Genomic DNA, 72,089 nt, shown 5'->3' on the forward strand with positions numbered 1-72,089 from the left:
TTCCGGTAACTGCTAGAATTCACTTCAAGACAATGGTACTTGCGTACCATGCTGCGAATGGATCTGGCCCTTCCTACATCCAGGACATGGTTAAACCGTACACCCCAGCACGTGCACTCCGCTCTGCATCAACCAAACGGCTCGCCGCACCCTCGCTGCGAAGGGGACCAAAGTTCCCATCAGCAAAAACACTTGGGTTTACTATCCTGGCTCCAAAATGGTGGAATGAGCTCCCCATTGACATCAGGACAGCAGAAAGCTTACACACCTTCCGGCGCAGACTGAAAACTCATCTCTTTCGACTCCACTTCGAGCGATAGAACTATTAACAAAGCACTTATATACTAATAAAGGGCTGGCTTACCTAAAGCCAGTTGAGTAGCACTTGAAATGTTTTTGCTCTATGAAACCTGATGTACTTATATGATTCTGTTTTCTTCAAGTTTGTATTTTGTTGGTTGAACGCACTTATTGTATCGCTTTGGATAAAAGCGTCAGCTAAATGCAATGTAATGTAATGTGTTGTTGCAGGAAGTCCCGACGGAGAATACTTTTGCGGTAGTACATCTCTATATACATCGATACAATATTACGTGTTGATAGAAATCAACACGTAATGAAATAAGACTCCACGATTTGATGATTGATAGGTGTGTGGGCTGTCTTTCATTTTGACACACAGAACAATGGGGGCTATCCACCCTTATAGTAAGGGCATTTTATCAGATATTTGACCGATCTGCAAACTAAATCCTTACCAATCAATTTCTTCACTAATGTCTTTGTAAAGGTGTGTAGTAAGATCTATTAAAAAGTTGAAGTTCAAATCCTGTATGTTTTTTCGTAACAACTGCTCAAAGTTGAGGTACCGAATACCGATTTTCGAAAAATCTAAAATGTTCAGTTTGGCCTTGAGTAACTTGTGAGGGGTCAAACTAGGGGTTTTTCATGATTCTGAGTTGATTGCAATCATTTCTTTTTCACTAAAATCATTCCTTTGTGGAAAAACGGCCACGCCCACCTTTCCTGCTCGCTTGTATCCAACTAGGCAACTACCATGATGTATTACACACCTCAAACTGAATCTTATGATCATTTTATTTTCTTGAATGCTAGCTGTCTGGCCCATTAGGTTACAGTGGTGTATTGTCTCTGACAGGATCTTTTGTGTTTAACGTTACTGTGAAGCAGACCTTCTATTTTCCTTTGCAATAATATCTATTACAATGTTAATCATCTACTGTACATGAGATTGTCTTTAATGTCACAAAATAATGATATTATGACTGAATAATACAATGTGTATTCTACTTTGTAGGACATATTAGTCTAGCAGTATGGATGAAGACTCGACTCCACCTTTGCTAAATTGTTTCATCTGTGAAAGCCCGGAGACACCAGCTCAGAGGCTGATACAGCCAACTCCTAAAGGCTACCCTACTTTTTTGGAACAAGCACAAGTAGTTGAACATGCTAAGATTTTGGAGCGTTTGAAGGAGGCTCAGAACATAGGAAGACTCAGGTACCACAAAAAGTGTAAAGATGATTTATACAACAGGTTTCTTGAAGTCACCAAGAACTCAGGCCAAACATTAAAGGCAGAGAAAGAGACAGCTAAGAAGAAGAGAAGACGCACTTGCTCTGACTTCAGTGCAGCTTCTGCATGCAGTTCTTCAAGTTCACGGTCCGTTCAGCTTCTGTACAAGAATGTATGCATTCTTTGCAACCAACCTGCACATATCTACAAAACTCGTCCAGAGGAAGCTAGAAAGAGATACAGAGTGCCAGATAATTTGACTGCAGATAGACTGAAGGCAAGCTTGCGGAAGACAGCACAGAGTCGCGGGGATGACTGGGGCACTGAAGTTGTTGGACGTCTGGAAGGGATCAGTGACCTTGTGGCAGAAGAAACCCTGTACCATTTGCGCTGCAAAACTCTTTTTGAGACAGGTGGCCATTACTCCAAGACTGAAGATAGAGGACAAAGGAAGAGAGGACAAAAGAAAATTGATGAGGAACGAGAGGCTGTTTTTGTTGAATTCTGTGATTGGTTAGATTCAGAACTCGAGCATGGGGTGATGACTCTTGACCAAGTCCACGAAAAGCTACAGCAGTTTGATCCGTCACCAGATAAGAGCCTCTCTTATTCAAAGTATTGGCTAAAGAAGAAACTCCAAGATAAATTCCATGACATCTTGTATTTCACATCACAGGAGAGAAGGGCAGATGTGCTCTGCCTCAAAGATGACACAGACAACATTCTGCGAGAGCATCATGCTAATCTTGAGCATGGAGATGAGAAGACTCAGATCATAAAGACTGCACTAAAGTTCGTATGCAACGACATCGCCATGGTCGATCTAGACCCAAAGTCATACCCCACAGCACACAGTATGACTGACATCCAGAGTCAGCTGGCTCTTGTTCCTGAGAGTCTTCAGATGTTCCTGAGGCCAATAGTGAAGACCGACGAAAGAGTAGCCATTTGGGGGCAGAACTTCATAAAGGCCTGTCGGCCTCGATCAGGAGTTTTGCCATACCAGATGGGGCTTGCCATACAACTTGATCTTAGATTTGGGTCAAAATGGATGCTGAACAAGTTACACCAGTCATATTCCGAGACACAACACTACAAATACTGCTTCCTTAATGACAGGAATGGAGATGGCATCCAAGATACTTCTGATACTCTTTATACCATTGTGGAAGAAACTGATGATCGATGATGAGGTTGCGGTTGACTCTGCACTTGAGGATCTATCATTTATGACAGCCAGTGGAAGTGAAACTAGCCATGACAATCGGGTGGTCATGGAGGCCATGGAGGCCATGGAGGTTGGGGAAACAACCAATGTATTCACTCAGTTTGTCGGAGACAATATAGATTTAAACATTTTCTCTATTCAGGGAAACACTCCTTTCCATTCAATGGGTTGGATCAAAGTCACCTCTCCGGCACCATCTTTGCCAGATCCCCAGACGGCAGCAGCTGTCCACAGAGTGAAGTTGAAGGCACTTGACAAAGCTAAGATCCTTAGAGGAGCTGAAGTGAAGATTCTTCCATTCACCAACAGAACAAGGACAGGGATAAACACCATCACATGTTTTCCCATTACTGAGCTTGCCTCTTCTGTGACATAAGACCAGCTACTCCTCACTCCGGGCGATACAGCAGCAGGGTGGGTGATCAAGGCCCAGGATCCTGAGTTCTCACACTCCAACTGAAATGGCTGGATGAAGAGTATCCATGCAGATGATGTCAAGCAGCGCACACAGATCGACTTCCTCCCAATCATTGAAGGTGACCCTAATGACCTCAACACCATCTTCACCACTTTCAAAGAGTGCACGCGGCTCTCTGCAGACAGAGTCACTATAGTGACATTCAATCTTCCGATCTGGCTGAAGGCTGTGGACATCATAAAACAGACAAATCTACCTATCATTCCGAGGTTGGGTGGATTTCACCTGCTGAAGTCCTACCTTGGATCCATTGGAAACATCATGGAGGATTCTGGACTACTGGAGCTGATCCAGCTGATCTATCCAGGGAGTACGACAGCCAACCACATCCTGGATGGAGGATGTTTTGACAAGGCAATCCGTGCTCATCTCCTCATCGATGCAGCCATCTATCAGCACATCATGAAACATGCCTTCACCGAGGAGGAACTCGGTGAAATGAGGACTTTCATGGAGAAGGTAGCTGATGGGAAGATGGGAGCCAGACACACAGATCCAGTAGAGGCACTGTTTGAACAGCGGTTTGAAGAAACCTTCAAAATACTTGCTGAAGGAGGAAGAACGCCTGCTCTCTGGGTGCAGTACCACTACATGGTAGATGTGATCAAGGTCTTCATCAGAACTGAGCGGCTTGCAGATCACAACAGCCACCTGTGTTGCATTGTTAGCAGGATGCTGGACATCTTTGCGGCTGCAGGGCATCATCAATATGCCAAGGGTGCACGGCTGTACTGTCAACTCATGAATCAACTTGAAACTTTGCCTGCTTACAAGGAGACATTCCAAAGTTTCACTGCCCATGGAAACCATGTCGTCCGTTACTCCAGCTATGATTGGTCCGGCACCTGGTGTGACATCTGTATCGAGCAGACATTGATGAAGTCAGCCAAGTCAGAAGGTGGACTGAGCAGAGGGAGGATGAGACACAGTGATTCTGGTCACAAGTGCTGGGTGCTCACCCTTAATCACTTCTCCAATGTCAAAAAGCGCATGGAGGAAAGTGTCAAGAAACATGCTCCGCTCCACAGAGACCTTGGCAAAACACAGATGAAGAGAGATGCTGAAGCAATTGACCTTGCCCTCCAATGGTTTGAGGAGAACAACCCATTCAACCCCGATCGAGACAGGGAGTTGCTTGTCTCTTTCTCAACAGGATTCAGGAGCACAGGAGATGACCCAGTCAATGCTGAGAGAGCAGCAGAAATAGGTAGAGAGATGCAGATCAAGCTGGATGGACAGTCAGTGACATCGACCATGGAAGTGAAGTCAAAGGTACAAGTCCTGTCATCACTCGGAAAGATTCCCAAGATCAACGAGAAGAAGATACACCTTGACTCACTCAAGTTGTTCAACCGACTGATCATTTTTGCCCAAAGGGATATGACAGTTGAGACAAGCTTGGCGTATGAGCTGACTCCCTTCCCATTGTTCCTCTTCAGCAATAAAGATCAGAAAATGAACAAGGCGAACAAGGCAGGCTTTTCCAAGACTAGCCTGAAGGAGTTAACTGATCCGCTTGACCTCACTAACCAATCCTGCTCCACTCTTGTAGTTGATGGCGGATGGCTTCTCTACATGGTAAAGTGGAAACAAGGTCAGACTTGGCAGGAGATTGCCAACAGTTACTTGAGCTACGTACAGTGTCTTGGCCGCCACTCTCAGAAGACCATTGTGGTCTTTGATGGCTACAGCCGATCACCAAAAGATCATGACCACATCCGGTGCACTAAGAAGTCATGCTGTGATCTCCAGATTCGACCGGATATGATACACTGGACACCAAGAGCAAAGTTCCTGCACAACACCAATAACAAGAGTGAGCTAATCCACCTCCTCTCTTCAACATTCAGAAAACATAACATCACAGTGGAGCAGTGTGACAATGATGCTGACACTTCGATTGTGAGAGAGGCATTGGCCCCTGCTACAGATGACTCTGTTGAGGTTAGTAGCATTTGTGTAGGTAGCCTATTTTGGAAACAAAAGTATTCACTCTTGAGTATTCAAACTTGAATAGTTTTATCTGGTTTTGTATAGTGCAACACGCTTTGCATATCTTGTTCTATTTTCAGGTGCGGGCAGAAGATGCAGATGTGCTGGTGATGCTAGTACACCATATTCCAAGCACCAACCATCCACTCTTCTTCACAACATCAAAGGGCTCTTATGATGTCAGAAGGATCTGCTACCTGCTCTTTTGTCACGCCTTCACTGGTTGTGATACGGTTTCTGCAATAGCTGGCCATGGGAAAACAACCTTATTTGACAGGTAATAATAATGTTTATTTTTTTCTATTTCACTTTATATTTGAAACAAATCTCAAAGTGCATTTTTTTTGCAGGATCTGTGCAGGGGACATTGATGAACACATGGACATCTTCCTTGACACACAAGCTACTAAGGATGCAGTGATACAGGCTGGTACTACCATCTTCCAGTACATTTACCATGCACCAGGTACTGCTTTGGGTGAAATTCGACACAACATGTTCTCACGGAAGGCAGCGGCAGGGCTGATCAAACCAGAAACTCTACCTCCAACAGAGGGTGCAGCTGCACAGCATTCTCTCCGTGCCTACCTACAAACCCAGGACTGGATCCTTCTGCAGAGTATGTCTCTGAACCCCAGTGACTATGGATGGACATTAGGTGTACATGGCTATGAGCCAGTCCCAACACTAGACCCCATGGCTCCTGAGGAGCTACTGCAGTTCACAAGCTGCAACTGTAACGGAGATTGCAGCAACCGGCGGTGCAGCTGCAAGAGGAATGGCGTTAAGTGCATCTCAGCATGTGGAGTCTGAAAAGGAATTTCATGCAAGAATTGTGGTCATGATGGTGGTGAGTCTGGAGAAGACTCAGAGATTGACTCCTGACGTGATCAGCACTTGTAACTACTTGTAACTACAAATAAAGCTACTTTTGAATTTAAATATAAGAGTGGCTGTGGCCTTTTTTCAACCAAGGAATGATTTTAGTGAAAAATAAATGATTGCAATCAACTCAGAATCATGAAAACCCCCTAGTTTGACCCCTCACAAGTTACCCAAGGCCAAACAGAAAACTTTAGATTTTTCGAAAATCGGTATTCGGTACCTCAACTTTGAGCAGTTGTTACGAAAAAACATACAGGATTTGAACTTCAACTTTTTAATACATCTTACTACACACCTTTACAAACACATTAGTGAAGAAATTGATTGGTAAGGATTTAGTTTGCAGATTTTCATATATTTCCCTTACTATTATCCACAATGTAAAGTAATTCACACAGCCTCTTCCCTCTTCTCTCTGTGAGGAGCAGCAGGTTCAGCTTTCAGAACAAAGTAACAAAAAACTAAAATGGCATTCATTTTTTTAAATATGTCGTGTAGTAATAGATTTATTTATTTTTCTTCTCAAGAGAGTACCAGAATGTGTATTTTATGTTAGTATTTCAAAAAATGCCCTGGGGTTTTCAGCCTGTCAACTCTTTCACCTGTGGGGAAATTGCAGGATTGGCTCCAGGTCGCCCTTTTTATTTACTACAAGACAAATGTGCCTTTTTATTTCATACAGTTCCATTTGGATTGAGACAGGGAAATAATCTAAACCTCACGCGTGGCGTTTCACTGTCAAGGGGAGCGTGAATGTAATTACATTGCAAATACTGATTTGAGCCCCACCACTGTATGGGATAGCCCTACCATAGATCACCCAACACAAATACTCCGGAGCCGCCACTGCAGACCCATATTGCGCATGCGCAGATCTAAAATCCAGTAGAAATGATAAAAAGTAAAAGTCTGCTGCTTATTGTTCTACTAGGCCAAAATGGAGTCAAATAGTATAATGAGAGTGAGTGTGTTAATTAATATATTTGGCAGTTTGGAGTAAGTCTGTAGATTTGTTTGTGTGTGTGTGTGTGTGTTTCATGTATAGGCCTCTCACGATAATTAATTTTGTTGGATACATTTTCCGGGAAATTATTGCGATAAACGATAATATTGTCGGCACCGTTGTATGACCATTTTAGACTACTGACATAATGATAATATATAATAATAATTCAAGTACATCCTTTCAAACTGCTAGTCACATCCTCATGTAAATGGCAATTTATCGAGTTCATTTTTATTTATCGTACGATAAGTCAACTAATTGCTTATCGCGACAGGCACACAATAAAACAGTGGAAATAAACATGTTTGACTTTCATTCGTGAATGAAACTTTGTGCCTAGTGCTGCGTACCTGGACTCACATTCAGGTTCAGGTCCGGACTCAAGTCCAGAAGTTCAGGTTCAGGTCCGGACTTATAAGTCTGGACCTGAACCCATGTCTTGTGTCAAGTTGTGTGAGTAACTAAAGTGAACTTATTGTGAGCTAATTATCAATTGAAAATTAACAATAATCAACTGAAATTCAAACTCGTCAGGTTTATTGTGCTCCCTTCCAACTTGTGTCTAGATTTCTCTACAAAGTACAAATGTAAAAAAAAACACTTTTTGCCACTTAGTCTACAAATGACTTATGACAGCAACTACAGTGAACTACTACAAAGTTCAAACATTTATTTCATTTACCAAACTAAAGTAACCGAACAGTCCCTGAGCTGACTGAGCCTAAATCCCTAAAGCGTTGCTGAAAGGTACAGTGTAGAGTAGACTATACGCATTACACTGTTACACACCTACTATACAGCATACACTGTAGTGACTGAACAGTCAGAGTGTACTGTACAGTCTGTACACCATGTCTTTTCTACAACTCTACATGTGTACATTATACAGTACATGCTACATACATAGTGATGTACATACATACTGTTAGAAATTAAAATCAATGTTGATATGGCGTAATTTTGAATTAAATACACTATTTAATTTAAATCAGTTTTATTCTGAAAAAACCGGAAGTTCACACTATTTACTTAATACTTTTATTCTGAAAATTCTTCACTTCCGGTTAGCATTAGCATGTGGCGAAATGCTACGTTTTCAAACCGTGAATCGAAGGTGAAATGACATGTGATGTGTACACTGAGCACACTGGGATTAGCACTCATTTATTGACGCTGAATAACGTTTATCAGGGAATGTTTAAATAACCACAGACACCAGAATATACGTAAGTGCTAGTTTTTTTGCGAGTCCAAGTAGGCCTACCGGTTCCCGACGTTCGTCTTGCCGGTACGCAGCACTATTTGTGCCCTTTATAGTCTGTGTCCAATATTGTGTATTTGTATATATTGTATATATATCCAAGCCCGCCTTAACCTGCCATCAGGCCCTGGGGCTGGTTTTTCAGGCCCCCTATTTAAACAACAAATCAAAGTCATTTATAGCCTCGGCAGGCTCTGTGATCACACACACCACTAATTGAGCACCATGAACAGCAACATATGGCCTCAATGCCAGGTATCAGTAGATGAGAATGATCATTATCTCCGGTGGATTAACACAAACCTAGTTATGTAAAACGATGCACATTTAAACCTGCAGGCTACTGGGAATCAATGAATAGTGCAGCATTGCCTTACCTCTTTAGCTTCCGTCTGGTTTTCTTTGAAGAAAAAGCCTTTATGATGTTCTTAAAATCCATCTCACGAAGAATGTCATGCTCAATTGACATCAGTGTTAGGTTTCCTTTTCCGAGCGCCACTCTCAAACTTTTTCTTCTCCAAAATGTTCTCCTAAACAACCTTCATCTGTCACTCAATCACTCGCAATTTGAACAAGTCACATGTGAAACATATTCTCATTCTGATTGGCTGTTAAGTGGTGCCCACTGACTGTTACGGAGTCAACATTTTTGAGAAAAATCTCTGGAATCCATCGATCTGATTGATTAGCGGAGCAAATGATCACAATACTACGGAGGGAAGATATTTTCGTTTGGATTACTGGTCTGGGGGAAGCTCACGAGTTGTGTGTGTATACGTGTGTGTGTGTTTGTGTATTTTTGCGTTTGTGTGTATTGTTTGTTTCCCGGGGAAAACACTCACGAGAAGCACCGGCTGTTGTTATGCCTGCTGTGACGTCAAGTTACTCCGTTCTCCGCTTGTAATTATGCCGTTACAAGCTTTAAAGTTGTATTTATCATCTGAATTTGCCGAAACAAGTTTAATATTCTGAAAGCCAAGACTTTGTTTAATTGAAATCAGATGAAAACAAACTGTAACGGACCCTGACGTGTTATCTATGATTACTATACGCCTTACATTCATAATTTCAGCGGAGGGAGGGGGAGCGGCGCTGTGGAAGAGCAGAGTGGGGAGGGAGAGCTGTCATCTTCCCTTTACAAGCTTCAAAAATGTATTTACCGTGTGATTTTGTGATTTTTTTTTCCTTCTTTTTTTTCCTTTATTGGTTCATGATAGGCCCCCAATCTCCGTAGGCCCCTGGGCTTCAGCCCAGGTCAGCCCGTGCATTAAGGCGGCCCTGTATATCTTATATATATGCTAAGGTCCCGCTGCTGACACGATAGCAGTCATTTCATGCGCATATGTGTAATTAAACCCATGATATCAAAATCTCACTCCAGCCAGGTACCCAAAGTTGGCAACCCTGCGTTAGACCGGCCGCTCTCCCCCATGTTACGTCACACGCGGGAGGTCACGTGCGGAGGCTTTTTTATGCGGAAGTGAAAATGTCTTACTAAAACGACGCCAGATGTCACTGTAGTGTATATTTCTGTATATGTTTTTGAAAATCTAGTGTATTCATCATTTTCCTACACATTTATTCACTGGTGTCTCTAACCTGCAAGTTGCTCTTTAAGGGACAAATTGACTCTTCTTGCTGCTTTTCTGATATCAGGCAGCTAGTCTGGTCTGTGTCACTGTGTCCTCCAGTATGAGCCTTATATCCACACTTTTTCTCTCATTCTCTCTATTACATGGGCACTCATTTTCACACCTTATTTTCTTCCTCTTTTGTTATCCTCACTTTTGCTGTCTACCCTTCCTCCTCCAGTTCCTCTCAGACTGAGGGGTTGCATGGTGTTGCCCCTTGTGAAGGCACCATCCCACTGTAAACGAATGAGTCTGTCAGACGGCAAACAATCTGCATTCATCATGTCTTATCTGCCTCGGCCTCCGCGGCAGCAGTCATGATACCCGGGCAGAGCGAGTGTGCCTGTGCCTGGGGTATGGAGGGTCAAGGTCTACGGCACACGGAAAGAAAAGTGCAGGCTCAAGGCTTATTTGGGGAGCGGGTGTTGGATTTAAGCATCAGGCTGTAGAGGGGGATCACGGACGGCTTGACTCATCCTTGATGGAGGATAACGTTCTTCCTCTATTTTCTCTTATTTGTCTAGGGATGGTTTGCTGACCATGCATGCTCTTTTCAAGCAATGCACGGTTTCATATCCACACTGCTGCAGCACACATATTAACATCTGGCAGGATAATAGGATAACCAGAGTCTTAAACCTAAACATAAACAGTTTTAAGTGCCTTGCTTTAGGGCTTATCATAATTAATTGTTGAGAAGAGCGAGGAGAGAGCCCTGCATAATATATTTCCCCATCCCAAATTTCTCCTCCAGTTGCAGGAATCGCACTGGAGCATTTTTATTCACATCCACTTTATCATGCTGCATTGACGTTACACATAAAAAGAAATGCACAGAGTAGTTTGGAGACACAGCATGTGTAAAATCGGTGTTTACAGCGACCAATTACAAGGTGATGTATAGTTTCAGCGAGGCATAATAAGTCAAACAACACTTATGTTGGGACTGCTGCTTATCAAAGTCATTACCTCAGACAAAAACATGCAAGCTATTTCTGTAAACAGAAGGAGCCCCACGGTGCTTGTATTGATGGCCTGAATCATGAATATATATTTACACTGTCGAAGCTATTTTTCAATATCGGTGGGATACCTGATGGAGTTTTGATGGAGTTTACTGGATACAAGAGCGTTTTTGGACCGGATTTGAACTAGGAGGGCTTATCCTGTGCTGTAATGGCGCACACAGACTAACAGAAATGTTGTAAAAATCTGGATAACAAGGACTACATTTCCGCAACTGGCTTTGAAACACTAATAACGACAAGAGGAAGTGTTTATGATCGCAATGTTTTGAGGCGAAATTGAATGATAGCGGAGGTTTGAAGGTCAGAGCGGCAAAGCTGACCGAGCAACAGAGTCACTGACTCCACCTGCTGCTTGGCAGACGTCTGGGCCCCCGATCACTCACCCACCCAGTGTACGGCTGCACCCCGGCCTGGACTACACCTCCCAGCTAGCCACTCTATCACAGCAGACAGTGCTCGCGGGAGCGTGGGCAGAGGGCATGTTGGAGGTCGTAGCCGAGTGCACGGCACAACTGTTTCATCTGGGGACGAGTGAGGGGTAAGCAGAGAGGTCAAGGGTCAAATGGACATTTTAATGGACTGATGAGTGGAAATTAAGATTTAACATGGCGGAGATATCACATGACAAATGCAGCTATTTCCGAAAAATAATTGCTGGTGTAATAATTAGAAATACTGTGATGGATGTCTTCAGCTGACCATGACCACATATGTTTATGTGATTATTGAAGACGGCAGTTGTGGCTGCCTGCTGTCTAATTAAAGTCCCATATATTTCCCTTCTTCAAGTCGCTCAAACAAAGCCAGTTGTCTGTTGGGGGAGCAGAACAAAACAATACATCTCTCCACCACAGTATATTCTGCAAATCAATTTTTCATTCACCCTTTTTTGCATTCAAGTGAATTATATATAATATCCTTGAAGTACCAGGCAGGAGTTAATTTAAGTGCTCTGGTTATGCAGTGATTGTTTCTTTTGTTGTGCATGTTTCTTTTATTTCCATTAGTCTAATCCCTGAATGGGAGTTCCTTGCTGCGGGGGGGTCATGCAACACCAGGCCAGGTTCCCAGCTTGCGACGATGTGTGAAGTTAATGATCACCTTGAACAATGATCCTCTAAAACAAATCGAGTTAACCTGCATTTTACTTTAATTCGCCCTTCGATTGAGTTGTAAACGCCGGTTTTCCAGCTGCATGTAAGGCATGAAAAGAAAATGCCTCCTTTTGTACTTTTGGCTCATTCTGCTACATGCTGGGATGTGAATGGATTCACTGATGGATGCAACATGAATAACAATTAATACAGATAATAGTAATGACCACTAAAGTTACTCCCTATACTAACAGTGATATTTGAGTGTTTTGTATCTGCCCACAGCATTAGCTGATGACGAACAATATCTAAAAGCAGTGGCCTTTAAACAGATTTACATTTCACCTTAAACAAGCTCCATCCTAAAGACCATGTGGCTGTCGACAGTGAAATCCACTATTCTTGACTGATAGGGGACACTGCTCCGCTAATGCATATTTAATTGTGAGCCATTAAGATGCTGGAATATTTCAATTACATACATGCATTATACTTTCCTTGGGGGAACAGCTCTGGGTTTAATTTGATTCCATATAATTACTGGAAAATGAATTTGAATTGTTATATCCAATCCTTAAAATAAATTGGCATATATTTTCGGCTCCCTGCAGTGAGGTGCTTTTTCATTTGGATTTGAAACGTCGCAATCAGACTGTATTTGGCTGAATTAAGAAAATGGAGTTCATCTAGATAACTTTGTTTAAGCAAAAGCTTGAAGAAAGTAAGTGCTCTATTAACCCACTTTGCAGCAGAATCAAGCCCAGTGGAAATGTCATCCCTGAGGGGGGGAAGTCGCACTCTTAAGTGAATGCATTTGAATGTAAAACTGGGACATTTGACCTTTTGTTTCACCAACATGAGACAACAGTTGAAGACCAATCCTATTCTAATTGGCCATGTTTTTTCTCCATCCAGACGTTGTCAAAAACATTATGGGTGTCACAGTCGCCTTAACATCTGCCATATTTATTACACCCGGCTGCCTATTTCTGTTTTAAAATGACATTGGCACCTGGGTCTGCTCTACTGTTAAAAGATGTAATATATGCACCTCTATCTATCTCACTCCCTCTGTCTCTCTCTCCATTGATGGCTTCTGTTGTCCGAGTGGATCCAGCAGGTTCCGCCGGGTAGAGATGAGCTTCCCCTATTCGAAAATCAAGAGACATAGCTGCCTCATAATTAGATTTGCTTTCTGTGTGGCGCCAGTTGCTTCAATCTAATCTATTTATGCATTCCCTCTTTCAGGCCTCATTGAGATTCTATCGCCTTGTATTTGTACCCCGCCTGTCAAAATGGCCTTCTTTTCTTCACAATTTTGGGCTCATTTCACTGGCGGAGATGGGCGATGATTGCCTGGTGGACTCATCGCACAAGCAATGTGTTGGAACTTAAGAGGCTTCTCTCCTCTATTTTATAAGGCTTGTGTGTGTCTGTGTGTGCATGTTTGTTTAGCAGGATGAGACATATGCTTGGCTGTGGGATGTGTTTGTGTTTTTGTGCATGTGTGCACATGTCCCGCTGTCTTTATAGGATTGATGTGGGCATCCATAAATAGTGTGTACGTGAGTGTGTGAGGAAGAAGTGAAGGGTGATGGTGCTGGCAGGGAGGAGAAAGAGAAGCTGCAGTGTTAAAGTAAGATTAACTTTATTGATCCCTGGGAGGGAGAATTGGTTAGTGTAGGAGCAAACAATGGGCTATGGATGAAAATGCAATAAACTGAACCTGCAGATGGGTTCCATTGTGCCAAAATAGATGTCCTACTGGCTTAAATGGATTCTTAAATCACAGATTCTTGTATTTCTCAGAATGATGAAACCTAATGTTTTTTTCGCCAACAACACAACACGGACATTGCTTCATTACTATTCTCTTTGTACTACTGTAGCATAATGTTATAGAATTCAGCATATCGTTTTAGAGGGGACTACACATGGACCAGCCCATTCCTCTTACAGCCTGTTATCCCAATATCAAATGATAACTTTTCTGAAGGCCAATCGCTCCTTAAACACAGACTCTCTCTGCAACAACTAGAACCATTTAGATAATTATTATGCAGAGATATATCATCAAACTTTGATGGTTGCAATATTTGTTTTGCTTCTACACCAAAGGCATGACCTTCCTATTCTTCCTGATTGACTTACCCTGACATTCTTGACAAATTAACAGTGATTATCAACAAAGGCAACATACTAGCCAATCAGTCATTCTGCATAATGATTACATATGTGCTTATGGTTGTCTCAGGGAGGATGTGTATTTTCAAAGCAATGGCCTTCGGAACAATGATGTCAGGAAACAGGCTGGACATTTTTGAGGCAATGATAATAATAATAATACATTTGATTTCTATAGCGCTTTTCTTGAACCCAAAGACGCTCTACATTTGGGAGGGAGGGTAGACAAACAAAACAAAAACAAAACCAAAAAGAAACAAATAAACAAAACAAAACAGAAAAGCAGTCAGGAGGAAGTTGGTAGAGAGGGGAGGGGGGGCTTATGGATACAGAGTTGAAGAGGTGGGTTTTGAGGCGGGACTGGAACAGGGTGAGGGACTCGTGGAGGTCTTGGGGGAGGGAGTTCCAGAGCTTCGGGGCTGCCACAGAGAAGGCTCTATCCCCGAAGCTCCGGAGTTTGGCCTTGGGGATGGAAAGCAAACCGGCTGAGGTGGATCTGAGGGACCGGGGTGGTTGGTAGAGGATGAGGAGGTCAGTGAGGTAGGGGGGGCGGGGCAGATGGTGGAGGGCTTTGAAAGTGAGGACCAGGAGTTTGTAATGGGTGCGGTGTGAAACAGGGAGCCAGTGGAGTTCTTTGAGGACCGGGGTGATGTGATGCCATGATTTGGTGTGGGTGAGGAGTCTGGCGGCTGCGTTCTGGACACGCTGGAGTCTATTGAGGGATGTAGTGTTGATGCCGTAGAGGAGTGAGTTGCAATAGTCAAGGCGGGAGGAGATGAAGGCGTGAATGCTCAGCTGCAGGGCGGGTGAGAGAGGGATGGAGTTTGGCAATATTGCGGAGGTGGAAAAACGAGGTTTTTACACCTTGACGGATGTGGGGCTCGAGGGAGAGGGTCGGGTCAAATATAACGCCAAGGTTGCGTGCCTGGGTGGAGGGGGAAACAGGGGTGCCATCAATGGTGACTGTCAGGTTGGGGGTTTTGTTGAGGGTGGATTTGGAGCCGATGAGCAGGAGTTTAGTTTTATTGCTGTTGAGTTTGAGGAAGTTGTGTTGCATCCAGGATTTTATTGCAGTCAGACAGTATTCGATGTGGGTGAGGGGGGGGGGATTTGGTGCTGAGGTAAATCTGTGTGTCGTCAGCGTAACAGTGAACAGTGGGTGATAATGCTTAATGCTAACAGAGTTTTCAGGAATTTCTATTATACAATAACATATAGCTAAAGTAGCTAGCTAGCCAACCCTAACCCCAATGTCAAACAAATTGTCACGATTCTATCACGATTCTCATGTTATGTCACGTTTGTAGTTTTGTCTGTGTTGGTGTTTTTCTTGTCTTTGGGTTTTATTGTGTAAAGTGTTCACCCCCGTTTCCTGCCTGTCTGCTTTCTGTCTGTTTCCCTCCCTGATTACCCGATTGTGTTCACCTGTTGTCCTTGTGTTTCTCCTCCCCTGCCCAGCTGTGTCTTGTTCTGTGATTACCCTTCTGTGTATTTAGTCTAGTCTTCCCCTGTGTTCCATGTCGGTTCATTGTTTCCCCTCCATGTCATTCCACGGTCTGTGTTCCTTGTGCTGCTCGTTGGTGTTGGAGATTTTGGATTCTGCCTTGTTTTGCTTTAATTTATTTAATAAAGCTCGCTTTTCGTTATTCTGCATTTGAGTCCTACCTGCTTCACCCATTCGTAACAGAATGAACCGACCAAATTTGGACTCAGCAGATTTCAATGTTTTGGCCCCACAGGCGGAATGTCTTAGGTATTCTCTGGAGTACATTTTTTACACCTGGAAGAACGCCTCATCTAGACGGGGTAAAGAGGCTGCTTTGAAGGAGGCACGCCGGGAGGTTGCTCGCAAGCCCTGGCTCAGGAGCTTGTTGCCGGAGTGGCTACAAACCTTTTCAAGTAGCCCTGAGGAATTGGCACAAGCTTCTAACCTTTTCCTGGGATCCAACTACTGTCCTGTTGAAGGTCCACAGAGTCTCCAAAAAGCCTCTAGGAGACGCAGGGCCAGGATTCCAGCCCGTGCTCCAACAGCCATGATCCCGGCTTCAGTTCCGGTTTCCACAGCCATGGATCCATGCACCAGTACCGGCCCGCAGAGCTATGTTTCCTTGCTCGATTACCTGGCCCACACAGCCATGGTCCAGGCCTCTGTTCCGGTTCCAGCGGCTCCAGTTCCAACCTCAGACTTTTTCTCAGGAACCCGTCTGGCGTTTCGAGGTCCACGGAGCCTCCAAAAGGTCTCTGGAAGATGCAAGGCCAGGATTCCAGCCCGTACTCCAGCGGCTCCAGTGCCGGTCCCAGCTGCCATAGTCCCTTCTCTAGTCCCTTCTCTAGTCCCTACTCAATTCCTTTCCCAAGTCCTTTCTCAAGTCCCTCCTCTAGTCACTTCCCTAGTCCCTTCTCCAGTCCCCCTTTTAGTCACCTCTCTAGTCCCTTCCCAAGTCCCTTCTCTAGTCTCTTCTCTAGTCTCTTCTCTAGTCCCTTCTCTAGTCCCATCTCCAGTTCCCTCTCGAGTCCCCTCTCCAGTCACCTCTCGAGTTCCATCTCTAGTTCCTACTCAAGTCCCGCCTCTAGTCAATTCCCTAGTCCCATCTCTAGTCCCTCCTCTAGTCACTTCTCCAGTTCCCTCTCGAGGTCCCTCCTCTAGTCCCTCCTTTAGTCCCTCCTCAAGTCCCCTCTCTAGTTCCCCTCTCAAGTCCCCTCTGGAGTTCCCTCCTCTAGTTCCTCCTCTAGTCCCTCCTCTAGTTCCTCCTCTAGTCCCCTCTGGAGTTCCTCCTCTAGTCCCCTCTTGAGTCACGTCTCAAGTCCCTACCCAATGTCCTGGTCCGTTGGAGGTTCCGCTGGGGGTCCTGCCAACTCCATGTCCTGTCCCGTTGGAGGCCCCGTCGACTACTCCTCTGCCGGGGGTCCTACCAATCGTATGTCTGTCCCGTTGGAGGTCCCGCCGTCTACTCTCCTGCCGGGGGTCCTACCAATCCTATGTCCTGTGCCGTTGGAGGCCCCGCCGACTACTCTCCTGCCGGGGGTCCTGCCAACCCTTTGTCCCGTCCCGTTGGAGGTCCCGCCGTCTGCTCTCCTGCCGGAGGTCCTGCCAGCTCCTTGTCCCATCTCGTTGGAGGTCCCACCGACTGCTCTCCTGCCGGGGGTCCTGCCAAACCTTTGTCCTGTGCCGTTGGAGGCCCCGCCGACTGCTCTTCTGCCGGGGGTCCTACCAGCTCCTTGTCCTGTCCCGTTAGAGGTCCCGCCGACTACTCTCCTGCCGGGGGTCCTGCCAACTACGCTTCTGCCGGGGGTCCTGCCAACCCTATGTCCTGTGCCGTTGGAGGTCCCGCCGACTGCTCTCCTGCCGGGGGTCCTGCCAATCCTATGTCCTGTTCCTCTGGGGGTCCCGCCGACAACTCTTCTACCGGGGGTCCTGCCAACCCCTTGTCCTGTTCCGTTGGAGGCCCCACCATCACCTATCTCACCGGGGGTCCTGCCAACTACTGGTCCCCGGCCCCCTGACTCTTCCTGCCGCTGCTTTTGCCCTCATGCTCGGCCCCCTGAGTTTGCCCGCTGTGGCCTTCGCCCCTTTTTGAACTTTGCCTTGCCCCCAGGCCGTCCACCCGAGACCCCCTCCTTGGTCTCTGCCTTGCTCCCGGGCCTTCCGCCCGAGACCCCCTCCTTGGTCTCTGCCTTTCTCCCGGGCCGTCCGCCCGAGACCCGTCCTCCAGACCCCCTCCACCCACCCTTTCTTGGCCCTAGTTATGTGTCCTCGATCCGGTCCCCCTCCACCCACCCTGCTGGACTATTTTGTTGGGACGTCTGGGATCCGTCCCTTGAGGGGGGGGTTCTGTCACGATTCTATCACGATTCTCATGTTATGTCACGTTTGTAGTTTTGTCTGTGTTGGTGTTTTTCTTGTCTTTGGGTTTTATTGTGTAAAGTGTTCACCCCCGTTTCCTGCCTGTCTGCTTTCTGTCTGTTTCGCTCCCTGATTACCCGATTGTGTTCACCTGTTGTCCTTGTGTTTCTCCTCCCCTGCCCAGCTGTGTCTTGTTCTGTGATTACCCTTCTGTGTGTTTAGTCTAGTCTTCCCCTGTGTTCCATGTCGGTTCATTGTTTCCCCTCCATGTCATTCCACGGTCTGTGTTCCTTGTGCTGCTCGTTGGTGTTGGAGATTTTGGATTCTGCCTTGTTTTGCCACAGCTTTAATTTATTTAATAAAGCTCGCTTTTCGTTATTCTGCATTTGAGTCCTACCTGCTTCACCCATTCGTAACACAAATGAAGTTACTGGTCATTGTAGGCAAGGCTGTTGCAAAACCGAAACCCCTCAAGTGTGTTAAACTTATGAATTTGCTTATGAATTCAAGTTTTCATTTGTGAGAAATAAAATGTGGGATTTCATACTTTCAAAAAAAACATATTCTTGCTTAGTACACGTTTAAGTCACAAATACACTGTCAGTTTCTGGTGGTGCAAATAGAAAGTGGTTTTCCAAATGACATGACAGGCACATTGCGTCTGTGCCTCAGGAGGTAGAGGGGATCATCTAATTATCAGAAAATCGCCTGTTCCATCCCCGCTTCCACATGCTGAAGTGTCCTTGGGCATAATACTGAACTTCAAATTGCTCCCAAACCATTGGTGAGTGTGAGTGTGTGATTAAGCATCAGATTAGATGATGAGCCGTTTGGCAGCTTGTTTCAGTGTTTGAATGTGGGTGTAAATGGGTAAATATTGGCATGCAGTGTAACAGAGCTTTTAGAGGTCAGATGATTATTAAGGCTATAAATACACGTCAAAGTGCAGTATTTTAGAAGATGCACATAGTGTGTCTTTTGTTTAGATGTGTGCTGAGAAGTGATGTACATGTTATTTGTTCACATGAAAAAGAGAGAGTCTGAGAGCTCCAGGTGACTCGAGGCGTCTCAGCTGTCTCAAGTGTTTCACTCTGTGTTTGTCAGAAATGAGACGCGTCGCAGTTTGTTGCCAGTCCTATCAGCGTGAATGGCAATGTCCCCAGAAGGGCATGGCAAAGCTTCAGTACATTCGAACAATAAATTACCACGATAACAACAATGAATGCTGTTCCTGACAAGTCGCTTGCTATTCTATCATTGTCCAGCTGACACCATCTCCGGTGCCAAGCTGACATCGGCACCCAATCAAACCAAATCAGGCTTTGTGGTGAAGCCACCTGCATGGAAGGACAGAAAGAAAGAAAGACACTGAGTGAAGGTTTTGTAACAACTAGATTAACAGGTTTTGGTAATCATATTTTTAAACTTTGGACAGATCCAAACTAGCTGTCCCCTCTTTAGTTCCATTTGCTAAGCTAAGCTAATCGCCTCCTACCTTTAGCTCAATACTTGACACACAGATATAGGAGTGGTATCTAATCGAACTAACTTTTAAAATTGGATTAGAATATTTCCAAAAATACCTAGCTGTTCTCCTAAGGCTGGATATTGTTTTGTTCTGTGATGCTTATCTTTAAAACAAATGGTTACTTTTTAGCATCTTTCTTAAGTCAAATAAATTGTGCCAGAATTGAATGAGGTAAAAAAATGATTACGGTAAATTAAATAGTTACCCTTTTACAACTTCCACAAATTCACCTAGCAAGGATCATAACCTCAGACTATACAGCCAGTCGCAGAAAACAGCATAAGACTGCGAGTACAGGGCAAAAATTCTTGTGTGAAAAAATAGTCTGTATTTGAACTTAGGTGTACCTTTTAAATGTTCACTCCTTCCCTGCTGAATTTAAATGGTGAAAAAAAGCTGAGCATCCTGCAGCAGCCATTTTAATTGTTTGCATTGAGTAGCAGCTAAAGCCGGTAGGACAGCCTGTTTCTGTGATGCTTGTTTCCTGTGCGTTCAGATCTCTTGGGCATGTAATGCAGCTATGCTTCCTGAGAGATGCAACTGTAACAGCACTGTTCAGCTGGTGACACCATTACAGTGAGTGATGGTCTGTCTGACAGGGGCTTCTGTCACTACTCGCAGAAGGAGTCAACGAACTGAATAGTCTCTCAGCGACTGAGAAGCTCTGCTTGTTGCCAGAGGGATAAACAGTTGCTTTTAATTTTAGTCTGTCGAGTTCAGCATTCGTCAGTGGAACCACTTGATTGTTGTCTCCAAAGCATTTAAGTCCAGTATTCACTTCTTGTCACTGTGAAGGCTAATGGTTGTGATTTCCTGGCTTTTAACACTCATGGAGTCATGGTTAGATGCCCCTGTGTATGATAAACATATGATCTCATCTGCAAGTTTAATTGGGTTTCTGTAGACACGGTAATGTGTGTGTAGCTTTGCACGTCTTAGTGCTGCAACAAAACCAAAGTTCACAGGTGCACCTTGAAATTAAACTTTGCAATACTCTACACATACGATTAGACTAATTAAACTGCGTCTCTTAGACTGTTACAGCACAGCTTTTCATTAGAGATTTTTTTTTTTTATAAAATATTTTTATTATTTTATTTAATGTTACAAAACAAAAATGACCATGTTCACGTCTTAAAGTCATCCTGAGGACTTAGTTTTGGTTTAAAATTACACAACATCATGTATGTGTTGCTTCTTTTGGGCTTGTTTTCATAGACCTGGTTGCTTATTTCTCTCAAATCTGGCAACAGAGTGGGTGCAGTGTCTAATAGTAGCAGTAAGCTAATGAGAGGCTACGTTCAGCTGGTGACTCGGGAGTCGGGACAGAGAAAATGTCAGGAGTTTGGAAGTATTATAAAATTGAAAGCGAAGGCAGTGTAACAGCCAGATGCAATGTTTGCAAGGCGGAGGTTCCGCGTGGTGGAAAGAACAGAGCTACGTTCAACACGACCAATCTAATACGTTACCTGAGAAACAAACACCAACAACAACACGAAGAGTACACAGTGGCCACTCAGGTAACGGCACTGAAACAACCTACACTTTCAGAGACTTTTAAAAGGAAAGAGAAACTGCCCCAGAACAGTGAAAAGACCAAAAAAATAACAGCCAAGATAGCTGAATTCATCGCGTTGGATGACCAGCCGTTATCTGTTACCTTTTTTTTCTCTTAATGCATTGCATAAAGATCGGATCGGGAAAGATCGGTATCGGCAGATTGTCAAAATCAAATGATCGGAATCGGATCGGGAGCAAAAAAAGGTGATTGGGAAATTGTTTACAGTATCAGAGGAGAGGACGCTGGCGCTTGTTTGTTCGCCGCTTCTCCTACGCCTCAGAGTTTTTATCTGCTTTTAAGCTATATGGCTAAACTTGAGTCTGTTTAACAAGTGCTTTTATATCTTAAACCTCGTGATTATTGACGGTTTTGGACCTGACGACTGTCGGGACTCACCTGCTGTATCGCCCAAATTCGCCGACTATCTCCGGCTGACTGCTTGCCTCTCTCCCGCTACTACTGTGATAGCAGGCGGACTCCCAATCCTCTGTTTCATTCCCAGACGCGAGGTATACTATCGGGATAGCCTTCCAGCTGTCTCGTTGCTGTTAGCCCTCGCTGCTAAGCACTGCTACCAAACTTCTTCGGCGCCCGACCTGTTGACATGTTGAGGTTTTCTATTCCCCAACTCCTGAGCTTCAACCACTCCAACGCTCCAACCGGCACCTCAGTCATTAAACAACTTGGACTTCTTCGTCGGCCTCGCTATATCCACCGAAGCCCAAGAAGAAGTATACTGTATATTCCCAGCACGGAGTTGCAGATATTCCATCCATCCACTCTGTCTGCCGTCGTGTCGCACATCTGACGCGTCATCAGAGCCCGTTCATGGTGGGGTCAAATCGCGCCAGAAACATCGCGAGACCGCTGCATGAATACACGGAGAGCATTGCGAGATTGCCACACACGAAGGAGTCTGGAAAACGTGGAGTGGATTACAGCCTACTCTGGCCCCGACAGAGATTCACCACATCTTCCAAAGCCAAAATAGAACTTCTGAATACACAATCCCTCAGTAATAAAGCATCCTTCATTCATGACCACATCACTGATGAGAAAATGGACTTCATGTGCCTCACGGAAACCTGGCATCAGCCAGAGGTGTACTCCACCCTCAATGAAGCTTTCCCTCCTGGCTACAGCTACTTGGAGAAAGCCCGCAGCACTGGTCGTGGTGGAGGCCTAGCTGTCATCTACCGAAAGGAATTGGAACTGTCACTCCTGCCCCTGCCTGTATTGTCCTCTTTTGAATGCCTTGCGTTTAAATGTAAACCCCCCTTTGCCCTGACAATACTTCTGATCTACCGGCCACCCAAACCCAACTCAGCTTTCATCCCAGAGATACAAGACCTTCTCACTACGCTATGCACAACCTCTGCCAATATTATCATACTTGGAGATTTTAATATTCACATCGACTCCCCCTCCTGCCACTTTGGCACTGAGTGTCTGCTACTTCTGGACTGCCTCAATCTGACACAGCATGTTAATGTCCCCACACACGCCAAGGGCCACACGCTCGACCTGGTCATCACAAACTCCGCCCCCATCAGCAATCTGCTAGTGTATGACTTGGGGGTGTCTGACCACAAGACCATCTCTATGGAGCTCTCTTTCCAATCCCCACTCAGCATGCCCAAACGCCAAATCCGCTTCAGGAACCTGAGGAACATCAACCCGGACACCATGACCCTGGACCTCCAGCATCTTTCTTCCGCCAACTTCTCATCAGTAAGTGAGTCAGTTGCATATTACAACCAGTCCCTTAAGAGTCTCCTTGATCTGCACGCCCCCCTCAAAACCAGGATGGTCACCTTCTCGCGCTCAGCCCCTTGGTACACCGGCGAACTGCGGAGAATGAAGACAGCTGGGCGTGTCCTTGAGCGGCGGCTAAAGGCCTCAGGACTCACTGTTCACCGGTTAGCCTATCATGAACACCAGAAGGCCTATGCACAGTCCCTCAGAGATGCACGGTCCCAGTACTACTCCTCCCTCATCAACAACAGTACTAGAAACTCCAAGCAACTCTTCTCCACCATAAACCACCTCCTCAAACCCCAAAGTCCTCTACACTCCGACTCCAATGAGAAGCAGTGTGGCAACTTTGCCGCCTTCTTCACTAACAAAGTTGATACTATCCGCTCCCTCCTCTCTAGCCCCTCTGCACCTCCAGTTACAACTGCTGACCCACAGCCTGGGACAACCCAGCCTCTTCGCTGTTTCACGGACATCTCTCAGCGAGAGGTTGAGGGCATCGTTAGGAGGATGAAGCCCTCCACCTGTGTCCTGGACCTCCTTCCGTCAGCTCTTGTAAAATCGTACATCTGTACCATGAGCCCCATGATCACTAAGATAGTAAACCTCTCACTCCAGGCTGGCCATGTCCCCTCTGCCCTAAAAACCGCTGTCATCAAACCTCATCTCAAAAAACCCACCCTTGACCCGGGAGTGCTAGCTAACTACAGACCCATTTCCAACCTTCCTTTTCTATCAAAAGTGCTGGAAAAACTAGTTGCTGCTCAGCTCCAGGACCACCTAAACTCCAACAACTTATTTGAGAAATTCCAGTCTGGTTTCCGCTCAGGCCACAGCACAGAAACTGCCCTGGTCAGGGTCACCAACGACCTGCTGATGACTGCTGATGCTGGCTCTCCCTCTCTCCTCATCCTCCTCGATCTCATTGCAGATTTCGACACCGTCGATCACGGCATCCTCCTCCATCGTCTGCACTCCACCATCGGACTCTCTGACTCTCCCCTTGACTGGTTCAGATCATACCTCACCGGGAGAACAGAGTACGTCTCCTTGGGCGAGGCAGAGTCGGGTACCCACAACATCACCTGTGGTGTCCCTCAAGGATCAGTTCTCGGCCCCACCCTCTTCACACTCTACATGCTCCCCCTTGGCTCTATCATCAGCCGACATGGAGTATCATTCCATTGCTACGCTGATGACACCCAACTGTACCTCAGGATCAACCCTACCTCCTCTGCAGCCCTGCCTTCACCCACACTCACTGCCTGCCTGGAGGAGATACAGGCGTGGATGAAGCAAAACTTCCTGAAACTCAACAGCTCCAAGACCGAAGCCATTATAGTTGGCACCCCACACCAGGTTCGGTCATCCACCATCACCACCTTCTCCGGCCAGGACATTACCCTCTCCTCAATAGTCACCAACCTGGGTGTTAAAATGGACGCCCATCTGACCTTTGAGCCCCACATTAAACAGCTGTGCAAGAACTCCTTTTATCACCTCAGGAACATCGCCAAACTCCGCCCTACACTCACTCTGTCTGATGCCGAAAAGCTGGTCCTTGCCTTTGTCTCCTCCAGGCTGGACTACTGCAATGCACTCCTCATCGGGATCCCGAACAAAAGCATCCAAAAGCTCCAGTACATTCAGAACAGCGCTGCTAGGATCCTGATGAGGGTGCGCAAATATGATCACATCACCCCCATCCTTAAAGCACTACACTGGCTACCCGTGGAACTGAGGATCGAATTCAAGGTCTCCGTCCTCACCCACCAGTGTGTCCATGGAACTGCCCCTCCCTACCTCAAGGAACTCCTCACCCCCCATACCTCCTTGCGGACCACCCGTTCCAGCAACTCCAATTTCCTCAAACCCCCCAGGACTAAGCTCCGTACTATGGGAGACCGGGCCTTCTGCTCGGCTGCTCCCAGCCTGTGGAATGCTCTCCCCGACCAAATGAGAGCACCACAGACCGTGGAGGCTTTTAAAAAAGGCCTCAAAACCCATCTCTTCAAAAGAGCCTTTGCCTAGACCTTTTTATCACCCTTTTATTTATTTTTAATTTATTTGTATTGCTTTTTTATTAATTCTACCGTGTTGTGTAATGTTTATTTATACTGTTCATGCTCACTACTTGTAGCACTTCGGGATTTGAATTCAAATATGAAGTGCTTTATAAATGGAACCCATTATTATTATTATTATTATTATTATTATTATTATTATTATTATTATTATTATTATTATTATTATTATTATTATTATTATCCCTACTTGTCATGGTGGCAAAAGCTTGATGCTGCGATGACCCAGATGTCCTGACCTTGTCCAAAACACTTAAATTATCGTTCTTAGCTGCACATTTGGCAGTGTTAAATGGACTGTACTTATATAGCACTTTATCCAGTCTTTACGACCCCTCAAAGCGCTAGACATGTCATTCACCCATATTCAGAGCAGTGTACAGTATGTTACTCTAGGAACTAACATTCATACACATACACACATCGTTGGCCATGCCATTGGGAGCAACTCAGGGCCCCATATCTTGCAAGGATACATCGACATGTTGGCTGCACGGGCTGGGATCGAACCCACAAGACGAAAGACGACCGCACTGCCTTTCAGCCACAGTCACCCTGTGTTCATTAGTAGAACAACCTTGTCTTGTTCAGTTCATCTTGGCGTTTGATGGGTGTAAAATGTAAACAGTTATAATAACCTCATGTGAATGATCGAGTTTAGGTGGTAATACATTTGTGCATTCATCGTTCATCGTCATCATTTATTTATTGTTAAACAGCATTTTATTTGAGCCTTCTGCGTGGATTTCAACTAATGTTTACTCCACAAATTGACCCTTTTTGCTTGCCATGTGCACAACCTAACATCCATCTTTTTGGGACACTTTGCCCTGTGATGCAGAAGAGAAGCACATCTTCTTTTATTTAGTGAAGTCGCCTGTGGATCAAGCAGCCATTTTCCCTCTGAATCACTTTCTAGTACTTGACCCGCAGCCATGCCCAAAGCTCAGAATCAAAAAGATGAAAGTATTACAAATAAATCTCAACTCTAAACTCAAAATGAAAGCTGAGCTCGATTGCAAAAATAACATCTCGTGGCTCACCACCTTGTGAACCCTCTTCCACATCCCATCACACAGAACAACACTTTAAAGTCCTTAGATGATTTTTTTAAATTCCCATAGGACTTTATTTGAAATGGTATTAATAACTTTACACATCCATATTTTCCTAACACTGCAGCTAGAGGGCAAGCTAGCATAGAGAACCATACTGTATGTCTCAGAGTCATGAGGGTTAAACTCAGCTACTTTCTACTCTGTGGTGCTAAAAGCCTGTATGTTAACATACCATCATTATGTCATAAATATTAAGGATGGCCAGCATGCTAACAGTAATAATGCACTGCACATCAATATACATTTCCCTTATTATCCCAGCTGAGGATGATATTTTTCTCTATTTTTAAATAATGAGAGGTGCACCCTTTAGATTATTTGACAACTCAAAACCATGGTCTTATCTTTGAGGCTTAGATTCACAGATATACTCTTACACGCAAAGCCCTAGCGAGAATCTCTCAGACGTGAAACATGACATCTTAAAGATTTAACATGAACGCCTGAGCAGCGCTTTATGTTTCTGTTGGTCTTTGACACATTATCCGTTTTGGGTGGGTAGTGCTTCTGGCATGCGTCGGCTGACTGCAGCACCCATGGGACTGTGCCTGGCCCCTGGCATTGTCATTCTTCATTGATCAGAGGGGAGAGGCTAACAAGGTCTCCAGGCTACATGATGCTCTCTGCCTGCCGTAAGAAACCTGCTCCAACTGCTCAATCCTAGCTGGGCTTTAATGTCTTCTCACACGAGACCAAATACTGTCTTATTCAGGGTCTATATTTCTTTAAAGGGAAATTACAGTACATGACAACTTAGGTCAAGTATTGTAGCTATAGTCATCTTTTCTGTCAGTTGTTATAACGTTCTCACAAAGCAAATTGCTGAAATAATGTTCCTGGGATTTCACAGTTGTGGGCTTTTTCTTATTCAGTAATGAGACAAGGTGAAATTTGAGTTGCCTCAATGAGACTCAAAGTCACACAAATGTGTGGCCTACTGTTTACATCAAAAACTAAATGAAAAAAAGTCGACACAATTAAGAATACATTAGGCGCATTCACACTGCGGTACTTTTCCCACAAAGGTTCATGCGAACTTAGTTCATGATCGCGTTCACACCAAAAAGAGCCGGTACTAAAATTAGTTCATGCGAACCTTTTTACCCCCTCGAAAGTCCCTGCTAGAGAGCAGGGACTTTCGAGCGGCTCTTTTGTGAGAAAAGAGCTATATTTCTGATTGGCTGGGCGGATTGCAAACCACGCCCCGTAAAACTCCCAAAAAGTTTTGTGAAGCCACCATTTTATTATCCTCGCATTAGCATTGTTAGCATTAGCATTAGCCCAGCGCAGAAACGCAGAGAGACTAACTTATGGCAACACAAAATAAAACATGGGAGCGGTGGAGATGAGGAGGTGTCGGCGTTCTGGCGATTTACTCGGAAGGCTTCAGTAGAAGCTGCTGGGACTCCCAGCAGCTTCTACTGAAGCCAGTCCCCAACTCCGGGGACTTCCGGCCGGGGACTTTGGGCGGCAGTATACGCCGTGAAGTGGTTTGCGGCCTGCCAGTAAGCCCAAAGCAGAAGAAAAAGAAGTGACGTCATTTGCCTAATCCACCCCTAGGGACTTTTTCCGGTGTGAACGCGATCTGTGATCTGATTAGTTCATGCGAACTAAAGAGTTCGCATGAACTAAGTTCGCATGAACCTTTGTGGGAAAAGTACCGCAGTGTGAATGCGCCTAATTAATGCATTATACTGTATTTCCTGATGATGCTAGCTGTCCTTTCTGTTTGTTCAATAACAAATTCAATTGGTATTCTTCCGCAGCGCTTGTTCTGTAAATGGGAAACACCATTGCATGGTTTGGCATGGCTCCACTCTACTATTAGTCCTTTTAGGCTTCCATTAGCAAAAATAGTTAAGGTTACTTTTAATTGTTTTGGTTGGTATCAACTCAATCAAGATTCAATGCCAGCTGAGGACGGTGGCATTAAAACAGTGCAGACCACTGATTGGCCGGAGATAATGGTCACATGAAACACGGAACATCCTGCACAAAGCCGCCATTTCTAAAAAGATAAGCTACAGCAAATAAAGCTATAGCAAACTTTCTTTTTATCAACACAGATTTAAAAAAAGGTTATCCCACATAACTATGCCTTCCACTATGTCGTACAGTTGATGAAGTGCAGGAGCATCACATTGAAAATTATGTCACGTCAGTTTCACAGTGTGATGCCAAGGAGATCTGTTAAGAATCCTGCTTTACCTGGGCTATTATTCGCAGTGGATAACAAAATATAGAAAAGGACCTTGCACCAAAAGTAAGTCAAGTTGCGCAGAAACATACCATGAAGTGTTATATTCCAACCAATTAGCAACAAGACGCATTAATGCTCATTCACAGGACACAGGAAAGGCCATCTGCTTGGGAGTTCAAATATCAATTTTTTTTTTCAGATCTTGCTGACTGCTTCTTTAACAACAGTAAAGTGATCCCCTGTAATGTAAATTGAACATTAGCAGGGATACAGTGCCAGCACAGATTCAAGCAAAGTTATGGACAGGGCACAGGTTATTAGATTTCCTGCACACAATCAAATCCAGTGTGGTGATCCTGGCCCTCCTGCCTACACCCTGCATAGCAATCATCCTCCCTGTGACCTACACAGCCGACCCGCCACTTGCCCTCTCTCTACCTGCCTTCTCATTAGTGGCTGGCTCTCGATCGGGACAATCCATTAGTAATCCTACTGTCTCACATAGCACAAATCTGGATCCTTCCACTTTTTTTGTGTGCACTCAATACATTTCTGCTTTCGGTCTAATTGGCATGCAAACAAACATAAGCACAAGGCACCCTTATTAAACGCTTCATGTTTTGCTATTCTCTCTCGTGGCACTTTGTTTGTCTCTCTCCACGGCTTACTTTTTCTACTCTTCATCCACATGTCTGCAAAATACCCATAGAGCGCACATACACGCTTACTCCCACGCACTCTTCCTCCGGCATGCTGCATCTCAGCTTGGGTGAAATCATGGTCAGAAGATGTCTTTGCTGCTTGGATCTAAATTGGCCAGTCCTGAACTCCGAGCTTCAGAGGATAGCCTCTGGTAACAAGCGAGAAGAGGTGAAGCCCTAAAAAATATGCAGCATCCATTACTCATTACATTTGCTGGAGAACGTTGCTGTTCATGAGATGTGGAGGAGGATTGTATAATAATTTGTGAATATTGAAATGTAGGCTACATAATGGCTCACGTGAATATTTATGTCATCATCTACGAAATGAGAGTACGTTTGCAATATCAGAGCACACAGATGGCTGACAGGCATGACATGGGGAAGCCTTGTAATAAATTTGAACATGAGGAAAACAGACAGACGCTTTAAAAAAATGCACTAAAAACACAGATGATTTGAGAAAATGCAGCCTGATATACATCCAGTATTTGGATAGTAAGCATATAACAAAGAAATGTTGCAAACTCAGATAAATGGAAGCAGATTGGCTAATCATACAATTAATCTAGTTGTTACCTGTATCACCCCAAAGCTACATGATACAAAGTATCATGTAAATTACACCAATTAGTTTGCTGTGTGCTCTTCACCTTCTTCCCGTAATTAGTTATTTTTGTGCTGCAATTTTTTCTTATTGAACACGTCAGGAAAACGCATTTAGCACAAACAAAGCGTAGCTAATTGTGGTGTGGAACAATGGCAGGGGCAAGAAATTAATTAGCTCAGATGACATGCGTGTGTGTGTGTGTGTGTGTGTGTGTGTGTGTGTGTGTGTGTGTGTGTGTGTTTGTGTGAGAGAGATAGAGTATAGCTTACAATTTACCTTGTGTGAAACATGGTGGGGTGTTTCCATGCAAGTGCTTATTGATGGAAATGCGTATATAAGCAACTTCAACTGGAACTGACTGGTTCTGTTTTTAAAAAGCCATCTAGGTAATTTTGCACCTTAAGCCAACTAATTATATTTGTGTGTACTTTACATGACTGCTGACCATTCTCTAAAGCATGCCATAGATTTTTTAGATTGATTTCCTACCTTCTAGACAGCCACTGGCTTCCATATTTTCAGGACTTGGAAACTCAAGTGTTCTCAGAGACTGTAAATATATATCACCAATTAGTGACTGAGAGGAGTACTCATACCTGTCCATCATTGCCTCTCAAAAGGACATAAGCATTTTTCTAGATGGTTACGTTTAGACATCGACCAGATTAAGGTAAGGAAAGGATTGGTGTCATGGTTTAAAGATGCTAACAAGCTGCTAACCGTGTTTGCTTCCACAGCTCTGAATCACTGCTAACATTTCTGATTTGTTCAGAGATTATAGGTCTCTTGTTGTGGTAATTGTTGGTTTTTACCACCGGTTAAAGATATAGATAGGCCAATCAGATTTTATGACTGGGGATACGATCTTGCTACATAGCTAGCTAGCTACTTACTTAAGAAATAGCAACATATAAATGGCAACCAGGGTTTATTAGATGAGTACAGCTGTACCAGTATAAATACAAATTCAACACAAACAATTTCATCATCAGGGAGGTAGAATCACTCAATAAAGCTTGGTAAGAACAAATGAAACACTTCCTCTCCCCTAAACAAGTCGGATTATCAGGCTAATGCTACATTTTTTCTCCTCAACTACATTATGCTACTTCTACCTGGGCTTCTTAAAAAAATATTCTAAAATAAAGTACTTACATTTAGGTGTCAATACTCTGATGACTCTGTATAGAAACCGTGTAAATGGTACATTTACACAATTTCTCCTTGAAGTTTGAAGTTAAAGCATCTCTGCTTCAAAAACAAATCTTAAATAACGAAGTATCCTTAAAGTATATATACTGATGACTCTGTATAGAAACCGTGTAAATGACTGAAATCCTGGTCCTCTCATTCGTCACATCCCGGATTGATTACTGCAATGCACTTCTGACCGGCCTTCCCATCAAACTCCTCAATAGACTGCAAATAATCCAGAACTCTGCTGCCGACCACATGACCCCCATTCTCCCTCAGCTACACTGGCTTCCTGTTCGCTACCGTATTGACTACAACAATCTTCTATTCACTTATAAAGCTCTCCATAACCTTGCCCCCATCGACATCACCGACCTCCTTCAGGAGTACACCCCCTCCCGCACCCTCCGCTCTTCGTCCGTAGGACTTCTCCCGTCCCAAGCTCTCGCCTCAAAACCATGGGTGCTCGAGCTTTCAGCTGCTCGGCTCCCAGACTCTGGAACTCCCTGCGATTACATATCCGACATTCTGATTCCATAACAACATTCAAAACCCAACTCAAAACCCACCTGTTCAAACTGGCATTTTCTTTATAAACTGTACCCTGTGTCCTTTTGTGTCCTTCTGTAGTCCATTTCCTGTTGTCAATCAATCAATCAATGTTTATTTATATAGCCCAATATCACAAATGTTACATTTGTCTCAGTGGTCTTCACAGTGTGTACAGAATATCAGTATGACAATACGACACCCTCTGTCCTTAGACCCTCACATCGTACAAGGAAAAACTTCCAAAGAAAACCCAGTTTAAAGGGAAAAATGGGAGAAACCTCAGGGAGAGCAGCAGAGGAGGGATCCCTCTCCCAGGACGGACAGACGTGCAATAGATGCCGTGTGTAAATTGAAAAGATAATACATTTGCAACATAGGTAGTCCAGATGTTTGGAAATGCATGTGTGTATAATAGGAAGATGAATCCACGAGGATATCCATCCAGGACTTATGATCCAGGACCACAGCCACGACTCAAACTCAAACGACTTGTTTGTCTTGTTTTACCCCGGCTGATATTTCACTAAATCCACTGTTTTAATTGTTCCCTATGCCCTGTAAGGTGTCCTTGGGTGCAATGAAAGGCGCCCCCCAAATTAAATGTATCAGTATTATGAAATGGTAAATGTATACAATTTCTCCTTGAACTTTTCTGTGTTTGATTTTCCAACAAAGTTAAAGCATCTCAGCTTCAAAAACAAATCTTAAATAACGAAGTATCCTTAAAGTATATATACTTTACGGATACTTCGTTATACTTCACACTTATAAGTGCCTACAATATGCTCTCTAATAGACTGCATGTTTAAATGTAAATAGTTCAAACAGCTGCCCAACACCTACTGGTTTCTTTCAGTTATTTGAAAATCACAATATTTACTGAAAATGCGAAGAAGATATTACATTCACCTCTGATTTGAGTGTATTTTTTCACACCAACAAAGGCCAGATAATGCTGGAGGTTTATTCCAGCTGTCACTTCAGCGGTGCCAGCAGATCGACTTCACCTCGACCTAATCTTGTCATTCCTCCCATTGCGCCCACCAGTTAGCCTCTCCCATTTTTCACTCTCAGGGGCTAAACACACGTAGCCTTTATTAAATCTAGCCCATGATTATGCAGATAATGACTTTAGGGAGCTAGTTAGGCCGAGGGACATGAGGAGGCTCTGTGCGCATGACAGCCAGCAGACGGGATAAAGAGGCCGGTGGTCTTGCCAGGATGACATGCTGAAGGCTTTCCTATTCAGTATGCAGCTTCTTACGATAGGATGTGTATGCAATCCAAAGAGTACGTGGGCGAGGTAAGACTGTGTGATTGCATATGTGTGTATTTACTGTTAAAAATGTGCCTCTGTGAAACTGCATGTGTTGAAAATACACGTTGAGATTGCTGAGAGAACATGTTTAGCTGAACTGTAATTGTGTGATGTGTAATATTCACAAACATAACTGCAAGCAATGTCAACAAAATGTCAGGAAAAAAAACTTAAATATGCAAACACACTGTAAAGTACAGTAGTGCTGCTGTCCCTGAATCTGCAAACTGTACTTGTGTAGAGTAGATTTAGCACATTAATAGTAATGCAGGTCATCTCCTATTAAGTCACAACCAGGGAGAATCGTTCTGACACACACTTGCATTAACTCTTAAATGTCAGAGCAAATGTACTCATTCTCTCTCGCCCTGTCCCCATTTATTTCATGCCATCTTTCTTTCCAGCACTCTATCTGGCTTGCACAGGAAATTGAGCAGGATGTTCATCCTCCAGAGACGACACAATTTCCCTCTCTCGTCAACATCTCTCACTCTAAATTTTAGCGTGGCAATCATGGGGGGAGAGAGGTGGCTGACTTCTCCATATGGGGAGGAAGAGGCTGTCAAATGTGCAACACATACAAATTGAGGCCTCATTTTAACTTGAGTCTGAATCTTTTTGAGATTATTTTCTTTACCAAACCTAAAAGGTTCTAGGTGGAGGATAATATATATATATATATATATAAATTAAAACTATTATTTTATATTTTATAGCCTATCTTTCATTAGGGTTAGGGGATCAGGTACATCAGGTATTATGCACCACTTTAATATCAATATGTAACTTTCTATTTTTATATATAAAGGATAAGGCTAGTATTCTTGATTTTTTTTATTGCCAACAAATAGCAAAAATGTAAACAATCCAAATGAGTATTGTCTGTGCATGGTGAGAATGATTTAGCATATTCCTCATTGCTAACTGTTGTCAAAAATATATTAAAGAGCAAAATGTTGCCACACCGTTTCACATGTTGCTTCATTGCACTACTCCAGAGTAGACCAGGTAATACTACTCTCAGGACATTGAAGACAGCTTCCAGGACAATGAGAAAGCTGGGGTAGTGTACCTGGACCTGACTGCCGCATACGACATCGTCTGGCACCGTGGACTCCACCTGAAACTGGTTCTCTCGCAGATGCTGTTTGTATTGTACACGACCGACACATCATCCAGAAAGTACGGCTATGCAGACGATCTAGCCATCGTGCTGAGACAACCAACATGGAAGGCGATGGAAGATGGCCTTAACAACGACATGGGCACCCTGTTAGCATATTTTCACAGGTGGCGTCTACAGCTCAACATCGGAAAGACAGTAGCAGCGGCATACCATCTTAGCACCAGAGAAGCTAGGAGGGAACTTGAGGTGCACGTCAATAACAAACGTTTGGAGGTCCAGCAAGCCCCGAAGTACCTTGGTGTGCGTCTGGATCGGACACTGTCCTTCAAACAACACCTAAAGAAGTCAAGGCCAAGGTAACATCAAGGGTCGCGCTGATCCGCCGCCTCGCTGGAACAACCTGGGGAGCCTCCGCTAAGACGCTGCGATTATCAACCCAAGCCCTGGTCTTCTCTGCAGCGGAATACTGCGCCCCAGCCTGGAGCAGAAGCCTTCACGCAAGTAAGGTTGACGTGTTCATCAACAATGCCCTCCGGATTATAACTGGATGCTTGGAGCCTACCCCTGTCCCTCTTGCCAGTCCTCGCAGGAATAGCTCTGGCCGGCCTCCGACGGGAGGCTGCCACCTCCATCCTGCATAACACGACAACGACAGCAGCGTCTCTAAGTAGGCTCAAGTCCCGCCTCTCCTACTGTTAGGGAATAATTCTCCTGGACTCCTAGATATCTACCCTTTTTGCCCTTTGACGTTTATGACCAACCCTGACGACTGTTATCTCCCTTAACCTGTTTAGCCCTGAGCCTGTTTTTCAGGTCTCAGGCTCGAAAATGACATTCCCAGAACAAATGACCATATCTTCCCTTCTAAAAGGGTTAAATTAATAATCTGTTAGGAACCTTGACTCAATAGCTTGGAGGACTCAAATGCACGACCCAGAGACAAAAAGGTTTTTGAAGAAAAAATAGTCTTTACTTGCAAATAAACAAAATCACTCTTTTAGAGGAATGAACAAACTGACAAAACGTAAAGCGCTCTCGTGGATGGTAAAAGGCAAAACACTGGCTTTCATTAAACAATGGCTTAGATCTTACTTCTTGGAGCAATGAACAAGACGAACCGACAACTAACAAGGGGAGACAGGACAATATATACATGAGGTAAGTGGGCACAGGTGGAAACAATCAGGGGCGGGGCAGACACTGATGATGGCGGGAAAAGGAACCAGAGCAGGAAGTAAAGGGACCTGGAATGAGACAAGGTGAGTACAACATAAAACAGGAAGTGGAACATAAACTAAACTAACATGACAAAACTTAACATAATTGACGGGACACAACATAATCTTTTTTCTCAAAGTAATGATAAGCCTGTGAGATGTAGAAAAGTCAGAATCAATATAGATGTTTTTTATTTTAAAGAAAATTCCGATTGAACATAGTAAAAAACTGTAAATGATAGTGTCCGTCCAAAAAATCTTTTTTACTTATAGTGAAAACTAACCTTGGATGATGGGTTAGTATACTAAAAGCTTTAGGAATCCAAAGTACAACATATAAGTACCCTGTATCAAGATTGATGCAAAACAAGTGAAATCTGACCTTTTTAGAGAGATTTAGCAAAAAAAACACACTTCTGGGGTCATTTGGGTGGATTTTCCATATCTCTGGCCCCCCTTTGTCGATGTTGCTAATTGACATCTCTTTCTGACCGTTAGAGCCAATAGAATCAAAGGGGGATTTCCCCACACACACACATGGTAAAACAAAAAGGTGGGGGCTTCGCGGACGCAGTTTTGCATGAGAGTGAAGCTATAGAGCTATAGCTCTAGCTCTGACATCTGGAAACGGAAAAGCAGGTTTATTACTTATGGATTATCAGAAATCATTTCAAAGGGACACAGACACATTGGATTGACCTATGGATTAACTTCAGCAGCGTTTTTATTGTTTTAATGCCATTGAAGACCACTTTTGACCAGACTACGACACAGGTAAACCATGTTAGCGTTTTTAGCTACCTAGCGCCACATGTTTTGATGTCTGTTCTTGTTATTATCTCCGCGAGTTCGTATAATTGAATGATAATGAGGGTACCCTTCGATTCTGTGTCACCTCACGATGTGAAACGATGTCATGGATGTGCAGAAAAGATAAATAGTAAGGTTTAGTGAGTGAATTTCGGTGCAGTAATCTGTTAGCATTTTTCGCTCGTTGCTAATTCAGAGGCTCAGCATTAGCATTGTGTGTTTTTAAAAAAAAACAAAATAATAATGATCAGTTAGATGAGTTTCTTCCCGTTACATGGATATAAAACATTCATAGTTTATTAAATGAACATGCCCTCAGACGCTGTTTCCTGCAAGGGCACTGCTGCAACTGGGTTTTGAGTTTGAGTGGGAGATAGCCGGGCCCTCCCGCATCCATCACTACATCTGGGACCTAGGATTGGAGTGCACCAGCTGGGCATAAGCTGGGCGTAACTCTACGTCCGACGTAGAACCGAAGGTTAAGACCAAACTAAAGTTATGACTAGTGAACCACTTAGATTTAAGCCCTGTATGCGTTGCGCCCGGGTGTAACTTTTACGCCTAGTATGGAGCAGGCGTAAATCGGAAAGACAGACTAGTATCCATAGTAACGTAAAACAGGCAAGAAGGATATTAACGATGGCAGGGCGTCTTGTTTACATGTTTAACAATGAAAGGGCATTAAGAAGAGAAAGAGTCGTCCGTGATCGAACAAACCCACTGGACATCTATTCAGACAGTGAACTGATAGAGAGGTTTCGTTTCGGCAGACAAGCCCTTTTTGATTTAATCGAGGAGATCTCCCCTCAACTCCAGCACGGATCAGATCGAAACGCTGCGCTCTCCCCAACCTTGCAGGTGCTGATTGCGCTCAGATTCTACGCGAACGGGGCCTTTCAAAAATACTGTGGGAAACATGATTAATGTTCATCGCACAACTGCATGTCGGGCTATAAGACAAGTTTCATTGGCCCTCCAGCACCGATTTCTTTCTCCGTCAGTTCCCGCTGTAGCTCTGACAAATCCCTCTTTCTCTTTCGGGGTGTGGCCATTTGGGATTCCCCTTGAGTCATCGCTGACGCTGTGGGTGTGGGAATTCCCTCTTCTCTGCGGTCCTCTGAGTCTGTAAAATGGCGTTGCTTGGCAACAATTACTGTTTCGCGTGTATTCACGTGGACGCACATCTTAAGACCAGGCGCAGCGACGCCCGAGACTAGTCAGGCTTGGTGCACTCGGTGTAAATTCGAATCACTACGTCGGACGTAGCTAAGCCCGACGTTAGAGTTAAGCCCTACGTTTTTACGCCCATCTGGTGCACTCCACTCCAGGAGATGGCGCCATAGGAGGAGACGACCTACCACGCCGGCAATGGACCACACTAAACCGTCTACGAACTGGGGTCGGTCGCTTCAAAACATCAATGAAGAAGTGGGGCCTGGCAGACAGTGCTGCATGCGAGTGCGGTGACCCTGAACAGACTGCCGAACACATATTCACCACCTGCCCTTTATATAGACCACCCTCGGAAGTCAGCCTCTTCGATTTAGGACCAGAGATGCGAACATGGCTACACGACACCGAGTTGTACCTCGAAAGAAGAAGATTGCACTATAGTTTATTTAGGTCATCCTTCATAAACTGTCCTGCTGCTGTAAATACTCACCTTGGCCCAGGAGTTCAAAACTTTTAATCTCAATCAGATTTTGAAATCCCATTTTTGTGATCCAGGATCAGACAAGTCGGCCACATTTTGTTCCTGGAGTTCAAATCAATTCAGGATAGGATCAGCCTGATCCAGATTACGACTTTTCAAGATGACTAGATCCTGAATATCAGTGCTTTAATCCTACCGATCGCCATCTAGTGGATATGAAAAATAATACAAGGAAGACAAGAGACCACATTGCAGAGACATCTATTGTCCGCAATTACTTTTGAAAGGTGATGACAGATGATGGACTTTTTTTTTGTTGAAGATATTTTTTATTTAATCTAAATTACATTTGTGATTGACAATCTTTGTCGTTGTCATGAGCATAAACATTTATGTCATCAACATTTGGTTGAAAACAAAATAGGCCACCACAAACGTGAGCAAAAAATGGAAAAATAAAATGTATTTCCCATGAAGGCTAAAAATTGTGTATTATTTCAGTTAACAAACGTTGCCATCTAATTTAAATTGAAACATATTTTTAAATAAATTGTACAGTACATTTTGCTCTGGTAATCCACTGGAAATCCACCCCTCTGGTGGGATCAGGATAATCCAGTTGTTTGGGATCAAACTGATCCCAATCCTCTGTTGTCGGTTTGAACTACCCGTTTTGAAGATTTGATCCAGATTAAAGCTTGGATTGGATTTCCTGATCTGATCGGATATCAAAATGATCCTAATCCTGTTTTTTGGTTTTGAACTCCCCAAAATCCAAATCTGATTTGATCAGATAGGGATTAAAAGTTTTGAACTCCTGGACCCAGGGCACCAAATGTGTGTTAATCCGCAGCTGGAAATAATCCAAAACAAATGCACTGTTTGAGAAATGTTAATGTAAAAATAAAGTGCCTTGCTAAATCCTCAAGGAAACTATATAATAAACATTTTTTTACGTTGCATAAAGGAACTATCATGTGTTGTACAATGACAATTATTGAAGCCTAATAGTGATGTGTCGGTCGCAAACGAGCCGGCTCAAAGAGCGTGTGTGTGTGTTCTGTAGACACACACACCCGCCGCCGGCGTTATAATGTCCGTCTTTTCACTGAATTGTCGTCTTGAAAAGGGTACTCACAACAATTCCGCAACAACAACATCTTCACCTGTTGCACTTGCCATTTCAACGTTAAAAACAATAAAACGGCATATGAAGTGCTTCGTCGCATTAATCTAGATCAGGGGTGGGGAACCTCCGGCCCCCGGATCGTATACGGCCCGCGAGACAATTTGGTACGGCCCTCGAGGTAATTTATAAACACACGCAAAAAAGAAAAAAAATGTAAGAAATCTAGACCGCAAAAGAATTACACAAGCGAGTGCCTGTTTTTCCTGGCCAAGGTCAGGGTCCTTGAACACAGCACGAGCCTAATGTGTCATCACGTGTTATATGTCTCGTCTGACAGGGGTGTAGTTCTGACGGAGAGCACCAGAACGCCGCTCCGCTTCGGCACTTCCAAAACTTGCAGAACCCATAAGGAGCCGTACACATGCCGCAGTTTTTGCATGGCTGTGTCTTTAGTTGAAAGCCCAGTGGCGATTTGCTCATCTGTCATACTGATCATACAGTCAATAACTTTGTTGTTATTAGCGTCTGGTTAGCTAGCTATGCTAACGAATATAAGAAGCTTTTTCTACAACCAGTGAGGTAAAGGCACATCTTTATATGATCATTATAGTTATAAAAAAATAAGAGAATAAAGTAAACTACTATATAAAATGCTATATGACAGTAAAATAAAAAAATACAGTTTAAAAGGGGAGTGATTTGTGAAATATCCATAAAGTAAAAGAAAGATATATCCATAGATCTCTTAATGTTGTTCTCAAAGTGCACCAGATTGATGCTTTTAACTTCAACATTTAAAAAAAAAAACCTTCCGGACCCCCCTAGAGGAGGTTAGGTCCCCCACCGCTTAAATCATTTCCACATGGATATGAAACTAAATACATTTGCACACATCTTGTGTCCATATCTTTCTGTTTTGGTGGTCATGCCACAACCATGCACGTGCATGCATACGCGAGTCATGGTAAGATATCTGGATTAAGAGGTTGCTTTGTCTTTGCACAACATGAAAGAAAGGCCAAATGAATGGGCTGTGATTTTAGTTTTTTAAGCAGAGGTCAATCATTTGTACGGCCCTCGGAGGATGTTGAAAAAATTGAAATGGCCCTTGAGAGGAAAAAGGTTCCCCACCCCTAATCTAGATCCTCTGTCTCGACTCGAGCCAGTGAACTACCGGGCCTTCTAGAGTACCCTGGAACCGAAGGAAACTCTGAAAGAATACGCCCATTGGCTACAAATCAATATATGATTGGTTGATCAAACTGTCAATTCAAATGTACGCTCTCATTCAGTGCAACAGCCAGGGCATTCTATCAAACCTTGGTTGAAGGATATTCTACCCAGAGACCCAGAAAAATATCTGATTGGTTGCATTTCTTTTCTAACACAAAACCACTGAAATGCTCAACAAGTCCTCCAACTCATACGACGAAATAGGTTGATTGTTCAAGCCCTTATTACGACCAAAGAGGTCGATTGTTTAAGCGCTTATTAAGACCTATAATCACGTTTTTAAGTTTTCAACCTCTAGTGCTCCCGTTGAATGCAAACGCTATGGAGGGTCGTATATTCACAAATAACCCTCTCTGTAAAATCCTAAATTGTAGGATAGTTTGGCCATTAAAATGCTTTTTGATTAGATTTCTAGCGAGAAGTGTATATTGTACTTTCAGAATCCACGTCCAGTGGATGTGTAGGATCTATAGTTTGATAGAGTTTACGAAGATGATTTGAGGTCTCACTAGGAGAACGTGTATGTTTTTCCCCCTATGTAAAGTTAGCGTCAACGGGGTGAAAACAGTATTTCCGGTCTCTAAATTTTCATAATAAAACCGTATTCCCCCCACTGTCAAATTATTTTAAAGCTATATCTGCAGTCCTCATCCACTAAAAACATCAGTTTATCCTTGTTAATTACACAACATTAATTGGTTTAAATTGTGTACAATGCTTTTGTGTTTTTCCCATAGGACTTTCCCTTTAGATTCTGAGAGACACATTTATTTTTTCAGAGGTTTTGATAGGCCAAAACATCGAATTTGAAGCTCGGTGATTGGATATTTTAGTCGCAATGCACGTTGGGATATGGTGTTTATGCAATGTGAAATCCGAAAACATTTAAAAAAATTAAATAATACTTTATTCTGAATGTGCTTGCTTTTCTCTTTGGAAGTCATCACATAACGGTATTGTAATACACGGTTTGGCTGCATTAAATATGACATATCTGCCGTAGTTCTTTATTTATAGAGCCCTGATTAGAAGACCTTTGGACAAACTGGAAGAAATGCCGCCGAAACTGAATACGTGACGTGGATCATGAATATATCAGCAATTAAACAACATCTTCAATTTGTCTTCACCAGTGTTGTGCTAGTTACTGAAAACCAGTAACTAGTTACCATTACTAGTTACTTCATTTCAAAAGTAACTCAGATTACTGATTACTTACACCAAAAAGTAATGCGTTACTGTGAAAAGTAACGTTTTAGTTACTTAAAAAAGGGCTCCCATTATATTAATGCCCTTATAGCCTTCATTTCAGTACTGTTATTGCATTGGAGAATAATACAATCTGTTGATCAACTTGACATGCATTATATGCAATCTGGATAGCATCGATATTAGCTGGCTTTACATATTCTTTCTCCAGGTAGTTGGAAAAAGTTTTCCGTTTCATATGCCGTGTGCCGCCCGGACATGCTATCGTGCTAACTAGCTCCCTGAAAGCGGGTGACTCCACTGTAGCAACAGCCTGCATGTGTTCTACAACATACCGTGCGACGGCTTTATCGACTTTTCCCTGGCTAGCAGTCCCTTGGTTAAAATCCAGCCGCTGTTGCTTAGGTGCAGGTGGAGGTGGAGTGGCGTCGGCTGAGTCTCTGTGGTCTTAGCTACTAGCTTCGTCCCAGCATGTTGTTTTTGCAGATGTTTTAAGAGATTTGAATGACTGGTTTGGGCAGTAGATAGGGTCTTTGACCCGCCAGGACACAACTTACATTTAACTAAAACGTTCTTTTCTTTGTGCTCGACAAAAGTGAAATAGTGAGAATATCTCCAGGTGGAGAAACTTGACTTGAGCTCCGCCGCCGCCATGATAGTGTTGTTAGTAACACAAACACGCCCACAGCCCGTCTCCGCATGTGACACAGGAAGTATTTAAGTACATTTACTCAAGTACTGTACTTAAGTACAGTTCTCACCTCTGTTCACCTGGCTGTTGACTATATAAAAAAACTAACGCAGTAACGGAGTAACGCACCATGTAGTAACGGTAACTGAGTTACTGAATTTAAAAAGTAATGCGTTAGAGTACTAGTTACTGTAAAAAATAACGGCGTTACAGTAACGCGTTACTTTGTAACGCGTTAGTCCCAACACTGGTCTTCACACAATACGTCTCCTTGCATTATCAACACTAATTCGGCTGACTTTTATATTTGATCCAGGCTATATTTACACCATAACACAGACTTTGCTAGAGATTTTTTTCGCTAGCAGCAGTGAAGATAGAGCCTCAGAACCTGAAGTCTTCGACTCTTCTGAAGAAGAGGAATACAAAGACAACAACAAGGATCCATTTGGACATGGGTGAGTGTAAATATTACAGTAATAGTGTACTGGCAATGTGTGGGGAATACCGCGGAAATTAACAATAGGTTTATTGATATATATTTTTTATCGATAGTCATGAACTTTTTATTGGGACAAAATAGACTCTCCATTTGCAAACGTTTACTCTGTGTTAACGTTATTTTGGTGTGTAAAAGTGAGATTACATGTGTAGATGATTCAATTAATCATTTATTCGTCCCACAACGGAGACATTTACAGTGACATGTTTTTGCCATCGATTATTTTATCATACTGTTCTGTACAGATGAGACTTTGTCATAGATGTATTTATATGTGTGCCTGTTATTATTTTACCGTCCTGTACAGATGAGACTTTGTAATCAGATGTAGCCTGTGTGTGTTTGTGTGTGTGTGTGATCGATTGATGGAGAGAGACTCCTTCTCCAACCTCCCAAACTTTATTTCTATGTGTGCATTGTTATTTGTGCTTGAGCAACATTTTACTTGAACTTTATTTCAATGAAATTAGTTGTAATTATTGTCCTACATTTTAATTTGTTTTACAGAGATGTTTCACAGCTGTCTGGACCTAGTGGCCCACAGGCGACGTTTATCCAGCAGCCACAACATCCATCTGTGCCGGCCCCCAGGTCAAGATCTACTGTGGCTCAAGGGCCTTCACCAGAGCCATCACCACCAAGGACCAGCAGACCAGCATCACTACAGCTGCCTCCACCTCCATCTGCGGCTGCCACCAGGTCAAGATACACCTCAGCACAAATGCTCCACCACAGCCATCACCTTCAACCAAGCCAGCAAGGAGGTCTCGTGGAGGTCTCGTATAGCACTTGTACACCCCACCTACACAGCAGCCCATGCACCATCACCCCCATCTTCACAGCAGCCAGACCCACTGTCTTGGAAGACAGACAAAGACCTTGACACTGTCTTGACATTTATAATGAATAGTTGGTTGAAAGTTCTGATGTTCAATATTGTAAATAGTTAGATTTTTCAGTTTCTTATATTTATATAAATAGTTGGTTGAAAAAAACATATTTATAATAAATTGTTGGTTGAATAAAACCAAGTTTATTTATATAGCACATATCAGCACCAGGCAATTCAAGGTGCTTTACAAAAATGAAAGACATTCAGATACAGGCATTTAAAAACAGTAAAAGATAATAAAAGAAACATTAAAAGAAAAATGAAAGACATTAAGAAAATGGCATTTAAAATCAGTCATTAAAAAGAAAAGCTAATAAAATAAACATTAAAAGATAAAAGTTACAGTGCAGTCTAAGATATGAATAGTTCAATTATTTCGGTTCTTGATTTTTTATTTATTCACAGAACCTCCCTTTGGAAATCCGAACATTTGAATGCTCAATTTGGTTGAATGCTCAATTTGTATTTGTACACATCACATGAACCTTGGTATGTAATATGAAGTCATTATTCAGTCCTAATGTATCCTTGCTGTGGTGAAAGTAGAGTGATAAACACCTATTTTACTCCAAATTCGAATTACATTTTTTCATTTTAGACATGAATAACACATTTATATTAGGGCTGTCAGTCGATTAAAATATTTAATCGCGATTAATCGCATGATTGTCCATAGTTAATCGCGATTAATCGCAAATTAATCGCACATTTTTTATCTGTTCTAAATGTACCTTAGAGGAATATTTTTCAAGTTTTTAATACTCTTATCAACATATGAGTGGACAAATATGCTTTATATGTGTGTGTATTATCATTTGAACAATGACAAATATTCTCATGAATATTAAACACAGCAACCTCTGAACATTACAAATATTCGCCTCAATTCAACCTGGAACCTCTCTCATTCAATAATACAATAGTGTGTGTGTGTGTGTGTGTGTGTGTGTGTGTGTGTGTGTGTGTGTGTGTGTGTGTGTGTGTGTGTGTGTGTGTGTGTGTGTGTGTGTGTGTGTGTGTGTGTGTGTGTGTGTGTGTGTGTGTGTGTGTGTGTGTGTGTGTGTGTGTGTGTGTGTGTGTGTGTGTGTGTGGAGAGAGACACTGTGATGGATCGTTGGAGCTACAGTATGTGCAACTCAAGGCATATGCTCGAACGGGAGCTGCCTGGACGCTGCAATCATGTTGCGCGCACTATCCGTGCTGAGTGTGCTGACTTTTCGGACAATGTCCCACTGTCTGGCTTCCTGCATAATGTCAAGTGCTCGGCGAAATGTCGCTCCTGTTTTCATTGAAACAGCTCCTTATATCCGTTAGCGCAGCTAGCTAGCAGCAGATGCTAACAACAGCAATATGCGTAAGGTATGCCTCGCTCGCTCGTGCCACACATACACACACCCTCCCGGTCCTCCCGATGGCCAGTCGGTGCCTGCCGGTGAGCGTGGAAGTGTGGTCTGCCGGGTCTGCCACAAGCGGGCGGCAGGAGCGGGGCTGTCAGCATCAGCTTGTAGAATGTATTTAAAACTTGATGCTCTCTGAAACTACGGGGCGGCCGAGGACAAAAAATACACATGCGTTAATCGCGTTAAAATAATTAGTGGCGTTAATTTATTTTTGCGTTATTAACGCGTTAACTTGACAGCCCTAATGTATATACAATGTAATTCCAATATTTCACTACTTTTGTGATCCTAGGACTTTGGTAACCAAATCTAAAACACCAAAACAATTCGATCACATGAGTAAAGATTTTCCGAAAATCGGATGTCAAATTTTAAGCTTTTGAGCTACTTATCTCATCAAACAGTGCTCTAAGGTGAGTAATTTGCATATATAGCAAGACCAGAGATTGTCCTGAACATTTTGATATGTAACACATGGGGTGCCATGTAAGAAGAAATACATTTAAAAGGTGATTTAAGAAAACATCTAAAAATCGAGAAAATACCCTTAGACTCCAGAGGGTTAAATGCTCTGTTTTCGCTGTCTACCTTTCTCTTTTTTGAGCACGCCATTTGAAATTACTCTGACTGTTTCTCTCCTCTTGACTCGTCTCTGTGTGTGTTTGAATCTATCGTGCTGACTCACTGACCGCACCGATTTGATTTGATTGGCTCCTTACAACTTTTTTAAACCTTTCTATCTTTATTTTCTAATTTTTTTTTTAACATTTTTAACATCGTGGATAAATCCGTATATGCTCCCGGCAACACACTGAACGTCAACTTTGCCTCCTCATTGCACTCACCCCTACTTTAGTGGGAACAATGAGTCAGGCGCATGATGCGGGCTGCAGCCTTGACCGGTACTTGCTTTGATCAAAGTAAGTATTATTCAAATTAAAATAAAGGGCGATGCCGGCCGTAAGCGAACCGAGACTCACAGAACGGCCCGCTGACGACCGGCCGTTCTGTGATTCTCCAGAACACACAGATGGCAACTCAGTTCGCCCCTGCCCCGGTCCATGAAAATCCTAGCTTCAAATAATCATTTTCTGCCATACGCTGTCTCCTCTCTCGCTTTAGGTAGGCTAACTTCACTAAAAATCGATCCATGTTGCCACTCGCATAAAGTTAGCAGAAGTTAACTAGCTAGATTTCACTGTTACTTGTTATTTTTTTCTCACGCTGTGCCTCCCCTGAAGCTCTCTGGTGCCCCCCCGGGGAGGCGCGCCTCACACTTTGAAAACCGCTGCTCTGGGCATTACTCTCCAAGAGTGCAGGCCTTTTAGTAATGCCCAGAGTCCGGAAAACTAGGAGTCAGAGCTTTCAGTTCCCTTTCATTGGAACCAACTTCCACTTTTTAAAGGGAGCCAGACAGTGTCCAACATTTCAAGAGCGTGTTGAAGACTTTCCTGTGTAATAAAGCCTTTAGTTAGAGCTGGTTTTAGACTTCCCTATGTTTGTACTCATGAGTCCTAAACTGAAAAAAACTGATACGTTGACTTTAATTTAATGTATTAGGTCAACACATTTCACATAACTCTATTTGGTTAGTTGAAAACAATTATATTAAGTTCAATCTAATATTATTGCTTTCAACTAACCAAACACTGTTGACATATACATTTAATTAAAGTCAACATTTCAGTTTTTTCAGTGTGTTATTTCATTTAAATGTTTTTACTGTCTTTTTGTTGTATTTTATCACGTTACATTTGTAGCTATTTTATTTCAATCAATCAATGTTTATTTATATAGCCCAATATCAAAAATGTAAAATTTGTCTCAGTGGACTTCACAGTTTGTACAGAATATCAGTATGACAATACGACACCCTCTGTCCTTGGACCCTCACATCGTACAAGGAAAAACTTCCAAAGAAACCCAACAGTTTAAAGGGGGGAAATGGAAGAAACCTTGAGGAGAGTAACAGAGGAGGAAACCTCTCCCAGGACGGACAGATGCCATGCAATTTAGATGCCGTGTGTAAATTGAAAAGATAATGCATTTACAACATAGTCCAAATGTTTGGAAATGCATGTGTCTATAATAATAAGATGAATCCAGGACATTGTCAACAATCCTGTGGGAGCCATCAGTATGATGAGTCAGGCAGGACCACAGTGACAGGTTCAGCCACGACTCAAAATCCACGACTCAGGATGCAGGACTCACTTATTTGTATTTCACGTTCTATTTTATTTATTTATACTATATTTTACGCTGCCATCTATGTTTGTTATTGTGTAAAGGCTACTGTTTTGTGATATTGGGCTATATAAATAAACTTTGATTTGATCATCATCACATTAAACTGTTAACTCCCACCCAAGGGTCCCACTCGTGCACTTAATCCAAGACACAATATGTGTTCATGCATTCAGTGGTTGACATAGATACGCTCAGAACCATATGGGCCTGGGGGGGGGGGGGGGGCAGCTGTGGCACATTGGCACTCACGCTCTTCTGCTCTGGGTGACCCTCCCCTGTGCCGGCTCAAGTAAACACTGCAGCTGTGGTGAACCTCTGCTACACGCTCTCTCTCAATCCCCCCCACACTCTCTGATGCGCTTTCCTTCACACACACACACACAGGCAAGTAAACAATCTCTTAGCCTCTAGGAGAAAGGGGGGGGGGCATGTGTTACGTTCCCTATTAGGCTAGGGGAACTAAAGGGAAGAAACACAACCAGATTGGTATTGGTATAATTATAAGTGGTTTATTTTAAATAGCAGCGATAAACAAAATGGCAGGCATGCAGCCTGGAACAAACAAAAAGGCCAAAAGGGCACACAAGTTTATAAGTAAACAAAAGGAGGACTCAAAAGGAGTCTAAAGGCATACAGGGAAAATAAATACTAATATACTAAATAAAGAACGAAACAAAACCTCACTTTAACAGTGGTACAACTAACCAAATAATCTATACACAACACAGCTAAACTAAGGGCAACAGTCACAAAATCAGAAGCTATACTCTAAACACTAACTAAGCTACTCTACACACGAGTTTTACCACAGTTAACAGAATTCTCTAAGAGCAAGTAGCGAGAGGCGTCTGTTCCTCAACAGAGCCTCCAGAGTGGTGATAGTCTGCGGCCTTTGTACTCCTCCCCAGCAGGTGTGCGCTGCGATTGGACGACATCAATCCAATCACCATTTTCAGAGGCGGACCAGGAGATGGGCAGCCAATGATGTTGGAGCAACCACACAGCTCATTTACATAAACACACACACAGCTGAAAACACTCACAGGCAGATTAATGAGCACAAACCGCCATCAGAAAGCAACATATGGCAGTTTCTAATGGAACACATCTCTTGGGGTCTAACTGATACAATAACACAAAGGGTCCACTGGCTGGAATGTTTGCCACCTCTGTTTGAGCTTTGGGTATAATTATTTGTTGTGAGACTTTCTTTGTACAGTTTTCAGTTGTACATTGTTAATTATTTCTTGCCAGCTTTGAACCCCAAGGACAATAGGAAGATGAATTTGGCAGCGTCGAGAATCACAAAACTCCTTAATTTATGCATGTAGGTTGGTGAAGAACACATTCTTTTTTACAAGCATAACCTTGGAGGAGTGATTTTTCCTCGTAAGTGGGAAGGGGAGGAGATACAAAATGACACACTGAGAGGTGATTTTAGACAGAGATAAACAACAACATAAATATTATGACATAAGTGCAGCGGGCAACAAACATGGCGCAAATAAAATGGAAAGGGATTAGGCCATAAATAGTAGAAAGCATGAAGAGAGAAGAAACAACAACAACAACAACAACAACAACAGAGCAGCACGACACTGAAATCATAAAACCAGGTAAAGGTAAGCTGGGACAAAACATTGCCACAGGCATGAGAGCAATATAAAGATTTTGTGTTGCAGTCCACTCAATAAAATGTGCAAATGAAGACACAGTTGGATATTCAATTCTACCTTCGATATTTAAAACTCAAAATAAACTTTTTTCCTTGGTGAGAAAATGTGGAATATGGGAGAGAATGACAGAGACGGACCTTAAACTTTGGAAAGGCGACCAAAGGCGAATTGAACTTCTGAATTTTATTGTGCTCTACAAGCAGGAAAATATTCTGTCATGACAGAGAGCTCGAGGTGACGTGTTGTTTGTGACGCATCACCATTCCTGGAATATAGCAAAACATGCCTATCTTCCCGACGGGGTGAAGGCTGGGAACAATATATACCGGCCGCTGTGAGAAAGTAGAGACGAAGGTCCCACCTTGCCCAGCGATCATCGAGGGGAAACATCAGCTCTCTGCGTGTCAGACAGGTAGGAGAGCGCTCAGCTGGATCCCTGACGTCACCCACTCTGACCAGGCACTCCGTACGAAGTGTGTCAGAGTAAAGGGAACATCCCTCTCATACGAGGGAAAAAGGGCCGCTCTCTGTGTGCCGAGAGGCAGGAGAGAATGTCGCGAAAAATGTCACGTTTAGGAGAAGGCTCGTAAACCGGACATTAAGGTGCGTTCACGCTCAACACCCCTGAGGGATGAGCGGAGGTGTGTGCAGCGCTGTCCACACTGTAATAATGGCACTTGTGGGCTCATTACGACCGTGTGTAGGAGGTAGGTTTAAATCAACACTTAAAACTCACTTTTTCTCTCTGGCTTTTGTTTAATTATTTATTTATTTAGTTATCCACAGAATTGATACTATTTTTAATAATATTAAGGGTTATTAATATTATTGGTGTTAGGCGGTTTTCAGTTTTTTTTATGATTAGTAGGTTGGGGGCGGGGAAACCTTAGAGAAGGTTCTGACTGGACTGACTGGTGGCTACGTCTGGTTGCTTGGAGCTGAGTTGGCAAAACCCGGAATTACATTAGTACATTTTAGAAGATGAGGAATAACCTCTTGGTTTTATAAACCATTTGTAATTACTTCTTCATCCATTTTTGGATCTCTGCGGGTTTTTGTAAAAACCCTAAACCCCTTTTTGGGCTTGGTCCCTCCCCTCCCCCTCTGCGGATGTAAGGTCCGGTAGAGGGGGATGGGGTACAGAGTCGCTTATCCAGGCGGGGGAGTGCAATCTGACGAAGAGATAGGTTGTTGTGCTCTCTATCTCTGGTTCTTATCCTACATTTTCACACTGGACTAGAGGGAAAGCGTTCTTGGACGCCTTTTCAGCTCTGTTTCTTACTACCCCGTTTACCTTGAACTATTCTAGGAGAGGGTGTTGACGTTGACTCGTTGGCAGTGATGTACCTGAACGCGTTCAATGAACGATCGTTCATGAACGCGTTCATATGTTGGGCGAACGTGAACTGAACGTACTGTATTTCCGCTAGATGAACGTAATTGAGAACGCGTTCATTCTCAGCGCTGTATAACGGTGTTCAAAAGTGCGTTCATTCTCAGCACTGTATTATAACGGCGTTCAAAAGTGTGCCAGATTTCATATGCCTTTCAGCCGAAAACCCAGTTAAAACACACCATAAACAGGCTTCAAAATAATGCGGAAAACCACCCAATCTGGCAACAGCAAGCTGCCTGTGACGCGTACGCGCCTGTCACCCCTGGCTGTCGCACTAAAATATAAATATACTAAATATATCAGACTCCTCACAACAAACAATGTGGAACCGCGGAACCGGCGAGCATTGAATGAATGAATGAATTAGTATGGACGAAGCCGAGAGCAGCTGCAGCAGCACTCGCTCAGAGTGAGACTCTACGGCAGGGGTGGGGAACCGCCGGCCTCCGGGCCGTATACGACAATTTGGTACGGCCCTCGAGGTAATTTATAAACACATGCAAAAAATAAAAAAATGAAAGAAATCTAGACCGCAAAAAAATTAAACAAGCGAGTGCCTGTTTTTCCTGGCCAAGGTCAGGGTCCTTGAACACAACACGAGCCTAACGTGTCATCACGTGGTATATGTCTCGACTGACAGGGGTGCAGTTCTGACGGAGAGCACCAGAACGCCACTCCAGCACTTCAGAAATTGCAGTAGGCCTACCGATAAGTCCATACACATGCCGCAGTTTCTGCGTGTCTGTGTCTTTAGTTGAAAGCCCAGTGGCGATCTGCTCATCTGTCATACAGTCAATAACTTTGTTGTTATCATTAGCATCTGGTTAGCTAGCTATGCTAACGAATATAAGAAGCTTTGTCTACAACCAGTGAGGTAAAGGCACATCTTTATATGATCATTATAGTTATAAAAAAAACAAGAGAATAAAGTAAACAGGTATAAAATACTATATGACAGTTATTAATAAAGAAGAATACAGTTTGAAAGGGTAGTGATTTGTCAAATATCCATCAATTAAAAGAAAATCTGCTTACAGTTGTGTTTGGGTGTTGAGAGATGTGTCCAGATCTCCTAATGTTGCTCTCAAAGTGCAACAAATCTTCCCAGGGGAGCATGCCCCCCGGACCCCCCTAGAGGAGGTTAGGTCCCCCCCACTTAAATCATGTTCACATGGATAGGAAACTAAATACATTTTCACACATCTTGTGTCCATAAATTATCTTTCTGTTTTGGTGGTCACGCCACACCCTGCACGTGCATGCATGCGCGAGTCATGGTGAGATATCTGGATTCAGAGGTTGCTTTTTCTTTGCACATTTTAGTTTTTTAAGCAGAGGTCAATAACTTGTACGGCCCTCTGAGGATATTGTAAACATTGAAATGGCCCATTAACATTGTACAGGAGACAAATAATAGCTCGCAGCAACGTATTGAAAAAATAACTATGAACTATAAATTAGTTCATTTTTGAAACCATGAACTTTAGTTCAACATTTTGAATTATGAACTATGAACTGAACTAGTTCATTTTAAAATATGTGAACTGTGAACTGAACTAGTTCATGTAGAAAGTGAACTTTCCCAACACTGCTCGTTGGGCCTTTTCTCCTGTACTTTTTTGTTCCCCAGTTCTTTCCTTTAACTTAATCTAGGAGAGGGTATTTAGGCCTCTCTACTTCCTTCTTTTGATTAGTTTAGTTTTTCACCCCTGTTCCCTTGAACTAATTTAAACGGGAGAGTGCATTTACGTAGTCACGTTGTGCCTCTCGGCGTATACTTTGACTTTCTGTCTCTTTGGAGAGTTCTATTACGTTGGATACGTTGGGCCTTTTCACTGTTGTCCCTCTTCACTAGTATCCCCTGTCCCCTTTTCATAATTTCCACCCTATTCTAAGGGGAAGCATGATGGTCCCTTTTCATTTCAATTTCTGGCTTTGTGTTTCTTCACCGCTTACTCGTTTAATATTTAGGAGAGTGCATTTACGTAGTCACGTTCTGCCTCTCTTCCTCTGTTTCTGGCTATTCTTTTCATACCCTTGTTTTTCAGAGAAGAGAAGAAATACTATTCTAAACAGGAGCTGACACATGGTGTCTCCTCACTTGTACACTTGAGGGGTCAGAGTTCATATGGTGAGGGATTCCATGAGTGGTATGCGCCTGCCTGTGCCTTTACCTTGGACTTTTAATAGAACTGCTCGGGTCTTGATAGATTGAGTGGGGAAGTTCATGAGATTTTTCTAGAGAGTTATCAAGAATAACTTTTATCCAATGACCTTTTCCCTCTCTGTCTGTGTATTCTCTTGTTCCGATTAACCCAGCCAAATCTTTTTTCTTGTTTTGTATCTATATCTACGCCGGGATCCGGATTCGAGGCTGATCCTCTTGCTGTAGTCCTGTGTCTTGGATCCTCTATCCTAAGTCGTGGACGTTCGGGTCGTGGCTGAACCTGTCTCTGCGGTCCTGCCTTGGGTCTCGCCATGCTGATGATGGCTTCCACAGGATTGTAGCTGACATCCTCATGGATTCATCTTTTTATTACAGACACATGCATTTCCTAACATTCGGTCTATATGCTGTAAAATGTATTATCTCTTCGATTTACACACGGCATCTATTGCACGTCTGTCCGTCCTGGGAGAGGGATCCCTCCTCTGTTGCTCTCCCTGAGGTTTCTCCCATTTGTTCCCCTTTAAACTGTGGGTTTTTCTCAGGAAGTTTTTCCTTGTACGATGTGAGGGTCTAAGGACAGAGGGTGTCGTTTTTCTCATACTGATATTCTGAACAATCTGTGCTGTTGTATTTGCTGTAAAGTGTCACTACTGTAGGCTATTTTTATTATATGTACAGTACTTTGGCTCGACCAAAAATCGTTTATAAATGTGCTATATAAATAAAACTTGATTTGATTTGATAGGTTTGGGACAGAGGAAAAAAATTCGAGCTGCCTAAAAACCAATAGGTTTTAAAGACAGCCGGTTACGCAGCGAGCCATGCTGCCTATAACCGACAGGTTAGGGGCAGCAGGCTTACCCGGTGGGCCTTGCTGCTTATTATTATTATCCATCTGTCCATCGAACACACGCGTCGCCACTCTGAGTAATACTCTGAGAGCGCACAACATGTTTTGGATGTGCTGTGGTTGTCATGGTGACGAGCCACGTCAGAGCCCTCGCCGCCGTTGCCCGTGAAGCAGCCCAAGAGGGGCCCGGACCGAAAAGGCTGCGAGGGGGCCTCCACACACTGCCTCTCACACCGGCTCTCATCCTGTCTCTGTTTAGGAGAAGGCTCGTAAATTGGACATTGAGGCGCGTTCACGCTCAAACTTGCTGAGGAATGAGCGGAGGTGTGTGCAGTGCTATTCACACAGTGCGTAATAACAGCCCTGGGCTCATTACTACCGTGTGTAGTATAGGCACATCTGGGACAGAGGAAAAACCGTGCTGCCTATAACCAACAGGTTAGGAGCACAGAGGAAAAACCGTGCTGCCTATAACCGACAGGTTAGGAGCATCAGGTTTAACCGTCAAGCCCTGCTGTATAATAACCGACTGGTTAATTACAGCTGGCTTGTGCCCCGCTGCCGCGCTAACCAACAGGTTACAGCCGGCTCAAACAGCGAGCCCCGCTGTCTGTTAACCGACAGGTAACAAACAGCTGGCTTATGCACCTCCACACGCTGTATTGCACAGCGGCTCTCATCATGTCGCCGCTTAGGAGAAAACTCCTAAACCGGACATTGAGGTTCATGCTCAAACCTGCTTGAGGAATGAGCAGAGGTGTGTGTAGGAGGCACATCTATGACATAGGAAACAAAACCCGGGCTGTCTAATTAACCGACAGGTTTTAAAGACAGCCGGTTTGAGCCGTGAGCTCTGCTGCCTCACAACCGACAGGCTGTGAGGCAGCCGCTTATGCAGCTTTTTTTATGTCATCCGGAGGAGAGCTCTCCTGAACCGGGGGAACGGGGAGATCTCATTAGGCAGCTGCCTTTCCGATGATCTCCGGGAGTTCCTGGAGAATACCGCCTATCGACGGCAGAGCCGTGATGGCGGTTAGAGGGACCCGTTGACCCGGCATCAGCCCGGCAGCCAAACCTAGGCTCCGCTACCGGGCTGACACCGATGCCACGCCCCGTCTCCCCCGCTGGAGGAGAGGGAGACAGGGCGGGGGAACCACATGGTGATCCGTGAATGGAGGGGAAGGAGTCGCCTGACTGCTGCCCGCTACTCGGATCCAATAAATAAAGGGCTTGGTCCACAGAGTAAGACTCCTGGACTAGCCAATCATCCTCGGCCGCAGCAGCGAGAGCGTCCGCTCTCCACTGTCTGTGGGCCAGAGGGAGACGGACACAATGAGTGCACGACACCTGGGGAGTGAGAGCCGCGTTTGCATGATCTAATCCCCGGCAGGACTCACACCGTGAGCTCCGGTCGTAACCATAGACTGTATATAGGTCGTAACTCATATGTCGGGTTGACACCGGGCTCCCGTCCTGTTTCCCCCATCCGGAGGAGAGGGAGGATGGGGCCAGGGGAACCAGGAATGTTTGCTTTCTAGTAAACAGCTCTGAAAAGAGCTTGTGCCTACCCAGTGCTTCTGCAACGGAGTGCTGAAGAAAAGTGGGAGCAGATTGTAGAGACTACTTCCTATTTATACGGAAGTGAGTCCGTAGGTGGGGCCCACGTCATAGGTGGGCGTGGATTAAGTCTGTCAGTGCTGCACACGTGCAGTGGGATTACCCAATAGCGATAGCCTTAGAGGGCGAAGCCGTATACGATATAGAACCGTTAGCGCAGCTAGCTAGCACCAGATGCTAACAGCAACAATACACGTAACCGGTGAGCGCGCTCTCTCTCTCGCCACACATACACACACCCTTCTGAGCTTCAATGACACACAGAGACCAATCGAGGGCTTTAGTGTATGATCTGTATGAAAGTGGCCATGTCGGCAGGCCACATCATGTAGACAGCCAGTCACCCTCTGTGAGTCAGAGTAAGACCCACATTTGCGCAGCGTTGCGTTCACAATACATACATAAAAAAAAGAATCCTCAGGCCAGCAGGCCACTTAACAGGCCAGGCCATCGGGAAACCTCCCGGTCCTCCCGATGGCCAGTCCGGGCCTGTTTATATGTACGTAATCTGCACGATTTGCGCATCCACATCTCCACGTGCAGTGCTGCATAAACATGGCTGAGTCAGCGATAACTTTCGAGGGGTGGAGGTATGCCCATTATTTGAGTTCGTCCGAAGAATAGACAGGAATGTGACGGTGAGGTGCAAACTGTGTCCAGGCCAGAAGCTGTTATCCACTGCTGTAAACACCACGTCAAACCTCAACAAACACCTGCAAAGAACACATGCTAAGGTGAAGCTAATAGCTAAGGACCCCCGAACCCAGAGTGAGGATGTTGTGAGTGCGCCGCCGCCGACCCCGAAGCAACACAACATTTAGAATTTGGAGGACCGGTAACCAAAGCAGAGATGGACAGGCTTGTAGCATCCTTCATAGTAGAGAAAATGTTGCCAATTTGCACAGTGGAATCACCATCGTTCAGAGATATACTGCGCAAAATACAGATAGCAGGAGACAGAGGACAGCCACGGTCAGATAGGAAAACATTCAGGAGCTATCTGGATCAGTCTTATGCGACAATGGAAACTGAACTAAAGAGAACATTTGAAACTTTAGCAGTCTGCGTGATCTGCCTGTAGGGAGGGGCGGGCCGGCCCTGCGAGTAAGGTAACGAGTAAAGTAACGATTAACGAAGTAGTGTAATATATTACTTTTTTAAAAGTAATATGTAACATGTAAATAATATATTACTTTTTTTTAGTAACGACCCCATCTCTGGCTAAGACTAACACTAGGAGAAGAGTCAATTCCCCACCCCCCCTTCCGCCCCCATTTCCATAAAATAAAACTAGTTAGGCCTATGTGGACTTTAATTAACCTTAAACACAATATTGCCCTAAGCCTTATCATACTGTAGTTACATGTATAGATGCTGTTCAAGTGAGAATAAAATATGACATTTTCTGCCATTAAACCAATATAAACTTCCTATCGTGTCACGTGTGACTATTCTATCTTGTGGAAAAACAACCATACAACCTGTATGTCCACATACATTTAGCTATTTAGTACTCTAAAAAACTGCACCCTGTGTCATACTGAATGAGTGGGGTGTAACGGTATCCGTATTCGTCCCGTACCGTCACGGTTCGGCACATGCAGTCACACGACGAATACGCCTTTTTTTTGCGAGTGGGAAAAAAGTCTGTCATTCAGGGCAGTATCCATTATACTATATATAATCCAGGGGGCGGTATTGTGCCCAAAAGCTGTTTGCCAGCCGCCCTTAAACAACAAATGAAGAACAAGAAGAAAACACAACAAAACGAACAAAATACAAGAAGAAGAAAAGTTAGTATGGCGATTTCAGATAACACACAGGAGATAGAAGAATCACCTGCTTCTTTTAAATCAGCTGTGTGGGAACATTTCGGGTTCCCTGTGGACTACAGTAACGATGGAGTGCTAGTGGAAGATCGGGCGAGAACGGTGTGTCGGCGTTGTTAGACAGCGGTGCGGTATGCTAATGGTAACACATATCATCAAATCAAATCATATCAGAAGGCATCACCCAGATTTGCCAATCACCGGTGTTATGCCGTGGATTGAAGCCCCTGTTCGCGGGGACGCGCACAGATGACGTTATCGCCTGTATTGAGCGTTCGCCCTTTTCTAAGCTTTTTTCTCTCTTTTGAATGATATATTTCCCATCAGATTAAACAGCAAACGGCTGAATAAATAATGTGCATACAATTGCGAGGAGGCTCGTTTTAAGGACACTTTTCAGATAGTCACAATCTTCGTATTGGAACAAACTTCCGTTTTTGAGTGCAGTCCCACTCTGTTATATTCCTCCTTCCTACAGAACAGACAATGACAGGATAATATGTCATTTGTCAGTATAGTCCTATTTCTTAAAACCTTCTCTGTTGTTTAAGTGTCTGATAACCACGAATAGTAAGCAATTATATGACAGTAATGATATAACATATGTCAGACACGGTGTTATTTTCAAGCAAGCCTAAAAGATAATGTGTTCAAACTGGCTTCACTCGCTTGAATTGCTCCTATGAATGTAATTTTCCTCTGTGGTTTCCTACTCAACACATGTTTGTATTGTAATGCCACTCATATTTTATTTTTTATTGTATTTTAAGGTGACATTGAATGCTTTAACCACGAATAGTAAGCAATGATATAACAGTAATGATATCACATATATGATCATGTCAGACACTGTGTTATTTTCAATCAAGCCTAAAAGATAATGTGTTCAAACTGGCTTCACTCACTTGAATTGCTCCTTTGAATATCATTTTTATATATTCCTACTCAACACATGTTTGTATTGTAATGCCACTCATATTTTTTTTTTTAAATTGTATTTTAAAGTGACAAGTGGCCCTGCAGGTGAAAAACTAAAGAGGGGCTTCCAAATCCGGCAGCACCAACACCTGATCTGCCGGATTTTGAAGCCCCTTTTTAGTTTTTCACCTGCAGGGCCCAGAGTAAAATGCTTTTGTGAGCACAACCTAGAGGGGGACAGCAAGCACCAGTGTGATTTTGGTGACGTTGTGACTGTCCTGGACAAAGTTGTAGGGGGGGGTGCCATATCTGGCAGGAGAAATACCTGCTTTGCTGAACATGTTATAGAGAACAGTGCAGATCTAAAATAAGGAACATTAATAGTGTGATATAGGCACAGATATAAGATCAATAATACACTTTATTTTAGGGCACCTTTCAAAGCATTCAATGTCACCTTAAAATACAATAAAAAATTAAATATGAGTGACATTACAATACAAACATGTGTTGAGTAGGAAACCACAGAGGAAAATTACATTCATAGGAGCAATTCAAGCGGGTGAAGCCAGTTTGAACACATTATCTTTTAGGCTTGCTTGAAAATAACACCGTGTCTGACATATGTTATATCATTACTGTCATATAATTGCTTACTATTCGTGGTTATCAGACACTTAAACAACAGAGAAGGTTTTAAGAAATAGGACTATACTGACAAATCACATATTATCCTGTCATTGTCTGTTCTGTAGGAAGGAGGAATATAACTGAGTGGGACTGCACTCAAAAACGGAAGTTTGTTCCAATACGAAGATTGTGACTATCTGAAAAGTGTCCTTAAAACGAGCCTCCTCGTAATTGTATGCACATTATTTATTCAGCCGTTTGCTGTTTAATCTGATGGGAAATATATCATTCAAAAGAGAGAGAAAAGCTTATTAAACTAGACGAACGCTCAATACAGGCGATGACGTCACGTTTGCGCGTCCCCGCGAACAGGGCTTCAATCTACGGCAAGGCTTCAATCTACGGCACAACACCGGAGCCCGGCAAAAGACAACAGCTGTTCAACAGCTTATCCCCGCTGTTTTTAAGAAGCCAAGAGACATGAGAGCCGAGAGACCAAAATAAATAACGGAAGCTTTTGGCATATGTTGTTCAACAACTATGCGCTCTTGAAACACTTTCTTATTATTTATGATGTCATATTTTCAAGACATTCTTTTTAGTTTTACAGCTTGATGAAACTTTTTTGTTTGACATCAGCCATTATAGATAATATGGCCATCTGAGTGTGTGTGTTACTGTTTGAGGTTTGTTTTTAACTGTTTAATACAGTTAATTATTCAAAATGTCAGAGTTCCTTATTTTTAAACTGAAACTTGCACTACTGTTGAAAATAAATAACAACAAACCTGGAATTATTCATTTGGGACTTTGTTTTGCTTTTCCTTGTTGTACCGAAGCGTGACCCCCAAACCGAGGTACGAACCGAACCGTGAATCCTGTGAACCGTTACACCCCTAACGACTACCATTTACATCAAAGCACATACAAGAAAATACCTGTCTTTCTTGGTTCTGTTTTTTCCTTCTTCCCCCATAGTGTCAACCAACCCAGTCTCATGGCATTTCGTGTTCACCAACACGATTTTTAATCTATTGATTCGTGTTCACCAACACGATTTCCCCATTTTTTTCGTGTTGCACAGCACGATTTTAAAAGCAATGTATTTCTACTGGTAATGTGTTTCGTGCCTGCAGGCTGCAGCACGTCTTTTTCTTCGGTCGGGTCGTGGAAGACCGGAAGCTGTGTGGTTCATAAAAACATGTTCTTACTCAATATCAAGCCACAGTTATTGCTTTTATTTTAAATCGTATAATTTCGGACTTTTGTTGCCGTCTGTGAGGAAAATAAATGGGGCTCAGAGCCTCAGGATACTGAAATCTGTATTTTTTAAATCTTTTTTTCCTTCTAATTTGTTATTCTTTTCAAAATAACACACTGTTATTTACTCACCAATAACACACAATTATCCTTGCTTTTATTTATTGGTTTAATTCCATAATCTCTGGCTTTTTTGGCCGGAAACAGACGTAGGCATTTCGAGCGATTACCCAAGATCCTCAGCTATGGTTTTAACCTCGCTGATTGGATGTTTTAGCCGCAATGCATGCTGAGATTTGGTGTTTATATGATATGAAATCCGGAAAACATTTTAAAAGAATAAAAGAATAATTAATTCCGAGTGCTCTTGCTTTTCTCTTTGAAAGTCATCACATAACGGCATTGTAATACACGGTTCGGCTGCATTACATATTACAGTTCTGCCGTAGTTCTTTATTTATAGAGCCCTGATGAGAAGACCTTTGGAAAAACTGGAAGAAATGCCACCGAAACTGAATACTTGACGTGGATCATAAATATATCAACAATTAAACAACATCTTCAATTTCTCTTCACACAATACGTCTCCTTGCAGTATCAACACTAATTCGGCTGACTTTTACATTTGATCTAATTCGTAGATAGGTTATATTTACACCATAACGGTGCACAGCTGATATAAAAGGACTGTAGTTTTTAAAGATATTACTGATTTTCTTTGAATGTAAGAATGTAAATACTGAGTCTGAAATAGTATAGCAATATGCTGTGAAATTATGTGAAAGCATGCATAAAACTACACATCTTCAGATGTTGTATACATAAGTGTCCTCCTAAACCAATAATACAAAAGTTATTATGGCTGTGTGTACCTTGTGTGCACTTCCTAGTGGTTAAAGCACGTTATTGAATTATTGTTTTTATGTGTTATATTTGATGAAAAAAATATTAAGAGTACATACTTTCATAGGGGGAAAGTATAGAAATATATAATGTAAAAAATCAAGAAGATACTATAAGTGATCTCTACAATAAAACAGTTTAGTGCAGGATGTACAAAGATATTAATAGGAGGAGGTGCAAAACAGAAAAAAACGAATTAACCTTTATTTAAACATTAAATAACAGATTAAGGTCTTCTTTTAAATAAGAAAAAAACTTTGGGGGTATCTATCTACAGATAAATATTAAGCCTGACAAAGTACTTAACGTCTAATATATTGCTTTCCTGCAATGTTAACTATGTTGAAGCACTTATTTTAACTGATATTATACATATTAATTATACTCTTATGTATGTAGATAGAATAAGAAATGTGCAGAATATGACAGTTTAATGGTGGATGTACACACATATTGATAGATGTCTTGTAATGCACTGTTGAGGAACCTGTGACCCAAGTTTTTCATTCATTGCATAACTACACCGTAGTTGTGTATGATATGTCAATAAACCTTTGAAAATCTTGAAAGGGATGTGCAAAATAGCCATAACATACAGTCTTTAATTAACTATTAGTAGAGAATAACGAGTAATGAATATACTTTATTACTCGTTTCCATTCATGTCAATTGCAGATACATGTTTAGTCTTCTCAAGCACCAACTATCAAATATCTCTCCTGATTGTTGGCACTTGACAATCACCTTACCTGAATGTTACTGTAACTAAAGTCTGATTTAAGGGTTGTTTATATTTCATATCATTAATCAGAATCTGCAAAGTAACTCAAATAAATGCAGTGGAGTAAAAATACCAGGTTAACCTCTGAATTGTAGTGGAGTAGAATTACAAAGTAACAATGAGCTGTCATGTGGGTATATATTAATGCTGCGCATTATGGACACAAGCGATTTTCACCCATTTATTAATTATATGTTTTACATTTGATAACACCACTGTGTTTAATACTGGCAACTTCTAATTGTGAGAAAAACGAAAACGTTCAGTAGAGACGTCCCATAGAACATTTTGCGAAACACAATAGCCAGCATGTGTAGTTCTGGGGGGGCGTTCGATTCCAGTTTTGGATAGGCTGGCGTGGTTTCGTTCCATTTCACACAGCTGTTTGATGCTCTGCGTAACCTTACGGGGACTGTAGTCCTAAACGATAGCTGGGGATTATGGGTAGTGTAGTGTCTTCGGCCATCCTAAACTCAGACATTTTGACAATCGCAATGATGCTCGAAATGTCCCTTATAGGCCTACGTCTGTTTCCGGTTATTTTTATTTTGAAATTCAGTTCCTGACGGATGCCAAAAAAGCCCGAGATTATGGAATTAAACCAATAAATAAAAGCAAGGATAATTGTGTGTTATTGGTGAGTAAATAACAGTGTGTTATTTTGAAAAGAATCACAAATTAGAAGGAAAAAAAGATTTAAAAAATACAGATTTCAGTATCCTGAGGCTCTGAGCCCCATTTATTTTCCTCACAGTCGGCAACAAAAGTCCAAAATTATATGATTTAAAATAAAAGCAATAACTGTGGCTTGATATTGAGTAAGAACATGTTTTTATGAACCACACAGCTTCCGGTCTTCCACGACCCGACCGGAGAAAAAGACGTGCTGCAGCCTGCAGGCACGAAACACATTACCAGTAGAAATACATTGCTTTTAAAATCGTGCTGTGCAACACGAAAAAAAGGGGAAAATCGTGTTGGTGAACACGAATCAATAGATTAAAAATCGTGTTGGTGAACACGAAATGCCATGAGACTGGGTTGTGTCAACACATGCTACATTGTGACAGCCAGCATTATTTACTGCCATTGAAGGTAAAATCGATGTCTTGAACTGCCTCTAAATCTCAATCTAAGGGGCTCTGCAAAAAAACTCAAACAATGTGGCTTGTGCTTTTTCCCCCATGGAAACAAGCTGATTTATCTTTTTTTTATCAACTGGTGGAGCTAGCATTACTCTTTTAGTAGCAGTGGTTCAATACTATGATATGTAGCCTACATACTGCTTTTCATCTGGTATGAAATATTTAGAACATGTGTTATATCACCATCAGACCCACAGACCACATAAATATCAAAGCACATTCTCTGGGTTTTGTTTCATAGCACCCATACAATTATCTTTCTACCTCTCCCTCCCTGCTCTGATGCAACGCATGGATGTGTATACTGTACATGAACCTTGCACGTCCATAGAAAACACAGAATAATCAATGTTGAAACAATGGCGTCAGACTGAACTAGCGCTCACTCCTCCTCTTCTCTTCTTGTCTCTCCCTCTTTCCTGTCAGCTCCTTCCAGCTCCCAATTGAACACAGATGCCTTCTAATAGATTCTGCAAACTCAAAGACCATCTCTGGTGTAGCCAAGACAAGACAACTTGTGATATATTCCCTCTTGATATTAAAAACAAGTGGGACGAGCAGGGGGATTGTCTGGGCTCTGTTATCTGATTCTGAAAGCATTCATCCCCCCTCTTCCTCCCACCTGCGATCCCTCTTGCCTTCTCTCTTCCTCCTCCTGATCATCACAGCGATAACACTGAGTGATGAAGGGGGAGGTATGTATGTGATAACGATGTGAGCTAACTTCAACCCCCCCCCCCCACACCATACCAAATCCCACTGATGCTGTTCTTAGATCAGCCTATCTGTTATACACAGTTTTTGTCCTCCTCTTACATTAAGAGAGACACACTCCTTGTTTGACTAGTGCCACAGCTGCCTTGTCTTATCGCCACACACTGTCCATCAGGATATGTGCGTATGTGTATTGTACGGTGGCCCTGAAGTGCAAGTCAAAACAACATTACTTTCTTGCTGTCTGCTGCTATATGCATGTATTTATTCTTTGTGTGTAAGTTCGTAAAGTTTTATCAGTTTGGCACTTTTTTAACACAGGTCCCAAAGTGCTTTAAAGGTCCCCTATTTAACCCTTTTCAGCACTATATTATAGGTCTCAGATAAATACAAAACATGTCTCTGAAGTGTTTGGGTCCGTATACCAAACAGATCATGCCACCACTCATGCCACTACTGTTTCAGCCCTGTTCCAAAAGTGCTGATCCTGTGTCTAGTAACTTCCCGAATCTCTTAAAACACTGGGGAAACATATTTATTGATCAAAGACATTACAAAGTTGATTTTGCATAATAGGGGACCTTTTAAAAGTCAAATCAGTATGGAGAAGTTAAATATCATGCGCAAAGTTCATACAAGAAAAAACTATAATATAAAAATCCATACAATCACAACGTACTGACTTACACAAAATGCATTCAGCATTCAGTTCCCCCCCATAGCAAGCCGTTGTAAGTGATTAAAGGAATCTTAAAATTAAGCCTGAACTTTAAGAGCAGCCAATGCAGCAAGGCTTAAAAATGAATGATGTCTAATCTATAGCCGGTTCTAGTTAAGGGCCTCTGAATTTTGAACAAGCTGAAGACAGGCCAGCTCTTTTGGCTAGGGATGGGGATAAGGGAATTGCAGAAGTTGAGACGAGAAAAAACGATGGAGTAATCTTAGTAAAACCAAGATGGAGTCCAAGGATATAATTTTTTAATCTCAGCCACAGTTTGAGTTCTATGATTTTGACAAAAGCCAAATTGAAATAAGGGCATCTTGTTAGGCAAACTTGATTCTGATCCTGATTGTCCTCCAGTCAAAGAAGATAAGGTTTTTCCAGCATATAAGAAATGAAAAAGTCATTTTGGTGGTGTTGGGAAATTGGCTCTTGCACTTTTGTCTTTGGACGGCCCATATATGACCCTGAGAGTCCCCCTACGGTGGAAACGGAAATACAAAGTCTATAAACAGACATCACTCACACAAGCCACGTTTCCATGTACAACAGAAATTTGATTATAATTTGATTAAGTCAATACTGCATGTGAGACAGAGCCCATGTCAACAGCATTCTCCGATTGCTTTAATTAGATTTGGCTCTTAATCTATAATCATGATTATATTAGATACGCATAGTCCTTGGGTTTTAATCTCATTAATAAAAACCCGTTAGGACACCTGTAAACCTTTCCAATATTTCTTGAACTGTGTTAAACACTACCTTGCTATTTGGATCTGGAGACAGAAGGGGGGGTTGTAGATTTAAATGTTACCCACAATTGATGGTTTGTTTTCTTTTGATTCATATCCATGGGGTCCACATTGAAAAATAAAAACACCCCTTATTCTCAGATCCATAACTGACAAACAAACACTCTAGGACAGGGCAACTTACTCTTTCCAGTGATGAAGGTATCTTAAATATCCATTGTGGATTTAAATTGGTATTCACTTTGAAATCCTTGAAAATAATTCTCCAAACCCAAAAACATCTACTTAGCATTTATCCTGTAAGTAGTAATTGTTTTTTTGTGATCACATTTTGTATTTATTAAACAAATGGTACAATCAATAACATAAAATGCAATACAGTACAAAAACAGCACACAACTAAAGAAAGAAAACAAAACAAAACCCAGTGACGTCCCTAACCCACCCACCCCCCACCCATCCAGATCACCATCCCCATTAGATAGTTATCCTAATATGCTCTTGAGGTTCACAATGAGCAAAGTCCACATCTCTATTGTTGACTCCTTTGCCCCATGTACCCGGGCTGTCGATACTTCTAGATACGATATGTCTAGATATGTTAGAACTAGGGCCGGGACTTTAACGCGTTAATTAAGATTAATTAATTACACAAAAATGAACGCGTTAAAAAAATTAACGCATTTTAATCGCACTTTAATCGCACTTATTTTTGCACAGCGGAACGTTTCTCACTGGATGAATTTCAGGCGTACCGATTATACTGGAGCACCAACTAACGTTCATGACTTCAGCATGGGACTTCAAACCACAACCACAAACCACGGTGAACAATAGTCAAACATGAACGAACAAGCTGATGAGACCGCTTTGGTCGGCCCCGTGGATGGGACATTTTGTTTTAAAAAACGGACGGATGGAAGCGTCGACAAGAGCACGGTTGTGTGCAAATTATGCAAAAAAGAATGTGCATATCACCGCAGCACATCAAGCCTAAAGTATCACCTAAATGCAAAGCATGTAGCAGCTAGCGTGGACGTTAGCCCGACTCCGAGTGCAAGGAACCACACCCTGACCCAACCCACACTCAACCAGATGACTGGTTTCAGGGCCAGGATAAGTAAGTCCACGTCTGAGAAAATAACCAACTCCCTGGCTAAGGGCTCGACATTAAGGACTGCCCGATGGCCCGGGATCATCTAGTATTTAGCTCGGGCAATGAAGCCTCACCTGCTGGTTGCCCGATCGGGCAATCTATTATGCCAGTATCATGCAGCTCGCGGATCCAGTAATGAGTGACCCGACAGTAAAAGTAAACATATCTATAACTAGTTTAGGTAGTTTGAGAGGTAATTAAAATAGCTACGTGTGATATTCTAACCTGAAGTGTGTGTTTTGTTCCGCTCACCGCTGCATGTGATCATGCAGAGCTGCGTGTCGAGTCTCGACTCGTCAGCAGCAGCTGATCTCTCTCTCCCGTCAGATTAGACTTCACTCGCGTTTATGTCCATATCGATCAGATCCAGCTAGTTCTAGCTAATGATATGACTACCTGCTTATTAAAAGACAACTACACAATAAGTGTCGCTATGCAACTGGATGAGGCCACAAAGTATAGCGCAGCATTATGCATTTGTTTACATGCCCACCGGAACCCCGAGGCATTACCAACAGATCAACGCACAATCAACCCATACAGGACATTTCTTTCTCCACATTAAGTGTTAGACATTAGAGTTGACTATTCTTGTCTGTCACATACTCTTCTTGTCTGTCACATAAGTGGCGCAACTGAAGCGGTATTGCTCTAAAGGGAAATTATTTTGACCGAAGATATTTAGATTTGCCGGCTAACGGGAACTCTGACGTGTGCTTCGCGTATGCGCTCGGCTCCTCTCGACTGCTGCTCGGGTCTGCTCGGTCAGCTTCCGGATGAGGAGGCATTCGTTCGACCAACTTACAGTAGTTAACATTACAAACATTTTTAACAGGGGCCATAATAGTGTAAATAATGTTTGTGTTGGCAGTTATAACTGAATGTATTGTTTTCTACTTTTTCCCATCTGGGAAGGCATTTGCCTTCATCAGATGGAAAGTGTTTTGACCAACAACTTAAGTATTTCTTCTAGCTATGCAGGGCATGCAAGCGAGCAAACACAAACAAGAACAAACAAACAAGTGAAATGACGAATAAAATTGAAATTGTACAATCTAATATTGTGGTGGTTCATCTTATAATTCAGTCTAGAGAATGCACCAGACAGCATCTAAGACCTGCAAAAATCTAAATTTTCTAGGGGGACGGAGGCCCCCCAAACCCTTCGTGCCATTTCGTCCGCGTGCATTTTTCAGGGCAATCTCTATTGGGCTCAGGGCCATCTGTAAATTAGCTTAGATGGCCCACAGGGCCATCTCCCAAAATCCTTAATGTCATGCACTTGGACTGTAGACCACTTGGAGTAAAATCCATGTGAAAATTGCTTCTCACTGTTCTCAGGTCAAATATGTATATTTGATTAAAAATGCGATTAATTTCGATTAATTAATTACAAAGCCTCTAATTAATTAGATACATTTTTTTAATCGAGTCCCGGCTCTAGTTAGAACCCAGACCTTACGTGAGAGGGAATGGGGAGGCTTCCACCGAGTCGCAACCCATTTTTTTGCTGCTGTAAGCCCGGCTAATAGTGCTCGCCTTTTGGTCAGGGTTAAACCCAGGTTGGACAGGTCGTTTGCGATAAGTGTAACAGGTGAATGAGGCACGTTGGTCTCAAATATCGCCGAAAGGTTAGAAGCAACCATCTCCCAGAATCTGGCCACTGGCGGACATTCCCAGAACATATGTATATAAGTACCAATAGCCTCTACGTCACATAGAGTGCAATTTGGATCAGCAATTATTTTCATTAAACAAAGCTTCCTAGGTATAATGTATGTGTTGGTGGTCAGGATTCCTAGAAGCTATTAGTATATTGGACCAGACTTCATCCCAATCAAACTCTGGATCCAGATCTGGGATATCGGCCCTCCATATCGCCTCTAACGCCAGAGGTCTATAAGTGTGTTGTGAAATGAACCAGTAAAGTTTGGAAACAAGGCCACTTGTACCTCTAGTGGAGTGTAGAATGTTATGCAGCGGGTGTGGTGATAGAGGACTTTGCAATGGAACACCACTAGCCCTTAAAGCCGACCTCAACTGTAAATAAAAGAAAAAGGAGGAACGAGGTAAATCAAATTCTGTACACAGCTCCTGAAACGAACGCAGACCTTCATCTCCATAGACGTTCCCCAGTATATGAACCCCTCTCACTTTCCACTGAGGAAACTGAATGGAATGGCCACCAATCAACAATCTGGCATTGTTAAATAATGGGGAACATGGATTCCATGCATAGGGGCAGCCACATAGTTTCCCTACCGCCCTCCAGACAGACAGCAATTGTGATACAATGGGGCCGAACCTGCAACGACACTGCGCAATAGGAATGTTTGAATACAAGTAGGGATGTCCCGATCACCTTTTTTTGCTCCCGATCCGATTCCGATCATTTGATTTTGACAATCTGCCGATACCGATTTTTCCCGATCCGATCTTTATGCAATGCATTAAGAGAAAAAAAAGGTAACAGATAACGGCTGGTCATCCAACGCGATGAATTCAGCTATCTTGTTATTGTATTAGCCTTTTCACTGTTCTGGGGCAGTTTCTCTTTCCTTTTAAAAGTCTCTGAAAGTGTTGGTTGTTTCAGTGCCGTTACCCGAGTGTCCGCTGTGTACTCGCCGTGTTGTTGTTGGTGTTTGTTTCTCAGGTAGCGTATTAGATTGGTCGTGTTGAACGTAGCTCTGTTCTTTCCACCACGCGGAACCTCTGCCTTGCAAACATTGCATCTGGCTGTTACACTGCCTTCGCTTTCAATTTTATAATACTTCCAAACTCCTGACATTTTCTCTGTCCCGACTCCCGAGTCACCAGCTGAACGTAGCCTCTCGTTAGCTTACTGCTACTATTAGACACTGCGCCCTGCCCACTCTGTTGCCAGATTTCAGAGAAATAAGCAACCAGGTCTATGAAAACAAGCCCAAAGAAAGCAACACATACATGATGTTGTGTAATTTTAAACCAAAACTAAGTCCTCAGGATGACTTTAAGACGTGAACATGGTCATTTTTGTTTTGTAACATTAAATAATAATAAAAAAATAATAATAAAAAAAAAAAGAATCCCGATCCCCGATTTTTTTCTCCCGATCCCCGATTTTTTGAAAATCACGTGATCGGCTCCGATCCCCGATCACGTGATCGGATCGGGACATCTCTAAATACAAGAGATCTTGAAGGGTGTAAGGATGCACTAGACTCTCTTCCAGGGCCCGCCATGACACTGATGTCTCAGACTGGAGCCAGGTTAATAAGGGTCTAAGAGTGAAGGCCCAAAAATAGTGTTTAAAATTTGGGAGAGACAAACCCCCAGCCTGTCTTTCCCGCTGCATTGTAGAGAGCTTGATGTGTGGGCGTTTGCTTTGCCATAAAATGTTCGTCACAGCTGTCTGTAGCTTGCTCCAGTACTGAGTTGGTGGAGGAAGAGGTAGCATTGAACTAAAAAAATTAACTCTGGGTAGAATGTTCATCTTGATTATTGATACACGGCTGCGAAGTGAATTAGGCAATGAAGACCATCTATCCAAATCAGAAATTATTTTATGAAGCGTATTACCATAGTTATGTTTAACTATTGTCTGAATCGAAGGAAAAACGTCTATCCCCAGGTATGTAAACGTTTTGACAACTGGGATAGATGGAGGGACAGGTGCATTGATGATTGCCTGGTTAAGTGGCATCAAAGCAGATTTCAGCCAATTTATCTTAAACCCAGAAAGCTGACCATATCTATCGACAATAGACAGTATTCTTGGGATACATTGTACAGCATTGCCCAAATACAATAGCACATCATCAGCATATAACGAAAGATGATGATGCGTACCATTAATAGAGATTGGGAATAACGTGGGTGACTGACGAATGGTGTGTGCCAGCGGCTCAAGTGACAGCACAAATAGCAAGGGGCTTAGCGGACAGCCTTGCCTTGATCCTCTCGAGATAGCAAAAGATGGGGAGCATACCTTGCCTGTAAGCACCATAGCTGTTGGGTTTTTATATAGCACCTTGACCATGTCAATAAAAGGGGCGCCAAAGCCCATTGCCCCGAGTACCGACCACAAAAAGGGCCATTCTCGGCGGTCGAAGGCCTTCATCGCATCAAGTGAGAGAACTGCAGCTGGGGAAGGTAGATGTTGGGCCCCATCTATGATGTGTAATAGCGTCTTTACATTGTCAGCGGCAAGCCTGGATTTTATAAAGCCTGTCTGATCGCTATGTACTAGATTCGTCATGTAAGACTGAAGGCGCCTAGCCAGCACTTTGGCATAGATCTTTACGTCAGTGTTTAAGAGTGAGAGGGGCCTGTAACTAGTACACTCTGTCGGATCCTTGCCTTTTTTAAGAAGCAAGGATAACAGGGCAGTGTTGACGTCTCTCAAAAATGAACCCTCCTTAATAGAAAATAATATCATCTCTACAAGCAAGGGGCCGAGCAAGGGCCAAAAGGTGAGATAGAATTAGGGTGGAATACCATCTGGGCCTGGCGACCTGCCCTTACGCATGTCCATTACTGCTTTCTCAATTTCGTGGTGTGTGATGGGGGCATTCAGATTTTCAGAGTCGCTGACAGAAAGAGACTCCATTTGGATATTATTTTAAAAATCATCACATTCAGATTGGACAAAGCCACTCTCCGAACTGTACAGATCCTTGTAGAAAGAAACAAAGGTGGTGTTCACGCTCTTGGGATCGGTTAGAACAGTGCCATCTATAGATTTAACACTGAAAATATCAACAAAATGTTCATTGGTCCGAAGCCTCAAGGCCAGCAGGTGGCTAGGTCTGGCGGAGTGGAAGTAGTAAGTCTGTCTGGTTCTGTGCATAAGAAATTCTGAACGGCGTCTGAGGAGAGAATTAATTTCTTTTTTGATCAGGTCTTTTTGGAGAGTAACAGAATCGCTGTAATGGTGTTGTAAGTTAGCATCGAGAGCAGCATACTTTAGTTCTAATGCTTCCAACTTAGATGCACGTTCCTTGTTTCGGGTGGATGCGTACAGAGTGGTGTTGCTTCTAATAAAGCCCTTTGTTGCCTCCCACAAAAATCTCGGGTCAGACACTGACCCCTTGTTGAACCCCAAAAACTCACGGAGGTTAGTCTCAAACTGAGACTTGTATGTTTCGTCACGCAGCAGTGAGGAGTTAAAACGCCATCTGGGAGCTCTAGTGGGGACAGCCCTAAGTGTGACAGAACAGTAGATGGGTTTGAGATCAGTCCATGTAACTGGTATATAGAAAGCCTTCCGAACATTATGAAATTATGAAATTTACACACGGCATCTATTGCACGTCTGTCCGTCCTGGGAGAGGGATCCCTCCTCTGTTGCTCTCCCTGAGGTTTCTCCCATTTTTCCCTTTAAACTGGGTTTTCTTTGGAAGTTTTTCCTTGTACGATGTGAGGGTCTAAGGACAGAGGGTGTCGTATTGTCATACTGATATTCTGTACACACTGTGAAGACCACTGAGACAAATGTAACATTTGTGATATTGGGCTATATAAATAAACATTGATTGATTGATTGATGAAATAGATATTTGGATGCAAAGAGAAAATCTATCCTAGAAAAGGATTTATGTCTACCTTAGAAAAAAAGAGTAATCTTTTATGGAGGGATTCATCACACGTCTATCATATTAGTTTGGGCCGCCCACCGGCGTAACGCATCAGAAGCGAGACGTTGGTCTCTACTCTCTGTCCCACCCGTTCTATCCATGTTGCTATCCCATACTGCATTGAAATCTGGGCCCATAACCAGACGAAAGCCTGTGAGATCCCGAAGAGTTTTGATTAATTGGTCATAAAAGCCAGCCTCAAAAGTGTTGGGAGCATAGGCAGAAATCAATGCTATATTCTTCCCATCCAGACAAATCTTAGCAATGGCCAGTCGCCCCTCTTTGTCCGTCCAAGAACCGATCAGATCAAATTTCAGCTTGCGCCTACAAACTATCATCACACCCTTGGTCTTCATAGGAGCAGACGAAAAGACAATAGGGTGATAGAGCCTATTTGCAAAGCGGGCCGCATCCTTGCGGAGTAAATGTGATTCCTGTATCATGGCAAAGTCAATATTTCTCTTATGCAAAAATCCTAAAATAGTGGTCCTTTTATGTGGGATATTCAGTCCCCTGACATTAATGGAAATCAAATTGAGATTAGTCATAAGTAGAGTAGTGTAAGAATACAATATAAAGTATAGTCACCTCAAGCAGGATATGGTGATCTGGATCCCAAAAAAAACCTTCCCCAAAAAACAAAAAACATAAACAAACTCAAAAACAACCCAAGAAAAGTGAGAAGATATGTCCCTCCTCGGCATTCCTGATAAGTCCCTAACTGGACAAATAACTAAAATCTGGGAACTCTAACTGCCTAAGAGGGGCAGCACCATCACCAACCATTAGATCAGGTGATATCTGTTAATTGCTAGACAATGATCTAACGAACTGCTGAGCAACGCGTCAGCGTAGTGCAGGGGTATTCAACTAAAATTCAACGAGGTCCAGTTAGAGAAAATGTCCCCATGCAAAGGTCCGGAACATCAAAATGTCTAACTTGCTTTATGAATTAGTGTGATATTGAAGTAGCCTGTAGCTTTATCAACGTCTGCATGTGATCAACAACTGACTGCCAATCAAATAAAGAAAGTACAATTCATAAACACAT

The sequence above is a fragment of the Pseudochaenichthys georgianus genome, chromosome 24 (genome assembly GCF_902827115.2).
Source record: "Pseudochaenichthys georgianus chromosome 24, fPseGeo1.2, whole genome shotgun sequence".
Taxonomy (NCBI): domain Eukaryota; kingdom Metazoa; phylum Chordata; class Actinopteri; order Perciformes; family Channichthyidae; genus Pseudochaenichthys; species Pseudochaenichthys georgianus.